The 72,089-nt window shown below is 39.8% G+C and overlaps 3 protein-coding genes across 7 annotated transcripts in view; 1 reads left to right on the top strand and 2 right to left on the bottom strand.

Moving 5' to 3' along the window:
- atxn3 (ataxin 3) overlaps nt 1-9,867 on the bottom strand; it is a 42,342-nt gene extending 32,475 nt beyond the window's left edge. For 2 of the 5 annotated variants that reach the window (XM_059649067.1, XM_059649068.1), the window contains exon 1: nt 9,794-9,861. In XM_059649067.1, the coding sequence (XP_059505050.1) occupies nt 9,794-9,817 (24 nt within the window). In that variant the 5' untranslated portion in view covers nt 9,818-9,861. Of the gene's footprint in view, nt 1-1,163; nt 1,246-7,602; nt 7,671-9,793 lie in introns of those variants that run through there. The other 3 variants (XM_059649071.1, XM_059649069.1, XM_059649070.1) reach the window with 3 other exon arrangements.
- A 4,615-nt stretch (nt 9,868-14,482) lies between these two features.
- Nucleotides 14,483-27,619, bottom strand: LOC125455461 (NADH dehydrogenase [ubiquinone] 1 beta subcomplex subunit 1-like). Its single transcript, XM_048537507.2, has 3 exons — nt 27,486-27,619; nt 19,130-19,270; nt 14,483-14,847 (listed from the first exon to the last, which is right to left on the bottom strand). The coding sequence occupies exons 2-3, from the start codon at nt 19,264-19,266 to the stop codon at nt 14,811-14,813; spliced, it is 174 nt and encodes a 57-aa protein (XP_048393464.1). The 5' UTR covers nt 19,267-19,270; nt 27,486-27,619; the 3' UTR covers nt 14,483-14,810.
- cpsf2 (cleavage and polyadenylation specific factor 2) lies at nt 27,599-61,728 on the top strand. Its single transcript, XM_048537506.2, has 15 exons — nt 27,599-27,734; nt 30,146-30,321; nt 32,259-32,418; nt 33,344-33,449; nt 34,964-35,093; nt 35,722-35,837; nt 37,543-37,730; nt 44,179-44,469; nt 45,302-45,402; nt 46,920-47,120; nt 50,072-50,224; nt 50,349-50,574; nt 51,924-52,232; nt 57,580-57,714; nt 59,206-61,728. Exons 2-15 carry the CDS (start codon nt 30,173-30,175, stop codon nt 59,296-59,298), a joined length of 2,358 nt encoding a protein of 785 aa, XP_048393463.1. The 5' UTR covers nt 27,599-27,734; nt 30,146-30,172; the 3' UTR covers nt 59,299-61,728.
- The last annotated feature ends 10,361 nt before the right edge of the window (nt 61,729-72,089 follow it).

Raw genomic sequence — 72,089 nt, 5'->3', positions numbered from 1 at the left:
TGATATCACATGATATTAAGAAACAAATGGGGGCACTGGATGCTAAAAAGGCTGTGGGTCCTGACAACATTCTGGCAATAGTATTGAATACTTGCCATGCCTCCAGCCAAGCTATTCCAGTACAGCTACTGCCATCTGTGAAAAAAATCCTGGCATGTCCGTCCGGTATACAAAAAGTAAGACATATCTAACCCAGTCAATTACCACTCCCTCAGTCTAATTTCAATCATAGTTAATTGTTCCTGCAAATCAATTGTCACTAATATCTAGGGATTGTTCCAAAAATTGGGAAAGCCATCCAAACCACCGGACAAGTGAAAGCCCACTGTAGTCAAATGCATTTAAACATGTTGTGCAGTTAATCTCCTAGACACCATTGTCCCAAGGTTGGCCTATCCCTCGGCAAACTAGGTGTACCACTGTACCATTACTATAAAGTCAGGGGATTAAACCTAGTTCACTTAAGAAAGCAGGAGGGCATGTCAGGAGCAGCACTGGAGGAGAAGCCCTACAAATAACCCCATCCTTAATATTGGAGGAGCCCAGTACATTAGTGCAAAAGTTAAAGCTGAAACATTTGGAACAATCGTCAGCCAGAAGTGCAGAGTGGGTAATCCATCTTTGCCTACTCTGGAGGTCCCCAACATAACAGTTGCCAGTTTCCAGTCAATTCATGATATCACATGATATTAAGAAACAAATGGGGGCACTGGATGCTAAAAAGGCTGTGGGTCCTGACAACATTCTGGCAATAGTATTGAATACTTGCCATGCCTCCAGCCAAGCTATTCCAGTACAGCTACTGCCATCTGTGAAAAAAATCCTGGCATGTCCGTCCGGTATACAAAAAGTAAGACATATCTAACCCAGTCAATTACCAATCCCTCAGTCTAATTTCAATCATTAGTAAAGTGATGGAAGGTGTCATCAGCAGGGTTATCAAACAGGATTTGCTTAGTAATAACCGGCTCATTAACACTCAGTTTGAATCTACCGAATCTAGTCAGCACATGACCTCATTGCAGCTTCAGTTCAAACATGATCAGAGCAGCCAAATTGCAGCAATGAGGAGATGAGTGTCCTTGACATCAAGGTCAAATTTATCTGAGTGTGGTGTAAAGGAGCCCAAGCAAAACTGTAGTCAGTGGAATCTCTGCACTCACCTCAGCTCCACCTCCCCTCAACTCTGCAAGTGTGTCAGAGGCCTGAACATCTTCAGCTACTTCATCAAAGACCTTTCTTCCACTATAAGGTTAGAAATAGGGATGTTTGCTAATGATTGTAAAATGTTCAGAACCATTTGCAACCCCTCAGATACTGAAACAGCTTATGATCTTAATGCAGCAATCTAGACAATGGCCAGGTTTAGGCTGATTAGTGTGCTATACAGTCCAAGCTGCACAGCTCTATGACTCTAGTGTCAAAGAACATTTATGCCATACAAGTGCTAGGCAATGATCATCTCCAACAAAAGAGTATCTAACCATCACCCTTGACATGAAACAGTATTACCATCAGCGAATCCCTGATAATCAACATCATAGGGCTTATCACTTACCAGAAACTGTACAGGACTAACAAAATAAATACAGTGGCTTCTGAGGTCAAAGGCTAGGTTTTAGCAAGTAACTCTTTTCCTGATTTCCTGAAGCTTGTTTGCCATCAACAAGATGGAAGTCAGGAATGTGATGGAATACTCTCCACTTGCCTAGATGAGTGCAACTCCAACAATACTCAAGAAGCTTGACACCATCCAGGACAAAATTGCCTGCATGATTGGCACCACATCCACATTCTGTCGATGCAGTAGCAGCGGTGTGTTCGACCTACAAAATGCACTATAGAAATTCACTAAGCTTTCACAGACAGCACCTTTCAAAACCACTACCATCGAGATGAATGGTCTCCAACTTTTTAAGCAAATAATCACTTGTTACATTTAAGTGCAATCGAAGAGAACACCCAAGAAAATATAAAAGACAGTTGCTTTTATTGCTGTAAAAATCTAAAATTAAGAATATTCAATTATTCATTTTGTCCTGTGCTGACCAAGTCTCAATATACCAACCGTGACTGCACATTACCTTCCATTGAAGTCTGGGTTGTAGTTTGAGACTGCAAATCATATGCAACGCATCAAATGTTTGGCAGTTGTGATGCTTATCTTAATTTTGGAGAATGCTGTCTCACAGAGGTATATGGAATCAAAGTAAGCTTTTGCTTTAAAAGGACAAGATGACAAACGTCGGTATTTTTCCATGATTTTGAGTTGCCAGAAATCCCTTTTCTGACTTTCAACTCAAGATCATTTTGCATAGTAATGATCTCCATATCAACTCCACTGCCTTGTAAATCAAATTCCTGGTGGAATCTGGTAGCCAATCCACTAATGTCTATTTGAAGGGAAAGACTCACAGCAAACACAATGACCTGCTCCATCACACTAAATTCCTGAAATTCCCTGCTAACTTCCTCAGGTGTGCATTGAAGTTGTTTGGATGGAACCATTTTTCTTTGTCTTTTATTTTTTCCTTAGTATTTTCTCTAGATTCCGGAAGTGTTGCAGTGTTTTGTTTTTTAATTGGGAAGACAACAGACCCAGTTTCACTTTGAGCCATTCACAGCACTGATCATATGAGTATGTCTCAGCCCTTTTCTTACAGTTTACAGTTCAGCTCATTCATTTTTCACATTATATCAATGCCGAAGACAATCAACTATGCATTATCTGATAGCTTACTGTATACTTCTGTTCTTCATTTAAATAATAACTTTAGACATCAGATTTAAAAAAAAAACCTCTGTAGAACTTCCCTTGACTTAAACACCTCAATTCAGCATGGAGGCTTAGTTCACTGTAGGCAGCATCAAATTTGCTGAATAAGGATTTAAGCAAGTAGTGCTGAAGGATTCTTGCTTGAATCAAGTTTACAAACTTAACAACTGCCATTACATGAGAAATGTCCATAACTTGGCTAGCCTTTGCTTGCTGGTGGATTATACGGCAGTAATTGACAATGACAAAATGAGGATCATATCTGAAAAATGCAACAAAACCTGCATTTGTATCAAGCATGGCTGGTGCACCATTAGCTGCAATGGAAGTCAATTTCTTGATTGCAATGTTTTTCTCAAGCACGTAGCCTTTCAATTGATTGCAGATATCCTCATCCTTTATTATCTTTAATGTGCAAAAGGTGAGCGGATTCTCTTTAATTACAATGTCCTTAAAAACCACACCCACAAAACCAATCAGCGGGGCTGTGTTGGGATGACGGATTCATCAAACTGCAACAAGATGAGTTCATATTCCATCAGTTCTTACTCTACTTGATGAAAGACATCTTCGGACAAAGATTCCACTTGTCTTGCTACTGTGAAAGCACCAAAAGACATGCTCCAGACTGCCATCATTACTTAATTTTAATAGTCTTTGAACAAACAGTCAATGGTCATGGTCATTGCTTCTTTAGTAACTAGCCATCCGTGAATGATTTCTTATGTTTTGCCAGAAGATGGCAAAGGTGAAATAGAACAGTGTTCTGCACGGGTCTTACCTTTTGCTGGTTTTGAAAAATATTACAGTCAAACTTTTAAAGTGGGCTTCAACTGTCACCTTTGTCAAAAGCATTCCATTCAAGGCAGACCTATCATAGAATTTACTGTGTATTACTGGATAATGTTGATCCAAATTTTCCTTATTATTTGACAATATACTCTAGTAATGTACAAAGCAAATGCTCTCACCTTTTACCGTTGTTAACAAATTCATTTTCCCATTTCACATGCAAGTTGCAAATTTTAAGAAAAGAATCTGGGCTGTGTTGATAATGTCGATGGATTCGTCGAACTGCAGTGACAAAAGTATTCATGGTCCTTCAGGTTCCATAGAAGTTATTCATTCATGATTATTGCTTCACCCTGTAGTTCGCGTCCTCATTCTACTGCTGGTTATGCTGCAGGTCGGCATCTGGAACATCGAGAACACTTCTGGGTGCTTTCAAGTGTAGAAACACGAAGATCACCTCTATGGTTGTGATTTATTGCCAGGGTACCTGGTCAGGGCAACTAGGGATGGGCAGTAATTTTGGTGCAGCCAGTGATGCCTATGTTCCATGAATAATGAAAAAAGGCGGTTCAGCTATATGCAGGAGAGAAGAAGTGGACCTTGTAGTCCCCAACATTGAGATCAGAGCACATGATGTTTCTTGATATCAGGTTACACCTCCAGCTGATTACCACTAACACTGCCTCTTAAAGCCCTCCATTAACTTATGAATTGTACATCCGTGTTGAACAGCACTTGGAAGAAACGTTGAGGGTAACAAGGTAACAGAGCATAGTCTGAATGGGAAACTCCAATGTCCATTGCCAACAGTAGCTCAATATCATGCGTCAAATATCGGCCAGACTAGGCCTGAATCTTAAATCTTAAGAGAAAACTTACTTCACTTCCCTCTCAATAATCCACTGTCACAGATGTATCCATTTATGATAGCATTAGTACAAATGGTTACCACACAGACCCTGTGGAGACGTCTCATTTTCACATGTTGGACATCTTTCATCATATTGTGACACAGTAACATAGAAGATAGGAGCAGGCGGACGACATTTGGTGCTTTGAGCCTGCTCCACCATTCATCACATTCATCCAGCTCAATGGCCTAGTCCTGCTTTCTCCACATAACCTTTGATTCCATTCACCCCCAATGCTATATCTAGCTGCCTCTTGAATACATTCAATGTTTTCACAACAACTACTTCCTGTGGTAATGAATTCCAAAGGCTCACCACTCTTTGGGTGAAGGATTGTCTCCTCATCTCCATCGTAAACGGTCTACCCCAATCCTCAACTGTGACCCCTGGTTCTGGACACAGCCACCATCTGGAACATCCTCCCTGCATTTACCATGTTCAGTCATGTTAGAATTTTATAAGTCTCTGTGAGAATCCCCCCCTCATTCATCTGAAGTCCAGCAAAAACAATTGTAACCTCATCAATGTCTCCCCATACGTCCATCCCACCATCCCTAGATCAGCCTAGTAAACCTTTGCTGCTCTCTCTCTCTCTCTCTCTCTCACTCAGAGAGAGAGAGAGAGAGAGAGAGAGAGAGAGAGCAAGAGCATCCTTTCCAGAAAAGGAGGCCAAAACTGCACACAATATTCTAGGTGCGGCCTCACCAAAGTTAATAGCGTCTTAAAGAGGAAAAGTTCTGAACAGGTCTAGCAGCTCAAAATTCTGCATCCATGAACTGCTGTGGACCAATGACAACAGCAGAATTGCACTCAATTACAATCAGTTATCTATGGCCCAGGATATCACATACATGACCTTGGTTCAATGAGGCATTCAGGCAAGCATTCCAGAAACAGCACTGGGTATACTAAAAATAAGGTGTCAAGTTTATTAAAGCTGTAGGACAAGACTGCATGCATAAAAAATTGGAAAAGCAGCATATTATCTATAGAGTTAAGCAATCCCAAAATCAAAAGGTCAGATTAAAGCTCAGCAAGCCTGCCACATCCAATTCAGAGTGATGAAAGATAATAAAACAACTAACAGGAGGTGGAGACTCCACACATTCCCACCCTCAATGATGGGAAGGCCCATCAATTGGTACAAAGGCAAAACTGGAGTATGTGCAATCCTCTTCAACCAGAAATATTGAATGCATGATCTATCTTGGTCAACTCCTGACATCAACAGAATCACAAATGTCAATCTGCAGATAATTTGATTCGCTCCACATAATGTCAAGAATTGGCTGAAGACACTGAGTACAGTCAGGATATGGGTGCTGGCAGTATCTTAGCAGTGATACTGAAGTCAAGAAACGGGGTGGGGGCAATTTACTTAATGTCAAAACCAGCATCTGACAGAATGCGGCATCAAAAGGTAGAAGCGAAACTGAAGCCAATGGAAATCAGAAGATTAAACTCTCCACTGATTAGATACCCAATAAATAGAAAGCAAGATGGTGGCGTTTGAAGGAGATTAATCATTTTAGCCCTAGCACATTGCTGCAAGAAGTCCTCAGAGTAGTATCCTAGACTTAACCTTCTTTAGTGCTTCACTGACCTTTCCCTCCATCATAGGGACAAAAGTGAGAACATACACTGATGACTGCAGTGTCCTTATGACTTAAATACCGAACCAGTGCAGGCTGTATACAAAAAGGCATAGATGATATTCAACCATGGGCTAAGTGTTAAGTAATATTGACAAAAGGCAGGTGCCAGACAATTAGAATCTCCATCAAGAGAGAATCTAAACAGGATTTAGTTCCCTTACAATTTTCATGGTGCCTTTCCAGAGCTTAATCACATGTACCAAGGTACAGTTGCACAAGTCCAGACAGGCTTCTGTTAAGTTGCCAACTGGCTATTCATCCTGTTCGAATCTAAAATGCAATCACTGGTCACTAATCAGTATGGTCAACGTTACTCCAAAGCTATGCATGATCCTACACTGCCTGGATTTTTCTTTGAGACAAAGTGCAATTGTAGCCTGCCCAAGTCAAAAGTTATATTACACGTGTAATCTGTGCTTATGTTATACAAGCCCACATTATGCTATAATTACTTGGTACCACACTGTGTAGTTATTCACGGGGGCGAATCCACCAAGGACTTCTATTTCTGCACTTTAGAAGAGCGAGTGATTTGACTGAAGTTTATCTTTTCGGAGTTGTCTTGACAGGGTGAAGGTGAAAAAGACACTTACTCTCGTGAGAGAGCAAAACTAGAAGACACTTAAAATTATTAGTGGCCTTTTTAGAATAGAGATGAGGAGGTTATGTGACTTTGGAACTCGGCTTCAGAAGGCATAATCAATAAGTATCTTTAAGGTAGAGATTGATAGACTCTTGTTAGGTAAGGGAACAGATAGATTTTCAGGGCAAATGGCAATGTGGATTTCAACCAGAATCTATTGAACAAAGGAGCCATCTTAAAGAGTTAAATGGCCTACTGCTGCTAAGATGTATTTAACAAAGACATAAGTACGTATTGAATCTAAGGAGGCTGCTGAGTACTTTAGCATGTCAAGCCAAAGATGGAGTGGTTGTTTAAGCTATTTGCAGTAAAGTTCAAGTGTATGACAGCCCCAGGAGTAAGGTATCAGAGTTCGAGTTTAACTGGCGTGAATATTACATGAATGATGCTTGTATACTGTACCAGGAGTGATGGTTTGAGAACAGTGCCAGGAGTGTTCTGAGCAAGATATTAAAAGCAGCTTGGCTTCATTTTAATTTATAAAGGTGTTTTTGGGATTAATGGGATTCTAATGTGTTTAAAACCTTGCAATTTGTACCATAAGTAGTTTGGATTATTCTATCATTGTTTCTTTTTAATAAACTAGTTTGGTCAGTGAAACAAAATCTGGAGCATTATGTGCTCAAGTCTATGTCAGAGACCATGTTTCTAAAACCAAAACAAATAAAATTATGATCTATCAAGTCAGGTTCCTGTCTGGCATTCAAGTTATCCAGTAATAATATCAGCTGGGTTCATTACACAAAATAAAGCTAGCATGAAAAATCATTAAAAATCCATCTGGTTCACTCACATGTTTTATGACAGGAAATCTATCCTACTTACCCAGTCTGCGTATATGTTGCTCTGGATCAAAGCAATGTTGTGAACTTTTAATTGCTGCCTGGAATGACCTAACAAACCATAGAGTACAAGGGCAATTAGGGATGAGCAACAGATGCTGATCCCATGAAACAATATAGGAGAAAAGGACAGTCTAGACAGAGTAATTAACGAAAAATTTCTCATCTATTGAGTCTTTCAAAATGAGAAGGCACAGATTTAAGGTAACAGGCAAAAAACATGAGAAGCTTTTTCCTGTAGGTTGGGATCTGAAATGCACTGCTAAGAGTACAGTGGAGGCAAGTTCACTTGATATATTCAAGAAGGAAATGGGTTATTGTCTGAAAAGGAGGAACATATAGCTTACGGAGAAGATGAGTGTGTGGCAGAAGCGGAAGAATACAAGATTCTGTGAAGTACACAAATTTGCTTTTAAACATTAAGTTTGCTTCGACCCCCCTTTATTAAGTGCATTCCAACTTTGAACAAACTGCTGCCTAACATTCTCTTCAACAATCATCTAGTTCTTTTTCCAATTATCTTGTATATGTTTTGGTTTTGATCCTTTTGTCACCTCAGTTAGCTTTGAAAGGAAAAGTTTGTACATTCAATTCTGGGGGGTCTGAAAAAGTAGGAGAGAGTGTTTCCTCTTGGGGAGGAAGGGCAGAAGAGAAACAATGGGCTTCCCAGTTAAAACAGAGGTGAGGAATTTCTTCTCTAGGAGTGTCATTAATTTTTGCAGTTCTGTGTCACGTAGTACAGTTGAGACTAGGTCATTGAACATATTTCAGACTAAGTTGGACAGATTTGTGATCAAGAATGAGTTTAGTGGCTTTTGGGGAGGGGGGTGGCAAACGATCTACTTCTCGTTCTGATGCTCTTATACAGAATAAGAGAAAATAGGGTTCGCCAAATAAGTACAAGTATTAGTAAATAAATATACATGGCATTTTACAATACACACACATATGTAGCCAGCTTATCTGCTATATTGTTAGGTACAAGAGTCAGAATTATATAGGTCTTGCATAACTAGGCATAAATTGTAAAGTTTTAATGAGTTATTTACAGTATGTATGAACTAAAAGAATACAAATAAATAGCTGCATAATCAATGAAATTTACCACAATTATTATGAGTTAGTAATATCTTATGACATTTTATGTAGAATCAAGGCCTGTGCTGCCTTAAAAGATATAAAGTTATATGGTGAGAGATAATCAGATCAGGAATCAGTTGAAATTTAGTCCCCATTTGAACATTTTACATCATCTTTATTTTCATATTTTGACAATTCCAACACCCATATCTATATGGGAAATGTATGCAAGTTTGTCACATTGTAATCACAACCAACATTTCACTATATTGGGCATCAATTCTCCCTAGCCAATTCCCTATCAGAAACAGATGAACTTCCACACATTAGTCACCGAACAATGATCACCTATATTGAAGTAAAACTGTAAAAACATAACTTTACCAACTATTGTGAGTCAGCTGGTTGACAAATTGTGCTCTTGTATCATGCAGTAACAAGTGTTGCTCAATACTCAAGTGCTGCTGTCATTTTTGAGCCTCACACAAAGGTAATTAAAGGTGTATTACGAAAAACTCTCTCTTAAATGCTTTATGGGAATGATCAGAAATATTTTGGATCAGAAACAGGACATCAAAGACTGTTACAAACAACATATTTAAAACTTCAATAAACTAGGGGTGGGGGAGGAGAGGGGGAGGCAGCTCAGTTAGGGTGGAGAAGGGTTAAGGCCTCTCAGTCGGAGTGGGTGGGACAGAGGGTGAAAGCCCCTCAGTCGGAGTAGGTGGGGCAGAAGATGAAGGCCCCTCAGTCGGAGTGGGTAGGGCAGGGGGCGAAGACTCCTCAGTCGGAGGAAGGGGGGGTCAGGGAGTGAAGGCCCCTCAATCGGCAGGGGAAAAGGGTTGAAAGTACCCCCCCACTCGGGGAGAAGAATACTTCCTCCCCCGTCTACACCGTTTGGGAAGCTCACAGCTCCCCTTGTCCTACCCGACTCCATCCCCAACCTTAGGGAGGGGTGTGTGAACGTGTGTGTGTGTGCGTGTTTTTTTTCCCCCTTTGCAACACGACGTCGAACGCCACTGCGGCCGTTCCTCTCAGGGCCCGAGGAGCTCCCACCTCGACCATTTTAAACAGTAATTTCCGCATCAACTCACTTTCTCGTGAAATATCGCCTCCATGATGGACGATGAACCATCATCCTGTGCGGCGTGACTACACCCACTGGGGGCGGGGTCAAAGCGAGAACCAATCATCGGCCTGCTCATACGCATGCGTATAGAAACGCACAGTCGCCCTAGCAACGTAACACAGCGAGAGACGCGGGGGTGTCCCTGAGGCTGAGGCCCGGCTTGGACACAGCCGGCCTGGGTTTTAGATCTACACCGAGTGCAGTCACTTCTCTTCAGAAACCGACTAAAATGTCCGGAATTTTAGGAAATCAATGCCGATCCGGAGTTTCCTGTATCACAGTTGACGCCGGCCTGTTGCTGGCGGAAATGTACTATTGTCCCTCCTATTGTGCAGGACCAGACAGGAATGTTGTCGGAGATAATGGGAACTGCAGATGCTGGAGATTCCAAGATAATAAAATGTGAGGCTGGATGAACACAGCAGGCCCAGCAGCATTTCAGGGGCACAAAAGCTGACGTTTCGGGCCTAGCCCCTTCATCGGGTCTCGGCCCGAAACGTCAGCTTTTGTGCCCCTGAGATGCTGCTGGGCCTGCTGTGTTCATCCAGCTTCACATTTTATTATCTTGGATTCTACAACATCTGCAGTTCCCATTATCCCAAATAAATTGCAGATGCTGGAAATCTGAAAAACGAAACCCACAAAAACTGCTGGAATTTCTCAGCAGTTACGGCAGCACAGATTAGAAGTTGGGGAAGCATGAGAGTATAGAAATGTAATTCTTATCGTCGACATGGACAAGTTGGACCGAAGGGTCTGTTTCCGTGCGGAATACCTTGCATCTGCTGATCAGTTTCAGGAGTAGCTTCAGGACAGTTCTGGGGAAGGGTCATCAGACCTGAAACATTAGCTCTTTTTTTCCTTCACGGCTGCTGCCAGACCTGCTGAACTTTTCCAGCATAACCATAAGACCATAAGACATAGGAGTGGAAGTAAGGCCATTCGGCCTATCAAATCCACTCTGCCATTTAAATCATGGCTCATGGGCATTTCAACACCACTTCCCTGCACTCTCCCCGTAGCCCTTGATTCCTTCTGAGATCAAGAATTTGTCGATCTCTGCCTTGAAGGCAACAAAGTGTGGAGCTGGATGAACACAGCAAGCCAAGCAGCATCTCAGGAGGACAAAAGCTGACGTTTCAGGCCTAGACCCTTCAACTTTTCCAGCAACTTTGTGTTTCTGATTTACAGCATCCGCAGTTCTTTCATTTTTTTAAGCTTCAGGAATCGGCTTGCCTGCCTGTGCCTATACAATTGGAAACAAAGCAGTTAGTGTCTTCTGTCTGAAATTTTATTTGATTTATTGTAGTCACGTGTACCTGAGTACAGTGAAAAGCTTTGTTTGTGAGCAGCACTAGCAGATTATAGTAAGCAGGGATATACAGAACTTAGGGTGCTTAAATAGAATGAGGCATACAGGTTACACTGCGCAGGAGGATCACCTTTTTGAAGTTAGAAAGTCCATTCATCAGTCTAATAATAGCAGGGAAGAAACCGTTCTTGAACCTGTTCGTACGTGTGTGGAGATTCCAAGATAATAAAATGTGAGGCTGGATGAACACAGCAGGCCCAGCAGCATCTCAGGGGCACAAAAGCTGACGTTTCGGGCCTAGACCCTTCATCGGGTCTCGGCCCGAAACGTCAGCTTTTGTGCCCCTGAGATGCTGCTGGGCCTGCTGTGTTCATCCAGCCTCACATTTTATTATCTTGGATTCTACAACATCTGCAGTTCCCATTATCCCAAATAAATTGCAGATGCTGGAAATCTGAAAAACAAAACCCACAAAAACTGCTGGAATTTCTCAGCAGTTACGGCAGCACAGATTAGAAGTTGGGGAAGCATGAGAGTATAGAAATGTAATTCTTATCGTCGACATGGACAAGTTGGACCGAAGGGTCTGTTTCCGTGCGGAATACCTTGCATCTGCTGATCAGTTTCAGGAGTAGCTTCCCTGTTGCCTTGAAGGCAACAAAGTGTGGAGCTGGATGAACACAGCAAGCCAAGCAGCATCTCAGGAGGGGGGCACAAGCTTCTGTATCTTCTGCTCAGAAGAGGTTGTATGAGAGCATTACCGGGGTGGGAGACATTTTGTTGATCTTGGCAGCCTTTCCACAGCAGCAAGAAGTGTAAATGGAGTCCATTAATAGAAGGTTGGCATCCATGATGGTCTGGCTGTGCACACAACCTTCTGTAGTTTCTTGTGGTCCTGGCAGAGCATTTGCCATACCAGGCCGTAATGTACCTGTTATTATGCTTTGTGTGGCGCATCTGTGAAAGTTGGTGAGGGACCTTGTGGACATGCTAAATTTCCTAAGCTGTCTGAGCAAGAATCTTTGTTGCGCCTTCTTGACCATCTATGTGGAAAGTTCAGGACGGGTTGTTGGTTATTGTCATTCCTAGGAACTTGATGCTTTCAATCTCTGCTCCCTTTATTATAGATGGGGACATGTTCATAGTTCTCAAGTGGCATTGAGAGATAGATTGGAAGATCTCCAATCATGGTTTTCAGCATCTTATAGATGCAGTGATCTGGGGCTTCTAGGATGTTTGGCTGTCACCAGAATAATGCACATTAGACTGGGATCACAATTACAAGGGCAGATTTGAAGGACAGTGGTTGGATTTGCACGTATGTAATTTTGTTGTTTGTACATGGCATCATTTTCCAGTCCCTTTGGATGCCAGTAGCACATGAGATTATGTTGCAGTGGATGTGGGCATTGATGGTTGGGCCAGCATCTATTGCCTATCCTTAGATGCCCTTGAGAATGTGGAAGTGAGGCACTTTGAATGGTTCCAGTACATTTTGTTTGGGTAGATCCACAATGCCATTAGGAAGGGAGTTGCAGAATTTTGACTCTGTGACATTGGAATAGCAATATATTTCCAAATTAGGGGCACTTGCAGTTGGTGATGTTATCTGCTAGGTGGGTGCTTGGAAGGTGCTATCTAAAGAGCCTTATGAATTTATGCAGTGTACCTTGTAGCTACTAGTGGGAGTGAATGTTTTAGGTGTGGTACCAGTAAAGTAGCTGCTTTGCCCCAAATTACGTCAAACTTCTTCAATATTGTTGCAGCTGCACCTATCCAGACAAGTGGGAAGTATTTTCCGTTGCATTTCTGACTTCTGCCATGTGAGTCAGGTGAGTTACTCACTGCAGGATTCCTAGCCTCTGAATAAGAAGGACTTTGAATGTCAAGGGACGATGGTTAGGTTCTCTCTTGCTGTGGATGGTCATTGTATGGTACTTGTGTGGCATGAACGTTCCTTGCCACTTGTTAGCCTAGTTACTGGCATCCGGACATGAACCAAAAACAATGATTTTTAAGAAATTAACAACACAGGATTTTAGGTGTAAGTCATGATTCAGTGGTAGTACTTTGCCTCTGAGTCAGACAATTTAATTTAAATCTAGTTATATGAACATAAATCTAGACTGACACTCCACTGCTACATGGATAGAGTGTAAACTTTGGTTAGAATAGCAGGCTCAAAGGGTTGAGTGGTCTACAATTGTTCCTTATTTGTATGAAAAGCAGGGACATTTTCCCACTATCCTGGCTATATTTATCCCATAACCAACATCAATAAAACCAAAATATGTAATTATCACACAGCTGTTTGTTGGACTTTCTAATTCAGGACAATGATTTTCAGTCTGGGGTTTGTGGAAACTTAACAGGTAATCTGTGAAATAATCTTTCAAATGAACAAGCAACAAAAACACAAGGTGGAAAAGAAAAGGAATAAAAAGGCAAGCCACCAGTTTTGTATAAATTATAGGTAGTCAATGTTCAATCCACACAAATAGCAGATGCCTGCTGTTGAGTAACATGGCCTTCTTCACAATGATGGGCACATCACTGCGAAGGGGATGAAAAGGAAGGTGGGAAACAAGCAGTTCATGGATGTCATACCAGGGTGCACTCAATTCAGATGTATAAATTGATTGTGTGCTATTATAATCACCTTCTGCTGTCATTTCAAATTAAATTGTTTGAATACTTGCCAACAATCTTATTAAGCCACTGAAATACTGCAGTTCCACTCCAAGATTTACAAAGTCCTCAGTCAAGTTCAGTAGGATTATTAAGAGCTCATAATTTGAAATAATCTAATGAAGTATCATTCTCCACTACACATTGATGTTGATGCTGATTCCTGGCTCATAGACCTGATGTACGGACTGCTGAAATAGTAGTGGGCTGTCAGCTGCTGCAGGCCCAGAGCACAGACTCTATTGGCAACAGCAGGTCATTGACTGTGGCAGTGTCAGCCCCACCGAGTGGTGGCTACTGGCTGTGGTAGGCCCAAAGCAGGGACCTTGCAGAAGTCCTGCAGCTGTGTTTGGGACTATGGTTGATAAAGATGAATTCTATTTCGTACTTTTTATTCTTCTGTACCTCCAAATGGCACCAGATTGTGGTGACAGAACACTTTTCACTGTATCTCCCTAGACATATGTGACTTTAAATCATTCATTCAAATATGTTGATCACTTGGAATTGATGACACTTGTATTTTTGCTTTGTCAATTCTCAGGGCAACAGAATGGAAAGATGATCATTCGACACAAATCCATGTCCTACCATTCCTCACTTAACATTTTACAACTTCAAAATTGTAATGTCGAAAAAAGGTTCAAATAAAAATAAATACAATAAGTTTTATTAAGTCTGCCATACCATTTGTATATATCCAGGTTAATGAAACAAATAATGAACTATCTGCTGTTCATTTTTAAACTTTACACTCCAGTGATACAAAGGGGACAATCTTGGGCAAATTTTAGGACTTTAAATTAGTTTTCTGTTACACAGAGATATGCAGATTGAGATAGGTGAAAATGTACTAAAACAAAACAGCATTACTTGAATTAACTTTCACCGGATCCCTAATTGAAGATTCAAGACAAAAACCGCATTTGGGCTGATTTTTATGCAGTATGGTTGCTTGTTTCACAGTCCTGCTTTGAGGTCTTCACTTCCATGTTGTTTCTTCTCCTGGTTTCAGTTCCCTGAAAAGAATGAGAATGTGATTAATTAAAATATACAAAACTTCAATTAGGATTCTTGTGGTGTGTCATAACCTGCTCTAGAGGTGTGTCATAACATGTCGGAACAAGTTGATTGAAATATCTACTCATCAAACTTTTTGGGAGCGCATATGGCACTCTGGTGGTGTCCTTACCATTGAGCCAGGATATCTGGGTTCAAGTCTCATGCTCCACTATGTTGTTGTAACATATCTGCCCAGATTGATTAAAAAGATCTATAACTACAGAAGTTACTAAATAGATATTCAACTTTATCACAATCTGTTTCTTCACTACTAAATTAAAGCAGAAATTCGTTTATAGCTTTTGACTCGAATATTCTGATTCCAGAAAATGCTGCAGCTGCCTACTAGCAATTCATTCCATCATTTCCATGTGCATTATCATACATTTTACAAACATTTAGATTAGCTGCAAAATACTTTTCACCAGAATTCCTCATTCTCTTATATTGTAGGAAAATCCTTTCTCCATACCCCCTCCAATATCTGATTAATTTTAGTCGTTATTTAAAATGGTAAAGAGACTAAAGGTCCCCATTTCCAAATAAGCACGTGTACACCCTTGAAGTCAAATCCATGACTCATGGTAGTCCCTCCAAACTCCAATGAAATGAGAAAATCATAGAAGTATCACTCACTGCAAAGAACTACATGAAAAACCTGAAATGATTGAGCTAGAATACAGTAATATAGACAATTGAATACTGTTTGAAAATAGCCTCTCTGGATTTGTACATCATAATCCTATCTTTGCCATCCAACATTATATTTCCTTTGTTTTGACATTTTCACTAAAACCCCAAGATTTCTCTCCTGTTTCAAGGCCTCAACTACACTTCCATTTAATATTCATACGTAAACTGTCAAAATTAAAATTTTACATTTCCTTGTATTGAACTACATTTGCCACAGTGTCAGTCATTGAACTGATCAAGATCTTTTTAAATTTGTATGCATTGCTCTTCATCATTTGCCACTGCTTATGTAAAAGGTCAGATGCTCAAAGTTACCACAAAAAACTGTTTACAATTAGTAGTTGTTACACATGTGCTTTGTGTTGCTAGAATCACTTAAGCTAGGAAGGTGGGCAATTAAAGTTAATGAATAGACAAAAAGAAAAGCTTTTAGCAAAATGGATAGCTGCAGAAGAAATAGAGAGGACTATGAACAGAAAACAGATAAAAGCAAGCAATAACTTTGATGAATCAAAATAAAGGGAAATTATATCTTAATAAAACAAAAAAGAATTGGTTTGAAAACTTAGCATGAGAAGTATAATATGGGATATAGAAGCAATGATGTTACTTGGAAATACACAGCTAATCACAGTTCACATTTGGCGTTGTCACCTTAGACATTGCAACTTATGAATCAAAAATTTTTATTGTCAGAAATACACAAGTGTGGACATTCATCTTCCAGAAGTCAAAGTAGAAGATATCACAAGACTCTTTCTAACCGAGCATCAAAACACCAAAATAGCCACGTAAAGTTTCAAAAATGTGGGGTGAACAAAATATTATAAAGTTTAACAAACTATTCAGGTAGTTCTGGTCGAGTTCACGACTGAAGTTGGAGCACAAGAACTAAGCAAGAAGTTGCAATTACACAGCACCTTTAATGTAATAAAACAACTCAGAAGCACCTTACACAGTATCATCAAACAAAATATGACAATGATACTTGGGGTACATAACCAAAAGCTTGCTCAAACAGGTAGCTTTCAAGAATATTAATAGATAAGAGAGACGTGGGAGGCAGAGACGTTTCTAGAGGGAATTCCAGAGTTTAAAGCTGTGACTGTTGTAGGCACAGTCACAAATGATGGAGAAATTAAAATCAGGAATGCTAAAGGAACCATACTTAGAAGAACACATATTTGGGATATAAGAAATGAGAATTTTAATATTGAGAAGTTGCTTACTGGGGAATTAACCTTGGTCAGAAAACAGAATTATATCAGAACGCTTTTGAATTTCCAAGAAGTGTTTGATAAGGAACCATATATTATATTCTCATTGTATTAAGTAGCCTAGTGTAGCAAAATATGAGGTTATGCACTTTAACAAGACTTCTTTGTCAAAACTTTAAACTTTAACAGGAAGAATAGAGAAGCTGAACATAATTTTGGTGTGAAAGACTGTAGAAAGTTACAGCAGAGAAGGATTTGGGCATCCTTGTGTGGCAATCACAAACACTTAGCAACAACGTTCAGCAAGTAACATGGAAGACAAATGGAATGTCTGTCTTCATTTCAAAGGGAATGAGGAGTAGAACTGGGAGGTCTTGCACTAGTACAGTACCTGTACAAGGTACGAGTCAGACCACATCTGCATTGAACAGTTCTGGGCCCATTATCTAGGGAACAAGTACTGGCACTGGAAACAGAATTTACTTGGCATTTCCCAGAAGGGACTGTCTTATGAGAGGTTGAGTAGGTTGGGCCCGTACCCATTGCAATTTAGAAGAACAAGAGGCGATGTCATCAAAAACATACAAGATTCTTAGAGGAATTGATAGATGCAGAAAGATTGTTTCCCCCTGTGGGAGTGTCTTGGACAAGAGGGCATAAATCTCAAAACAAGGGGTTGCCCATTTAAGACTGATGAGGAGGAATTTCTCCTCTCAGATGGTAATGGGTGAATTTATGGAACAAACACAGAAAAGCAGGAGAAACGCTGCATCTGAAGAGACAGAAACAAAGTTAACATTTTGTGTTCGATTTGACGCTTCTTCAGAACTCTCTCCACAGACGCAATCAGACCTGCTGAATTTCTCCAGTACTTTCTGCGCTTATTTTAGACTTCCAGCATCTGCAGTATTTTGTTTTTATTTCAGTGAATCTGTGGTTTTCTTTACCACAGAGGGCTGGTAGAGGCTGGGTTATTTAGTATATTCAAGGCTGAGTTAGACGGATTTTTTTTTAAATGAGTAAGGGAATCAAGAGTAATCAGGAAAAGGCAGAAGAGTCGAATTGAGGATTATCAGATTGGCTGTCAGCTAATTGAATGGCTGAGTAGACTCTGGACTGAATGGCTGTTTTTTAGCTCTTACAGTCTTATGATGAATGGGATTGATGCAAATTAAGACATTGGCACTGAAGTTTTGAATGAGCTGAAGTTTCGAGGGTGGAACATGGGAGGCTGGCCAAGCGTATGCTGGAATAATAAAAGTCTAAAGGCAACAATGTCACGGATAAGAGTTTCAGCTTAGATTCATAGAAACAAAACCCATTCAGCCCTCATATCTGAATCACCTTAAGGGGCCAAAGAAATAGTAAATTCATTGGTAATCTTCCAAAATTCCAAATTCTTGAATGATTCCTGGAAGCTTGCAAATGTCACCCCACTATTTAAGAAAGCAGAGGCAACAGAAAAAACAAAGCAAATGGGAGGGGAGAGATGCAATTTAGGACGAGGAGGGGGATTTTTGTTTAAAACTCGGATGGTGAATCGTTAGAATTCTCTTCCCCAAAGCACTGCAAAAGTTCAGTCTTTGAGTATACTTAAGGTAATGTTTGACAAGCTTCAATTATCAATGGTATAAAGGTTTATGGGATGGCATGGACAAAAGTCACTGAAATGTCTGATCAGGTATGATAGCTTTAAATGATGGAGAGTACCATAATTTCTCTGAACCTGCTCTAAAATTTCGGATCCCTAAAAGTATAGGGCAGAGAATTAAACATGATAATCCGACTGATGTCTAAACAATCTCTTTCCCATCTCTTTTCCCCTCAAGGGACATTAGAAGAATTATCTTATAAGTTAAATATAAATGTAAACATTGTTGGCAAATCATGGACACCAGAAAATGTTCAGCCTTGAAATAAGTGTGCATTTTTAAAATTGTTAAAATTTTAAATCACCAATTTAATGATATTCATCAAAATTGACAGAGATTTGTCTTAAAATATATAAAGTCAGAAGTCACATGACACCCAGGTTACAGCCCAACAGGTTTATTTGAAAACAGAAGCACAAGAGAAATCACTGTCTATAAATTCTGCGCATGTGTGCTTCCCGTCACTTCACCTGACGAAGGAGCAGTACTCCAAAAGCTTGCGATTTCAAATAAACCTATTGGACTGTAACCTGGCGTCTTCTGACTTCCGACTTTGTCCACCCGATTCAACACTGGCACCTCCCCGTCATGGATTAAAATAAATAAGGGCTTTGCAGCTGTACAAATTAATCTGTAAATAAGAAAATATGGAATCAAACTGTAAATCTCTCACTCACCGTTTATACAACAAACTTTTGTTTCTAAAAGCAGTAAGCTTGCTGTCGTTTCTTCTGTCAAGATAACATCCCAACACAAATCCCAGAGGAACAAGGATATTTGTCCAATGTTCACGTACAATGTTAATGAGACTCATTATGCTGAGGAAAGAAAAACAAAGGAAACTCAAATACAGAAGCCAAATTCCTGATTAAACAGTGCTGCATTCCTATCTGCATATCATGCGGATCTTATATCTACATAAGCTCTGTACATACCAAGAATACACGAGATAACAAAGTGTAGAGCTGGATGAACACAGCTTGCCAAGCAGTATCTTAGGAGCAGAAAAGCTGACGTTTCGGGCCTCGACCCTTCATCAGAAATGGGGGAGGGGGAAAGGGGTCTGAAATAAATGGGGCGGGGGGGAGGATAGAGGAGAAGATAGGTGAGAGGAGACAGACAATTTAAAGAGATGGGGATGAAACCAGTTGAGGAGAGTGTAGGTAGGGAGGGGATAGGTCAGTCTGGGGAGGATGGACACGTCGTGGGGGCGGGATAACGATAGTAGGTGGAAAATGGGGGGTGCGGCTTGAGGTGGGAGGAGGGGATAGGTGAGAGGAAGAACAGGTTAGGGAGGCTGGGACGAGCTGGGCTGGTTTTGGGATATACTTGGGGGAGGGGAGATTTTGAAGCTTGCGAAATCTACATTGTTACCGTTGGACTGCAGGGTTCCCAAGTGGAATATGAGTTGCTGTTCCTGCATCATTGCGGCACTGCAGGAGACCCAGGATGGACATGTCGTCTAAGTAATGGGAGGGGAAGTTGAAATTGTTCGTGACTGAGAGGTGCAGTTGTTTATTGCGGACCGAGCGTAGGTGTTCTGCAAAGCGGCTGCCAAGCCTCTGCTTGGTTTACCCAATGTAGAGGCAGCCACACCAGGTACAGTGGACGCAGTATACCACATTGGCGGAGGTGCAGGTGAACATCTGCTTGATGTGGAAAGTCTTCTTGGGGCCTGGGATGGGGGTGAGGGAGGAGGTGTGGGGGCAAGTGTAGCACTTCCTGTGGCTTCAGGGAAAAGTGCTGGGTGTGGTGGGGTTGGAGGGGAGTGTGGAGCAGACAAGGGAGTCATGGAGAGAGTGGTCCCTCCGGAAAGCAAACAAGGGTGGGTATGGAAAAATGTCTTTGGTGGTGGGGTTGGAGGATGAAGCATTGGATCCAGAGGTCGGTGGGGTGGTACGCAAGGACGAGGGGGACCAGATGTGAGGGATGTGTTGCGGGAAATGCGGGAGACACGGTCGAGGGCATTCTCGACCATGGGGGTAGGGGATGGGGTGGTGAGTTGAGGTCCTTGAAAAACAATGACATCTGAGATGTACTGGGGTGGAATGCCTCATTCTAGGAGCAGATGCAGCAGAGTCGAAGGAATTGGGAACAGGGGATGGCAGTTTTGCAGGAAGGTGGGTGGGAGGAGGTGTATTCTAAGTAGCTGTGGGAGCCGGTGGCCTTGAAATGGATATTGGTTTCTAGGCGCTTGCCTGAGAGATCCAGGAAAGCGAGGGAGGTGTTAGAGATAGTCCAGGTGAACTCGAAGTTGGGGTGGAAGGTGTCGGTAAAGTGGATGAACAGTTCGAGCTCCTTGTGGGAGCACGAGGCAGTGCCGATACAGTCATCAATGTAATGAAGGAAGAGGTGGTGTTTAGGGCCAGTGTAGGTACGGACGAGGGATTGTTCCACGTACCCTACAAAGAGGCAGGCATAGTTTGGGCCCATGCAGTATACACCTGTCCCCACACCTCCTCCCTCACCTCATCCCAGGCCCCAAAATTTTCCATATCAAGCAGATGTTTGCCTGCACATCTGCCAATGTGGTATACTACATCCACTGTACCCGGTGTGGCCTCCTCATTGGGGAAACCAAGCGGAGGCTTCGCAACCGCTTCGCAGAATACCTCTGCTCGGTTCGCATTAAGCTACTGCACCTCCCAGTCACGAACCACTTTAACACCCCCTCCCACTCCTTAGACGACATGTCCGTCCTGGGCCTCCTGCAGTGCCACAACGATGCCACCCAAAGGCTGCTGGAACAGAAACTCATATTCCGCTTGGGAACCCTGCAGCCCACTGGTATCAATGTGGATTTCACAAGCTTCAAAATCTCCCCTCCTTTAAGTGTATCCCAAAACCAGCCCAGCTCGTCCCCGCCTCCCTAACCTGTTCTTCCTCTCACCTATCCCCTCCTCCCATCTCAAGCCGCACCTCCATTTCCGACCTACTAACCTCATCCCGCACCCTCGATTTGTCCGTTCTCGCCGGACTGACCTATCCCCTCCCTACCTACACTCACCTCTACTGGCTCCATGCAGCCTCTTTAACTTGTCCATCTGCTCTCCACCCATCTTCTCCTCTCCCTATTTATTTCAGAACTCTCTCCCCCTCCCCCATTTCGGTCTAGGCCCGAAACGTCAGCTTTTCTGCTCCTAAGATGCCGCTTGGCCTGCTGTGTTCATCCAGCTCTGCACTTTGTTAACTTGGATTCTCCAAAATCTGCAGTTCCTATTATCTCTCTCAAGAATACACATTTATTTTGACCATTTATTGTCTCTGACAATTTAAGAGAAAAATTATATCTATGATTTTTTAATCCATGTATACAAGTGACATGAGCCCTATCTGTGCATACATTTGTGAATTGCACACCATCACCTAAAGGTGGTTATAAATTACAAATAGTGCAAAAGGCTGCACCAAGACGGCAATATACTAACACCTGAAGGAACAGTTACTCAGTCTTGCAATGAGTTCCAATGGAAAATGAGTTCCAGGAAGACTGCTGGTTCTCTGATCTGAAGACTTTTTTTAATGACTACCACATGCTTTTTGTTACATTGTGGATTCATTTATTAATTTTTTTTAGCAACTTTGGCTTGGCAGCCAAGTATTTCAACTGAGTGGACTGACGCTGCTGTCAAAATTCTAATTACATACTCTGTTTATAATATTATCAACTGATCGCATATTAGACAGTCAATTCATTACATAATAACTGTCAGCTAATATTCTGCTGATTAGTATCTTCAACAGTAGAATGTTAGCATTGTGCACAATAGCCTTAGCACTAAACAGTTGACTAGCTTCAATAAATATTTTCCAACATTAAAGTTGACTTGTAAAACTGCAACATAGTTAAAAACCTATTCAAAATATCATGGCACAAATTCACTACTTGGGATCAAAAGAGAAAATTGGAATATAGAAAATCTCATCAGTGGCTTAAATAATCAAAAAGTTTGAAATTAAAACCATCTTTCTGAAAACGTTACAATCTTCCCATTAAATTATTTGTTTCTCCTGCTTTAGTTTTCGTCTCATCCTGCTTTCTCGGGTAGAGGCACTGAGTCTCTCTCAGTCTGTCATTCAGAAAGTAAGCACACAGAGGAAAAAAAAGACCAACTTCGTCCATAAGACCAGATCTCATTACGCGATAAGTGCTGACTACTTCAATTAATATCAAGAAAAGGCGGCATAAATTGCAAGAGATTTGAAGAAAGAACTATTTATATCGACCTCTTCACTGTCTTTGAATGTCAGAAAGCATTTTACAGCCAAACAAATCCTGAAGTATAGTCACTGTCAAATTCTAGGCAATGTAACCAATGTGCATACAGCAATGCTGTGCCAACAGCAGTGAGATAAGATATATGTGCTCATTTTTAGTGATTTTGGCTAAGGAATCAATATTGCTCAGGGCAAAAAGAAGCCAAGGAAAACTTCTGTACAAACACTTCCACAACTGAGAAATTTCTGAGAGTGGTGGTTGAGGCAAAACTTTGCTAATAGTCAAGATCAGATTAGTTAGGTGAATCAAGGAAAAAGGGATACTAGACACAAGGTGATAAACACCAGCTAGGTGAAAGTGTTTCCAAGGAAGGGCAGAGAGTTTCAATTCCTATGTGGCCATAAGATGTAGGAGGAGAAGTCGACACTACCATTTGATGAGTTAACGGCTGATCCATTAATCCGCAGTTTCACTTTCCTGCTTTATCCTCACAACTTTCGATTCCCTTAATGATTAAAAACCTGTATGTCTATCTCAGGCCTGAATTTATTTAATAACACAGCTTTGACAGTGGAACAGTCCCTCTTCCGCACCTACACAGGCCCCAAACCCCACCTCTTCCTCCGTTACATTGATGACTGTATCGGCGCCGCCTCTTGCTACCCAGAGGAGGTCGAACAGTTCATCCACTTCACCAACACTTTCCACCCCAACCTTCAGTTCACCTGGGCCATCTCCAGCACATCCCTCACCTTCCTGGACCTCTCAGTCTCCATTTCAGGCAACCAGCTTGTAACTGATGTCCATTTCAAGCCCACCGACTCCCACAGCTACCTAGAATACACCTCCTCCCACCCACCCTCCTGCAAAAATTTCATCCCCTATTCCCAAATCCTCCGCCTCCGCCGCATCTGCTCCCACGATGAGGCATTCCACTCCCGCACATCCCAGATGTCCAAGTTCTTCAAGGACCACAACTTTCCCCCCACAGTGGTCAAGAATGCCCTTGACCGCGTCTCCCGCATTTCCGTAACACATCCCTCACACCCTGCCCCCGCCACAACCGCCCAAAGAGGATCCCCCTCGTTCTCACACACCACCCCACCAACCTCCGGATACAATGCATCATTTTCCAACACTTCCGCCATCTACAATCCGACCCCACCACCCAAGACATTTTTCCATCCCACCCCTGTCTGCTTTCTGGAGAGACCACTCTCTCCGTGACTCCCTTGTTCGCTCCACACTGCCCTCCAACCCCACCACACCCGGCACATTCCCCTGCAACCACAGGAAATGCTACACTTGCCCCCACACCTCCTCCCTCACCCCATCCCAGGCCCCAAGATGACTTTCCACATTAAACAGAGGTTCACCTGCACATCTGCCAATGTGGTATACTGCATCCACTGTACCCGGTGTGGCTTCCTCTACATTGGGGAAACCAAGCGGAGGCTTGGGGACCACTTTGTAGGACACCTCCGCTCGGTTCGCAATAAACAACTGCACCTCCCAGTCGCAAACCATTTTCACTCCCCCTTCCATTCTTTATATGACACGTCCATCATGGGCCTCCTGCAGTGCCACAATGATGCCACCCGAAGGTTGCAGGAACAGCAACTCATATTCCGCTTGGGAACCCTGCAGTCCAATGGTATTAATGTGGACTTCACCAGCTTCAAAATCTCCCCTTCCCCCACTGCATCCCAAAACCAGCCCGGTTTGTCCCCTCCCCCCACTGCACCACACAACCAGCTCTTCCCCTCCACCCACTGCATCCCAAAACCAGTCCAACCTGTCTCTGCCTCCCTAACCTGTTGTTCTTCTCACCCATCCCTTCCTCCCACCCCAAGCCGCACCTCCATCTCCTACCTACTAACCTCATCCCACCTCCTTGACCTGTCCGTCTTCCCTGGACTGACCTATCCCCTCCCTATCTCCCCACTTATCTTCTTTTCTCTCCATCTTCGGTCTGCCTCCCCCTCTCTCCCTATTTATTCCAGAATCCTCACCCCATCCCCCTCTCTGATGAAGGGTCTAGGCCCGAAATGTCAGCTTTTGTGCTCCTGAGATGCTGCTGGGCCTGCTGTGTTCATCCAGCCTCACATTTTATTATCTTGGATTCTCCAGCATCTGCAGTTCCCATTATCATAGCTTTGACAGCTCTGTGTTAGAGAATTCCAGGTTCATCATCCCCAGAGGAAAAAAAAATCCCCATCACTTTTTAAATTTTTAAAATTCATTTACAGGATGAGGGTGTGGCTAGCTAGGCCAGCATTTATTCCATAATTGCCCTGAGTCAACCACATTGCTGTTGGTCTGGAGTCACATGTAGGCCAGACTAGGTAAGGATGGCAGTTACTTCCCCTAAAAGGAATGAGTAAACCAGATGGATTTTTCCAACAACGGGTTCATAGTCATTATTAGCCTCTTAATTCCAGGTATTTATTGAATTCCAATTCCAACAGCTGTCATGGTAGGATTCAAACCCAGGTCCCCAGAACGTTAGAGATAATGGGAACTGCAGATGCTGGAGATTCCAAGATAATAAAATGTGAGGCTGGATGAACACAGCAGGCCACGCAGCATCTCAGGAGCACAAAAGCTGACGTTTCGGGCCTAGACCCTTCATCAGAGAGGGGGATGGGGGGAGGGAACTGGAATAAATAGGGAGAGAGGGGGAGGCGGACCGAAGATGGAGAGTAAAGAAGATAGGTGGAGAGGGTGTAGGTGGGGAGGTAGGGAGGGGATAGGTCAGTCCAGGGAAGACGGACAGGTCAAGGAGGTGGGATGAGGTTAGTAGGTAGCTGGGGGTGCGGCTTGGGGTGGGAGGAAGGGATGGGTGAGAGGAAGAACCGGTTCGGGAGGCAGAGACAGGTTGGACTGGTTTTGGGATGCAGTGGGTGGGGGGGAAGAGCTGGGCTGGTTGTGTGGTGCAGTGGGGGGAGGGGATGAACTGGGCTGGTTGAGGGATGCAGTGGGGGAAGGGGAGATTTTGAAACTGGTGAAGTCCACATTGATACCATATGGCTGCAGGGTTCCCAGGCGGAATATGAGTTGCTGTTCCTGCAACCTTCGGGTGGCATCATTGTGGCAGTGCAGGAGGCCCATGATGGACATGTCATCAAGAGAATGGGAGGGGGAGTGGAAATGGTTTGCGACTGGGAGGTGCAGTTGTTTCGACCCCACCACCCAAGACATTTTTCCATCCCCACCCCTGTCTGCTTTCCGGAGAGACCACTCTCTCCGTGACTCCCTTGTTCGCTCCACACTGCCCTCCAACCCCACCACACCCGGCACCTTCCCCTGCAACCGCAGGAAATGCTACACTTGTCCCCACACCTCCTCCCTCACCCCCATCCCAGGCCCCAAGATGACATTCCACATTAAGCAGAGGTTCACCTGCACATCTGCCAATGTGGTATACTGCATCCACTGTACCCGGTGCGGCTTTCTCTACATTGGGGAAACCAAGCGGAGGCTTGGGGACCGCTTTGCAGAACACCTCCGCTCAGTTCGCAACAAACAACTGCACCTCCCAGTCGCAAACCATTTCCACTCCCCCTCCCATTCTCTTGATGACATGTCCATCATGGGCCTCCTGCACTGCCACAATGATGCCACCCGAAGGTTGCAGGAACAGCAACTCATATTCCGCCTGGGAACCCTGCAGCCATATGGTATCAATGTGGACTTCACCAGTTTCAAAATCTCCCCTTCCCCCACTGCATCCCTCAACCAGCCCAGTTCATCCCCTCCCCCCACTGCACCACACAACCAGCCCAGCTCTTCCCCCCCACCCACTGCATCCCAAAACCAGTCCAACCTGTCTCTGCCTCCCGAACCGGTTCTTCCTCTCACCCATCCCTTCCTCCCACCCCAAGCCGCACCCCCAGCTACCTACTAACCTCATCCCACCTCCTTGACCTGTCCGTCTTCCCTGGACTGACCTATCCCCTCCCTACCTCCCCACCTACACCCTCTCCACCTATCTTCTTTACTCTCCATCTTCGGTCCGCCTCCCCCTCTCTCCCTATTTATTCCAGTTCCCTCCCCCCATCCCCCTCTCTGATGAAGGGTCTAGGCCCGAAACGTCAGCTTTTGTGCTCCTGAGATGCTGCTTGGCCTGCTGTGTTCATCCAGCCTCACATTTTATTATCCCCAGAACGTTACTTGGGTCTGTAGATTGATGGTCCAACAATAATACCACTAGGCTATTGCCTCACTTTAAATGGGTGTCTCCTTACTCAGGGGATGATGCCCTCTGGTCCTGGACTCTCCCATCAGGGGAAACAACCTGCTTGTACTCTTTGTACCCTGTCAAGCCCCCTAAGGATCTTCGACGTTTCAATCGGGTTACTTGTCATTCTTCTAAACTCCGATAAGTAACTTTTTTTTAAAAAACAAACGCAAGTGACTCCCCCGCCCCAACTCTTTTCTCGGGTTTCTACATGCAAACATTAATTATTTGCATAATTCTTCTCCTGGTCTTTCCCAGAATTTCTGCAAGAATACAGCATTGACTATTTGCCCAATCCAAAGATTTGAAGCCACTCAAGTGCCTCCCTATCCGCACCTTTTGTGTGTGTGCTTGCTACAAGTTTTGAAATATATAACGTTCACTTATTGCCCGCATGCAGATGGGTTTAAGAGACAGCGGGCCCGACTCTGACCTTTACAACGGTAAGGAAAGTGGTGGGACACCGAGTCTGGTTAGGCCGGAGGAAGGAGGGACGGAGGGCCAGGGTCTCGAGTAGTCGGCGTTCCGCCTGAGAGGAGCTGAACCTGTAACCGGTGGGTCTACACTCACTCACCTTCACCTAAGCGGCCACCTCTCTACAACCAGGGCAAGCGGTGGATACAGTCACACCCGGAATATGGGGAGGAATGAGAGAGGTGGTAGAGTCTATTCACCTCTGACCCGCTGACGTAGCGGAGACAAGATGGCGGCCCGGGCAGCGGGAGCCGGAGTCCGGCTCGTGTATTGAGGAGAAGGAAAGGAGAAATCCAGGCCGGCCCGTAAAGGGCGCGGGGCATCGGCCTCAGCGCTTAACTTTAACCAGGTATGTTATTCTTTAAGTTGTGAAACTCTCGCATTTTCGAGATTAAACGCTGGAATTATCAGAAGTAGGCGGAGGTGGATTTTTAGTCCACCGTCCCTCTGTCTCCTCCCCCATCCCCGGCCCCCCTGGGATCGAACCCATTTCCATGCTCTTGTTCAGATTTGTTCCCCATCCAGAAACTTTTTGGGATTCATTGTGACAAATATGAAAAGGAAAAAGACAAGGGTGACATAAAAACACAACAGAGAGCAACTGCTATATCTCGGAAGTACGTTCGACTAAAACTAATTTAGGAGGACACAGTACAGATTTCAGAAATAAGGACTTGTGCTTGATATACTTTCAGGAGGTGTAGGGTGCCTACAACACACACGATGGATATGTTATATAAGAATAAGGCCCATGCAGGATATTTTAGAGGATTAGCATTTGACTCAACAGAGTACAAAAGTAGAATCATAGTAAATCAGAGGACAAACGAAAGTTATTAAGGGAAATGGATAAAATGGCAGATAGGAATTGTAGGTGGTTCATTTTATTTGGGCAAAAATTAATTTACTTTGAAAGATTAGAGGAATTTGGGTGAGTTTTAGTTAAAGGGAGCACTTCTGATAGGTGATACTGTAAACATCCAACTGAGTTTTGATTTTGAGTAAAGTGATCTAGGTACAAAAGTTAAGTTGTAATAAATGTCAACCTTGACACTGACTACAGCTGGAATATTGTGTTTTGAAGGTGAGGGCTGATTGGATAGTTTTAATACCTGCAGGTAAAAGGATATGCTTTTTGATATGATCTACCATTATTTGAGTTGTATCGGCTGCGTTTCACACAGGTTTACAAGACTCAAAGCACATTATCCGGCATTATATATGATGCTGAAATTTGACAACATTTGCCAAATACTCTTGAATATGCAAATAATTATTCTAACAACAAATTTAGGATTGTCAGTTCTGCTGACCATGTGGCACACTTACACTTACTAGTAGCAAATTTGTATTAACATTAATAATTAAGAAATTATATGGTAAGGTGGAATTTTGAGAGAGTGAGAAATGTTTAACATTCAATAAAGTGATTTATTTTATGTAATGTTTACAGAAATCATAATTGAGTTTAATAGAGATAGTAGGAACTGCAGATGCTGGAGAATCTGAGATAACAAGGTGTAGAGCTGGATGAACACAGCAGGCCAAGTAGCATTAGGAGCAGGAAAACTGACATTTCGGGTCTAGACCTGAAATCAGAGATCTGGTTTGTATTGGAGTTTCATAAATCTACCGTATATATTAAAGATCTTGACATGAATTGTGGAAGAATATCTAAATAGACATTTTTAATCAACCTGTTCAGTTATGCCCCAGGAGCAGGTGGGACTTGAATTTGGTCCAGAGGTAACAATACTACCGCTGCACCACAAAAGCGAAGAAAAAGGCAAAAATGCAGGGGACACAGGCAAATAAAGAGGGAATTGTGAAGGTCTGTAGATGGCCATTGAATAGTGAGATGAATAGACACCAATAGCTGGCAGAAACAGTGCAGTGTAGAAAAATGTGAAGTGATAAATTTTGCAAGTAGGGACATGATTCAAATAGTAAGATTTGAACAGATGAGTGTTGGAGCTTCGCTGTGGAGTAGCTGGTTCACTAAAGGTTACAACACAAGTAAATCCTTTCTGAAAGAAAGCAAAACAATTTTTTTAAAACTAGAGGTGTGGAATACAAAAGCATGGAATATTGTTGAACCCAAATGACATCTGGAATGTAAGATGGGCAAGTCATTGTAGGGTAGATATAAAGGAATGGATAATGGCCCATGTAAGTTTCCTTGGAATGGAACAGTTCTAGCAACTTGACACAGCAGTAACCACAGTTCCCTGTACTCCTCTTTTACTGACTTTTGCACCTGATATGTCTGTTCGGGCTTAATTTCACACAGCTCCTCCAGAAAATTTGATTGTTTTTGAATCTTTCAAGAAGATAGAAGAAATGAAGACAGACGAAATTTACGAGCTACACTTCTTCAATACTCTTTAAGAGTGGCAAGCCTTTGTGCATCACACCAAACTGTTAAACTATTTATCACTGAATCTCAAAGATCTTTGGGCCGGACTCAATTTAATTAAGAATAAATTGTTTCAAATTTTAGTTATTGGTTGAAGCACATAGTGTAGATTTATTGGTGTGCTAGATGAGCACACGTGGGCGAAGCAAGCAAAGGGTTATGATGTATTTAGATAAGGAAGAAGGCATGAGTAGCATATGGAATTGGTTGCACTGCATTGATTATTTCTGAACCGTATATCCGGTATGATCTTTTTATGCATTGATATCTAAAGATTCTTATTTACTTCTATTTAATGGCTGTATAAATTATGTGTGTGTTAATTATTTTTTCCATTTTACCAGAGGTGATTGTTTATTTGAAAATCAACAATGACATCTATCATCAAACTGACCACCATTTCTGGAGTCCAGGAGGAATCAGCCCTGTGCTATATGCTACAGGTGGATGAGTTCCGCTTTTTGCTTGATTGCGGCTGGGATGAAAGCTTCTCCATGGACATAATTGATGCACTGAAAAAGTAAGCAAACTGTTATTTATAATGACTTAATTGAATGTGAAATATTTGAAAACAGGGTCCAAAATGCTGGGCTGTAAGAAACCAGAGATTTATAATAGGTAATATTTGGAAGAGTGCAAAGTTCCTGAAGGATTGTAGGAATGGAGGAATTTATAGAGTTGTGGATGAGTGAGGCTTTCAGACTCTTGGACCTATAGAGTCATATTCTAAATTTACTGGATTAAGTTCACCAAAAATGGCACAAAGTGGTAATGGGAGAGCATAACAACATGTGTCAAAATAGATGTGGCAGGATTTTGGAAAAACTCAAGTTCACAAAAGGTGGAAGATGAGAGGCTTCTTGGATCTTTTTATTTATTTATTCATTGACACCTTATCCAGATATCCACTTTCAAGTGCAACCTGAAATCTTGAACCTCTGTAGGTAACTTGCCATTAGAGTGTATGAGACTGATTCAAATTTTTATCTATTTTTCAAACGTAGTTACTTTTAGAGGTTATTGCGCTTACGAGAAGTCAATGAAAATATCATTTGGATAATTGAAAATATCTGCTTTGTTTATTAAAAGCTCCATCTAGCTACACTAACAATAAAATCAATATTTTCATTACTATGTTAAAAATATTTGTAACTGTCAAGAAAATATTTTTCTTCTTCCATCAGTTTTGAAGTTGCATTTTACTGATTCTAATTTCGAGTCATAGTCAAACCTCACCGAAACAGAACCTTTGGTCCAACTCATCCATGCCAACCAAGTTTCCCAAACTAAAGTAGTCCTACTTGCCTGTGTTTGGCCCATATCCATCCAAACCTTTCCTATTCTTCTATCTGTGCAAATATCTTCTAAATGTTGTAACTACATGCATCTACAACTTCTTCTGGCAGTTCATTCCACATGCGAACCACCCTGTGTGTGAAATGTTGCCCCTCAGATCCCTTTTTAAATCTTTCTCCTCTGATCTTAAAAATATGTCCTCTAGTTTTGAACAACCCTATCCTAGGGAAAAAAACTTCTGCTATTCTCCTTATCTGTGACCTTCATGATTTTACAGACCTCTGTAAGGTCATCCTACAGCCTCCTACACTGCAATGAAAGAATTCCAAGTCTGTCCCTAAAACGCAAACCCTCCAGTCCTAACAATGTCCTTCTCAATCTCTTTGATCCCTTTCCAATTTAATTATAAACTCCCTGGAGCAGGGTGACCAGAACTGTACACCGTACTCCAAAAGTGGCCTTACCAATGTCCTAGACAGCTGCAAAATGATGTCCCAGCTCCTCTATTCCATGGTCTAAGCAATGAGGCACGCATGTCTTCTTAAGTACCCCATCTATCTGTGACTTTCAAAGAACTTTGTACCTGAACCCCTAGGTCTCTCTGTTTGACAGCACTGCCCAGGGCTCTACCATTAACTATTTAAGTCTTGCCCTTGCTCAGTTTGTATCCTTAGATTCAATGGTTTTGTTTAATTTAATATTGTAATCTGATTATATTTTATCCATACCATTTAGTAAGAGCCTCGTGCCTCAGTGCACTTGATCTCAAATTTCAATAACATTTTCTGAATTTATCCCGAAGACTGAAATATCGATTCCAATGGTCAGTATTGTTCAGCATATCACATGCTATGTTGTGCTGCAGTAAAACAATATTCACTACCTTTCTCAGAAATTTAGTGGAATCTTGATTCAAAAGTTGTCTGACGTTAGTAAAATAAAATGAAATAAAGCCATTGCAGGTTTCTCAGTTCAGTATTTTTGCAGAATTGTTTCACATCTGACCTGAACTTCAAATCAGCAGCTGTTTAGTTTCTGAGAACTGCTTAATCAATTTGAAAAATAAAGTGTTCATAAAGACTTCTTGTCTTTAATCATTTGAGTAAAGTGATCAATTAGACATAAAGACATTTAGTTATGGCAGTCTTATTTATGTTGCAGATATGTTCATTTGGTTGATGCAATCCTCCTTTCTCATCCTGATCCCTTACACTTGGGAGCTCTCCCTTATGCTGTTGGAAGGCTGGGTTTAAACTGTGCAATTTATGCCACAATTCCTGTTTACAAGATGGGACAGATGTTTATGTATGATCTATATCAGGTGAGTTAAACAGAACATGTCTGTGTTTTCAGTCGTGCATTGTTCACTTTTTGGAACATCTAGTATTGGTAATTAACTATGTTCCTATTGTCATCACAGGAGCTGCAAGTTACAGCAAGTCTTACTATTCAGCCTGATGTATGATTTGTTTTTGTTTGAACAATCATAAAGTAATTAAAACCTTAACAAAATATGATGTGGAGGTGCCGGTGTTGGACTGGGGTGGACAATGTTAGAAATCACACGGCACCAGGTTATAGTCTAACTTTTGGAGTTTTACTCCTTCAGGTTTTAGTGAGAGAGGTAGTATCAGACATAGAATTTTTCAGTAAAAGATCAAAGAGCCACACCACTGGCGAGGATGTATTAAACAAACCTAAAATGTTGTTAAATCTTTAACCAGTGAGAATGTTTTATAAATTTCTACTTTAAAAATAAAACCAGTCTAATTCCAAGCTAAAACACAAACAGAGCCTAAACAAGGCCTCATACCTAACATGCATTGTCTAACCTAAAATATCACCTCATCTTTACACTTGATCAAACCTTTAGTTCTCTCAGGACAGAGACTTGAAAGGAATTTGGGTATTTACATGTATATATTAGTCAATTAAAATATTCTAACTGATTAAAGATTGAACAGCATCTTAGGTTTGTTTAATACGCCCTCATCAGTGGTGTGTCCCTTTGATCTTTTACTTATAAAGTTCTGTGTCTGATGCTACCCTTCTCGCTAACATTTGAAGAAGGAGCGATGCTCCGAAAGCTTGTGCTTTCAAATAATCCTGTTGGATTATAACCTGATGCTGTGTGATTTCTGACCTTAATAAAAATATTTATTTTTGTTCATTTTCATTGTTAAAAGTATTAAGCTCATAATTTCCTCCTGGAAAATTACAAATAGATTTAATTTTTTTCCTCCAAGTCTCGACACAACACTGAAGAGTTCTCCTTGTTTACTTTGGATGATGTAGATGCAGCATTTGATAAGATTCAACAACTGAAATATTCCCAGATTGTTAACTTAAAAGGTATGTCCAAAATCAATTCACGATTAGAAATCCAGAAGTGATATTGATTAATGTTATCCAACAAATAATCGTAATTTTACATTGGTGATTTGGGTTGATGCCAGTGTGGAGTAGTAGCTGGATGACCAAGGGGTTCATGTCTCCATGTCCTGGGCCTACATGAGTTTTTAGCCTCAGTTGGATTGCTGAAGGTCTGTCATTCATCTCTTTCACCTGAGAACGAAAAAAAATGGACTTGTATTTGCATAAGTTTTTTTTAATGATCTCAGGATACCTCGGAGTACTTTACACACTATTATCTATTTTTGAGAAATAGTCACTGTTATATGCTAGGAAACACGGCAGCTAGGTTGCATACAGCCAGGTTCCTTAAACATCGATGTAATAATCATTAGATAACTTTCTTAAAAAAAAGGTTGGGTTGACAATGACTCCAAAGAGAATTCTTCATCAAATTCTGACAGGGGAACTTTTGCATCTGTCTGAGGGAACAGCTTTTAATGTCATGTACACAAGATGGCACCTCTGTACTTCGCGACCTGAGCGCACTGAAGTGACAGACTTGATTTTATGCTCAAATTTCTAGAGTTGGGCTTGAATCCACAACCTCCTGATCAGAGACAAGAGTGCTGCCAATAGCTATAGTTAACACAAAGAGCAGGAGGTAACATCTGAGTTTACTCAGAGTACTTCTCCACAGAATCTACTGATTTTTTTGAATTACATTGCAGCATTATCATAGACCTGAAACTGACTGACTTCTTGGCTACAGCATTTTTGTCAGAACATGAAAGCCTTCTTCTTTTGCCTTCTTTTCACCCCAGTGAAGATAGAAAATAATCCAAACATTATTTCAGATTAGTTAATAGAACTGATTTGCTCCACTCAGGCACAAAATGTGTGTGGTGAGGTTAGTAACAAATGCTTGATTTGTGCTTGGAGCTTGCTGGTATAAGAAAGCTTTCCAGACAACTGATGTGCACCCAAAATGGGCATGAGGGCTTTTACACATGTCAGTTAATTTCATGAACTCCTAAACAACTTTGAACGCACTGAGGAAAGCAGGGTATTCTGCAGTCCATTCAGAGACTTCCGGAGATGGCACCAATAATTTAATATTTTAATACCGTTATTTTGACCCGGGGCCTGGAGAAGCAGTAGTGCCAGTTTTGCAGTCGCACTGTGGAATATTGCCAGTCCTTCCATTTTTCACCTTAGCCTTTGCGCAGAGATTTCCCAAACTGAAGGAGCTGACCTCACGTGGATCCTAGTAAATGGGATGCTGTCTATGGAAGTATGACAGACACTGTGTGTTCAGAATTGGCAATACAGGGAGGCTCAATTTCTGTCAATCCTCGGATCTCACATTTTGTTCTCAGGCTTGAAGCATGCACTTAATTATATACTTGTAAGGAATGTGACAAACGCCTACTGCAACAAATATTTCAAAATGCAGTATGTAAACTGCTATCTTTCATATTCATATGATAACTTATTTTTCCTCTTTGTTCTAGGTAAAGGACATGGTTTATCCATAACTCCTTTGCCTGCAGGTCATATGATTGGAGGAACAATCTGGAAGATTGTAAAAGATGGAGAAGAGGAGATTGTGTATGCAGTTGACTTTAACCATAAGAGAGAAATGTGAGTATTTCAGCGCAGTAGCATGCAACATTTAATTCTTGCAAAACAACTGTCTACCACATTAGGTGGTAAGATCTTCAGCTTTCAAGAAAACTGAGGCTCAGCTGCATGAGGAGGAGTGTGCTTTGATAATAAATTGTCTATGAGATACAGGTCTGATTACTTTGTCTCTTCCTCTATAAGCCCCCAAATTTGTTGTACATACCCATTCTTCTTTTGCATGCTAGAAACAATGTTAGAATTTAGGTGGAAAAAAAATCCTCAACTGATCAGAAAGAAGATGCAATATTAACTGATATATGGCCTAGGAAACAAAATTAAACCTTAAAATATATTTTTCATAAATTATCAAGCAGTATAAGAAATAGCATTAAACCTTAAAATATGTTTGCCAAAAATTATCAAGCACTAGAATTATTTCTTTATCCTTTTGAACTGATCTTTTACTCTACATGGCTTTTGCATGCTATGCTGTTTCAATCAACACAGATCTTCATGAGATGACTGTTAACTAGTTTCCAGCTCAAAATCTGAAATGTTTCAACTTTGCAGGCACATGGCTGAAAAATGTCATACTCAGATATGTGCGTGGTACTGTTTACAAGCTAATTGTTTGTTTTTTTTTTAGCCATCTGAATGGATGTTCACTGGAAATGATTAGCCGGCCCTCATTGCTCATCACAGATTCTTTCAATGCGACCTATGTTCAGCCACGAAGAAAGCAACGAGATGAACAATTGCTCAGTATGTATCTCAGTAGCTGATGTTATAGAAGGGCTTACACCAAACACAGACCAGTACTATTGTCGCATTCAAAGAACTGGAGCACAGTTCAAATCTTTTCATGCTTGTAGACATAAGTTCGGTGGGACATAAGAGCAAAGTTCCTGGAAAAGCTTAGCAGGCCTGGCAGCATCCCTGAAGGAAAAAACAGAGTTAACGTTTTGGGTCTGGTGACCCTTCTTCGGAACAGATAGAGTTAATTATCTCTCCAACTGCTCTTCTCTCTCTTTAGGCTCTATCCTATTGTTTACTCCCTCACCCTTCCCCCTCTCTACTTTCTGCATATAAACTGAGCACCATCAGTTCTGAGGAAGGATCACTGGACCCGAAACGTTAAATCTGTTTTTTCATTCACAGATGCTGCCAGACATGCTGGGCTTTTCTAACAACTTTGTTTTTGTTCCTGACCTACGGCATCCGCAGTTCTTTCGGTTTTTATGTTGGACATGAGTGATTGTTTCAGGATACATGTTTTCTACTTAATTTTATTAAACAGGTGGATACTAAAAGTACCATTAAGTAAAAATGTGGCTGTTTTTAAGGCAAACAGCCCAAGTTCACACATTGATAGGTCTTGATGGAACGGTCATTGGGTGACTCCCACAGTCAGTTCTGGTGAACACATTGCATGTAAGTCAGCTCCTTGGGACTTCTAATTCGGACATGACGCAGTGTTTCCTTTATTCATTCATGGGATGAGGGTGTGGCTGGCTAGGCAGCATTTATTGTCTATCCCTACTTGCCCAAATGATAGTTAAGAGTCGGCCAAGGTGACATGGGTTTGAGTCACATGTAGGCCAGACCAGATAAAGTGGCAATTTCCTTTTCTAAGGGACATTAGTGAACCAGATAGGTTTTCTGATAATTGACAATGGATTCATGGTCATCATTAGAGTCTTGATTCCAGATATTTACTGAATTCAAATTCCACTGTCTGCCGTGGCGGAATTTGAACCTGGGGCCCTAGTACGTTATCTGGGTCTCTGGATTAACAATCCAGCAATAATACCACTAGGCCATCATCTCCTCTTTTGCCAATATTAAGTGGAATATCTAGACCATTTTTAGCAGGCACGATTGTGTTTGCCACTATTTTAGTTTAACGCTATTAAGAGTGGAATACCTAAGCCATTTTTTGTGGGCAATATTCTTTTGCATTCTTTGCTTCAATTTTCCACTTCTGCCATGTTTAAATTCATTTCGGACCCGTATCTCTCCTTACGTTGGTGTTTCCTATTCTAAAACTATGGTGTGCTGGTTTCTTCTTTCCTAGTTAGAAATTGTATAGTGCCATCAATAATCTTGAGACATTTTTTGAAAATGCAGTTTTTTTTTTACATTTCCCAATTAAATGGTGGCAGAGCAGAAGGGGCAGATGACAGCAAAACTAGGGGCTAAATGAAAGGAAAAAGTAACAAGCAATCTGTTCTCTGTTTCCACGTGTGCTGTCTTGGGACAAAAGAGTTCTTTGTACACATGAAGGTTGAGTAATGACTACATGAAGCATATCTGAATATATTTGGGTGTTTCTAAATTGGACAAACATGTATGCTATACATGTGACCTTTTTAAAGTTTAATTCAGCAAGTTAAAAGATTAACCATTGCTTTATTGCAATAGAAGCATTGTCATTGTTTGTTTTTCTTCACTTGTTTTTCCCTTGCAGCCAATGTTCTGGAAACTTTACGTGGTGATGGCAATGTGCTAATTGCCCTGGACACTGCAGGCAGAGTGCTGGAGCTAGCTCAACTTCTCGACCAAATCTGGAGGACAAAGGATGCTGGGCTAAGCGTCTATTCTCTTGCTTTACTTAATAACGTTAGCTATAATGTAGTGGAGTTTTCTAAATCTCAGGTTTGTCTAGAAGTTTTTATCTCAGTTCTGTTTCTAGCTAATTCTAACTAACCGTTGCTACTTTTACAAATTCATGAATCCATGTGTCATTGATTCGAGAAGCTTTTGAGTCAAAGCTCAGTTTCTGACTTCACTCTTTAAAAAATGTTGGATTGAAATGTAAAGGTTGTCATATTTTTAGTAAGGCTAGTATGCAGATCGTGGAAAATGTTTTAGGTAAAACTTATCTACCACTAACCTAACCGGTGAGAAAATTTGCAAATCAGAAGTGCAAAGGGATCTGGGAGTGTTGGTCCAGGACTCTCTACAGGTTAACTTGCAGGCAGAATCCGTAATTAAGAAAGCAAATGTAATGTTGTCGTTTATTTCAAGAGGGTTGGAATATAAAAGCGGTGATGTGCTTCTGAGGCTTTATAAGGCTTTAGTTAGGCCCCATGTAGAATACTGTGTCCAGTTTTGGGCCCCACACCTCAGGAAGGACATACTAGCCCTGGATCGTGTCCAGCGGAGATTCACACGGATGATCCCTGGAATGGTAGGTTTAGCGTATGATGAACAGCTAAGGATCCTGGGATTGTACTCATTAGAGTTTAGAAGGTTGAGGGGAGATCTAATAGAAACTTACAAGATAATGTATGGTTTAGAAGGGGTGGACGCTAGGAAGTTGTTTCCGTTAGACGGGGAGACTAGGACCCGTGGGCACAGCCTTAAAATTAGAGGGGGTAAATTTAAAACTGAAATGAGACGACATTTCTTCAGCCAGAGAGTGGTGGGCTTGTGGAATTCATTGCCGCAGAGTGCAGTGGATGCCGGGACGTTGGATGCCTTCAAGGCAGAGATCGACAAATTCTTGATCTCAAAAAGAATCAAGAGCTACGGGGAGAGTTCAGGGAAGTGGTGTTGAAATGCCCGTCAGCCATGATTTAAATGGTGGAGTGGACTCGATGGGCCGAATGGCCTTACTTCCACTCCTATGTCTTATGGTCTTATGAAAACTAATAATTTAGGTTAGGATATTTAATGTTCAGCTGTTCAACTTGAAATACCAATTGGAGAATTTGAATGTCAGCTCTTTCTGAGTAAATGGCATTAATTGATTTGTGTTGAACGTGAAGAACAAATTACTATTGATGTTCACTTTCTGCCCATTACTGAAAATTAATATTTTACAGAAACAAATAATGCCTTGCTTCCAACTTTAAATAGAATTGCTTTTGAAAATATAGATATAAGGGGAGGTGATGGTGTGGTGGTATTGTTATTGGACTAGTAATCCAGAGATTTAAGCAAAGATCTAGGAACCTAGTTTGTATCCAACCTTGGCAGATGGTGGAATATGATTTCAATTAAAAAAATCCAGAATCAAAATGTTAATAATAACCATGAAACCATTGTCCATTATTGTAAAAACTCATCTGGTTCCCTCATGACTGCCATCTTTACTTCGTCTGGCCTACATGTGGCCTCCAGAGCAATGTGGTTGTCTCTTGACTGCTTTTGAACTGGCCAAGCAAACTACTTTATTGTATCAAAACCACAGAAAAGTCTCAAAGGAATTAAATTGGTTGGGTGTGAAATGACAATGACCTACTTAGCCCTACCGGTCCTGCAAAGTCCTCCATACCAGCATGTGGGGCTGTTGCCACATTTGGGAGAAATTGGTCACAGATTAGTTAGGCAGTAGCCTGACATAGTCACAGTTATGATATTGCCCCATACAGATGATGTCGTAGAGCTCTATCACCAACCTTGGGGCTGTCTGCTTGGTGGCAAAGCAAAGATTGTACACCACTGTGGCACTATCAGGAGCTGGTTGCCTTAAGAATCATCAACATTGAATATGGACACCATGACATCAAACCAAGCATGGGAAAAGATCTCCCTGATTACCATGTACTACACCTCTTCGGTTAATGAATCAGTACTTTTCCATGTTGCACACAACTTGGAGCAAGCACCGAAGGAGGCAAGAGTGCAGAATCTACTCTAGGTGAAGAACTTCAATGTTCATCAATATAAATGGCATGGCAGCACCGTTCATGACTGAGCTGGCCACATCCTAAAGCACATAGATGCTGCACTGTGTCTAATAGTAGCTAGTGGTGAAGAAACTGACAAGATGGAAAGACGTACTTGACCCCATTCATCACCAGTTCACTTGCTGCAGAAGTGTCCATGGAATATTGATAAGAGTGACTATGCATAGTTCTTCGGAATATGGAAGACCTGTATTCACATAAAGGATACTTGCCATCATATTACATGGCACTGCCACTGTGCTAAATGGGATAGATTTTGAATCTAGCAATTCAAAACTGGACATTCATGAGACATTTGGACCATCAGCAGAACTGTACTGAAACGTAATATGCACCCTTATCCCCCACTCAGCCATCACTGTGGGGCACTGTGGGCCATTACTAGCCGTGACGTTGTCATCTGCATAATTGAATATCGTTGTTCACCTCAAGAATTCTGGGCCACTCATCCTGGATTCTGTGGGTCCTTGTGTGGCTGATAACTGTGATCTTCAACTGCAGAATTGGCAGATGTTTCTGAAAGGTGGAATTGGTCCTTAGCCTCGAGATCGTTGGCATTCCTTTCTGCAGTTCCTTTGCTGTACTTCCTCATGCTGCTGAATGTTTGCAAGGAATTGAGTTCCTTAAAACAGTAGTTTTGTTGAAATTAGTTTCTAATGAACTGATGTCTGCCATATATTGACAGCTATGTTACATTTATTTGAGGAAAGCCTTCAGGAGTTCTTCCTTTGTCCTCTTCTCATTCAAGTGCCTTCCTGAACTGGGTGAAGGAAATTTGCTTTAGTAGTTAGCAATTGAGCATCCCAAGCAAGTGGCCAACTCAGCAAAGGTTGGTTTCGGATGATCACAGCCTTAATGTGGTGCTGTTAGTTGCTTCAAGGATCTTGATGTTAATGTGGCTAGCCTCCCAGTTGTTGCAGAGAATCCATCTCAATGACGTTAATCGTACTTCTGAAGGGTCTTGAGGAGGCATCTATGTAGTCCAGGTTTTGGAACCACATAGAAGAGCCAGAAGGATGATTGTCTTGTACACACAGATCTCGGTACCAGCACTGATATCACAATGATTGAAGACATGGCTTAGGCATCCGAGGAAAGTGCTTGCAGATCAGATGCAATGTTGAACCTCTGCATCAATGTCAGTCTTAGATGACAGGTAGTTTCTCAGATAGGGGAAATGCTCCCACTTTGGAGGATTTCTCTATTGATCTTAATAGAGAGATGGACCAGAATTATACCTGGGACAAGTTGATATACGATTTGAATTTTCTTGAGGTTGAGGCTGAAACCAATTCTTCGAATGCTTCTGTGAAAGTATTAAGTGAGGCTTGAAGATTGATTTCCGAGAGAGCTGAGATGATGTTGTCATTTGCACAGTGAAGTTCTTCAAACGAGATTCGTGCTGTTTCTCCTTGGATTTCAACCGGTTGACGTTGCAAAGTAGCCTCTCCATCCTGTGAACAATGTCCTCAAACTGGGAAGCTTGTTCATGATAAAATGAAGAATGGTACCGATGAAGATGCAGAAAAGGCTAAGAGTGATGACACATCTCTGCTTAACCTCTTCCTTGACCTCAAAGGATTCTATCATACTATCACTGAGGACTGTTGCTGTCATCTAGTTGCGGACAAGGAGGACGTTGATGAATTTCACTGGACAGCTGGCCATTGACAGGATCATCCATTGCACTTCCTGATTGACTAAGTCAAAAACCTTGATCAGGTTGATGAAGGACATGTAGATTATTGGTCAGAAGCCACGTTGTCTTTCAAGAAAGATTTCATCAGAGATTTGAGAAGGCACCTGGCAAGGTTTTGGGCAATGATCTTCCTGGCAATGGAGAATACAGAGGTTCTTCGGTGTTCCCACAGTCCACTTGTCTCCTTCCTTGAAGACGGTGGTGATGGCAGCATCCCTGAGATTGACAGAGGTTTCTTTGTCCCAGATTTTCATAAACAGTTGATGGTGATCACAAGTAAGCCCTGGCCCTCCAAGTTTGAAAACTCCTGCTGGAATCCTGACTTACTCCTGCAGCTTTTGTTTTCTTCAAGTGTCTAATGGTTTGAGCCCAGGGGTGTCGAGTTTGTTAATTGCCTTGGTAGCAGTGAAGAAGCCCTGGCTGTTGTGCTTGTCAGCAAGTAGTTGCAGCTCCTTAGCTTTCTCACTTCACCATGGTTCTTAATTTTCACAGTCTTTCTTTGTAACTCTGCCATTGCTGTTTCATGGGTTCCCCACTTTGTCTCACTGATGATGTTGTTTTGCCAGACATAGAGAGCTTACCTCCTCTTATTGATGAGATTTTGGATAATGTGATCATTCTCATCAAACCAGCGCTGGTGTTTCCCGGTCTTGTAGCCATTAGTTTCCTCAAAGCATGCGATGTCTTCAGCTCTTTCCAAATTTCCTCACACCATTAAGATGAGCACTTTGGTGTTTTTAGTGAAGACATCGTTGGAAGTTCGCTTGCCCCTGGAAGCTGCGCAATGTTGACTTTTTTTTTGAACTGTTTCTTCTTCTGCTGGTTATTCTGGTGGCATTTGTGAGACATGGAGGAGCAGATGAGCTGGTAGACCAGTTACTGGTCATTGCTTTGGCAATGATGACATCCTTTAGGTCTCAGAATATCAAACTTCTCAGCTTGGTGGAAGAGTGTGTTGGAGATGACCAGCTGGTGTTCCACACATTAGATAAGCAGGAGAATTGTGTTGGAGTTGCAATTCCTGACTCATTTGTTTGATAGTTTCTTTCCAGTTTTGATGAGTTTGTTCTTGATAGCGAATTCTCTTTCATATGTCCTGGGTTGACCCTCGGGTTCTTCCTCTCCAGAAGAAGGTGTAACCACCATCTTCTTCCCTCAGCTGCCCTTCACTTACTCCTCGAATCTTCTGCAGGGCAACAGTATCAAGGTTGACGTGACTGAGCGCATGGACAACAAGGCAAATTCTTTGTTTCAGACAATTGTTTCACTTATTTTCCATGAGGGTTTGTATGTTCCACATTCTGAGATTGAGTTTCACTTCAATTTTTAGGCTGCAGATAGATGAGCCCACAGGATATGGTGTTGGGTTGATGCCATGTTGGTGACAGAACATACCATTTTTAAGGCACCTTTTCTAGTCTATTCCCCAAGTCAGTTAAGCAGAATGGATCCTGAAGAGGGCTGCTTAGTCATGAAGACAGCTGCCAAAGTGCTGTCCTGTTCCTATTCCAAGAGCAAAACAACTGGGTCAAACTCAATTGCCAACATGCTGGTCTGAAGCTAGGGAATTCTGTATCTTTCAATCCTGTCCCTGTCACCTCTCAATGTTCGCTGCAGGGCTTGTGTTGTATGTAATGTGGGATTAATTCCTCTAGGTAGACACCTTTTGGGACATCTTTTAATGTGGGAATGCTATTGCACATTAGTAGACATGGTCCTTGACGGAAAGTTGATCTTGTTCCAGGGGTAAGGAAACCTTGATCACCGTGGATCTCCCTACTGCAATCTTCTTCTGTTGTCTCAGCCATTGATATTACATGAATATCTTTGCCTGAATTGTTGTTAAGGACTTGTTTCAGATTGAACTTTGTTTTTCTTCTTCCCTTCCGTCCTTACCATGGTGGATGGCCCTGCCAGGACTGAGAATTCCTGATGGTATTGCTTTTGGGATCACCACAGCAAAGTGCCACTCTAGAGAAAGGGTCAAGAGCAAGAATTATATTCAGTCACAACCTCTATCCGCATGACCTGGCATTTCCCCCACTCTACCATTCTCACCAAACAAGTGGATCCAACACTAGATATATTAAGAGTGCATGATAGTAAGCCTGGAGCAGCACTGGGCATTCCTCTTTTTGAGGTGCTCATCTCAGTGATACGACACCACAGGACAACTTGCATGTCAAACATTTAAGCAATGAGATGAGATCTAATCTCTGCAGTTCTGTTGCTTCTTATCATGAATGGTGGCGGACAATTAAGCAATTTATTGGACAGGAAGTTTTGCTATCAACACTTACTTGTAAGCGGATTTGACTCCCACTTTTTAAATGTTCCCACAATAATAGTAGCTTTCTTTTAATATGTAATGATTATCTTCTTTGCAACACTTGTATGTCGTGACCAGTTTGGTTTAGTTACAAAGATCTGATTCTGATCAGTAACCTTAGTTTGGAAACCTTTTTTTCAAACCTTACTTGACTGCTATTAAACAACATGTTGGAACATTCTTTTGATTAAAATAAATCTTGTGAGCACTCTTATGTGCAACAGTCTACAATCATCCTGTTATCAAAATAGCCAATCTGTTCTACTCAAGTTCTGCTATCAATATTCACCTCTAATGAAGTTTATTGATGTAGAATTAGGACAATGATAAAAATACTGATCTTCTTTCCCTTCTAATGATATGATATTTCTTTAATTTTAGGTGGAATGGATGAGCGACAAGTTAATGAGATGTTTTGAAGACAAGCGAAACAATCCCTTTCAGTTTCGTCACCTTTCTTTGTGCCACAGCCTATCAGACCTGGCCAGAGTGCCCAGTCCAAAGGTTGTATTGGCCAGTCAGTCAGACATGGAATGTGGGTTTTCACGTGATCTTTTCATACAATGGTGTCAGGATCCAAAAAATTCTGTGATTCTCACTTACAGAACGACACCTGGAACACTGGCACGATACTTGATAGACAATCCTAACACCAAAAAAATGGATATAGAGGTAAGAATGCAGTGACAAATGCATTGGCTTCATATTGGAGACATTGAAGTCGTGTGGATAAAACGTTCTTCGGCGTAATAGAATCAGATTGGAAATGAATGAAGTAATTTACATTGAGTAATAACATTTATATTCAAAAATTGATAAATAAACTGGAATGGATGTTTTTCTGGGTTTACCTGGGCCTGCACCTTTGTTTGAAAGAGCATAAAACAACCTGCACTCTCAGGTTTTCCTCAGTGATTATTTGGTAGTTACATGGCAGCAAATGGGGTGTCTTGCATTCTGGAAAATATGTTTCTTGTGCTCTGTCGTCTTTTAATGGTCCACCTGATGATGTGAGCTCACTATTTGGAGAATTGTTGCCAAAATCTACATTCCATTCAACAGCCTGGAAAATCAGTGCCTTGTGCTGGTTGGAGGTAGAATTTTCTAAATATCTTACCCATCATTCTGTACTGGCTTTACATTTATCCATTTTTTATTTTAAAGTGCTTTGTTATGGTTAATGTAGCATTGAATAAGAAGCATTAAATATATTATTTAAATATTGTAATAAGGGAGCTTCAAACAATATACTCCTGTATACATATTTTTAAACAATTAAATGCAGCTCGTTGATTGTGAGAGCGAAAATTGTTTGGTTATGTGGGAACAAACTGAATTTTAAGGTCGGTCTTTAAGAGTCCAAATTTGAATTTTTTAATTGGGGTTCCATTATGACTTGATCAATTAGAAGTTTGAGCATCTGATTAAAAAAAATTTGTGTGGTGAAGTATGTAATAATTTCTGGGTCACCTTTCACTGTGATGTTTTAATCTTTCACCAATAGATTAGACGTCGTGTAAAATTAGAAGGGAAAGAATTGGAAGAGTATCTAGAAAAAGAAAAGCTCAAGAAAGAGGCAGCTAAAAAGCAGGAACAAGAGAAGGAGTGAGTAGACGGGATGTAAAAATTGACGAAGTTGGGGTTTGGATTGCTTTTTATTTTGCTTGCTGTCTGAGGATAAAATGTGGAACATTTGCAGGTGATGTGTTGGTAATCTTTCAGTTGTCAGTGAAAATTCCATAATTGTAGGACATTTGGCCTTACATTAATCCAAAAGAATAAACAAATATAAAATGAATGCGCAAAGCATGTAAAATATACCCTGTCATTGCTTTTCTGCCTCACTTAGGCGCTAAGCATTTTTCACCTGTAACAAGGCTGAGAAAATTATCAAGGAAAATTTCTGTCTGGTATTGAGGTTATTATTATTGGACTAAGGTCACTACTGTTATTCATGGTCTGTGTGGTGATGGCACAGAATTTACACAGCTCCAATTCTGAGACTAAATGCATTGCAGGAAGAAACACCTACTAGTTTAAACAACACTGTGAATAGCTGTGAACTAAAATTTTTGTTTTCTACTGATACTTTAAGATATTGTACTTCTATTTCTGAGTTTTTGAAACGGTAATTTTTTTGAATCACATGTTTAAAGAATTATGTTGCAAAGTTCTGACTTGGTATGGCTACAATTTATAACCAGCTTTGACACAAAGATATTAGACAGTAAAAAGGTCATAATTGTCCTTGAAAAATTGGATTGCATATCTTTTCTAATACTTTGTAAAGCTTTGAGGTACACTTCTCTTCAATACTTTAAATGTTTAATTCATTGTGACTCAAACTAATCATCAAATTTTGAGTGCATGATCAAATAGATTTTTTTGAATACTTGGCTGAACTTTATGTTGCAAAGATAAAATACGAATGCGAAACACCCACAAGCATCATCAAATCCATTGTTTTCACAGCATGTACCTCAGTTAATCACCTTCAGAGTAAGTTCTGCAGATTGTTTCCTGTTCCTCACATTAGCCAGGTGAATTTCAATAGCTCTCCAAGTGTACCTCCATTATTGAGACCTGACTGTTCCATTCATTATCGTTGTAAAAGAACTAAAGCTGTCTGTTATACATAACAAAATTTGAGGTTGCCTCAATTCCAAAGATAATGTACCAGTAAATTATGCTGCCACTAATGAGACATTGTGATATATTGAAGACATTATGGTGCTACCTAAATGTTATTACTTTCCGTACAGCAAGAAAGACTTCCAACATTGTTCTTTGTATAATGTACAGGGTTTTTTCCCGAATCATTGTAAAACTACAGATAAGCATTAATAGAAAATTAGACTTTGCATTGGGTAACAAGTAAGTGTAGGTGGAATTCTTTAAACAAAAATCCACTGTTTTAGCGTTAGTTTAAGCTGCAGTGACCAGTGGACATTTATTTGTTTGGAACTAAATTAATAGATTATAAAAGCAAAATGTTGCCGACACTGGAAATCTTAGGTAAAACAAGAAAATGCTGGAAGTAATAAAGTTGAAATATTTCTCCCTATAGTTGCTTGATTTGTGGAGTAAATTAATAGTTGTCTTTGATTTTTTTTCCCCTGTAGACGAGATGTTGACTCTAGTGATGAGAGTGATGTTGAAGAAGACATGGACCAGCCTTTGACTGGAAAAACCAAACATGACCTCATGATGAAAAGCGAGAGCAGTCGCAAAGGAAGTTTTTTCAAACAGGCTAAAAAATCATACCCTATGTTCCCTGCAGCAGAGGAGAGAATGAAGTGGGATGAATACGGAGAAATAATAAGGTATCTTGAATAAATCTAACCTAAAGGGGCTGTACTCTTCATAAAAAGAACTTCTGGCAAACTTTAATTCAAAATTTGAAAGCTATTTAATATGCAGTGTCTGTAAATAAGTCAAGATGCTACACAAATGTGATGTTCCAAATTTCTTGTGCAAAAAGCTTGTGTTAGTATAACACAGCGTGGAGCTAGAGAAATGCAGCAGGTCAGGCAGCATCAGGGGAGGGGGGCAAGTTGACGTTTCAGGTTAACTTTCTGAAGAAGGGTCCCGACCCGAAACGTCAACTTTCCCCCTCCTCTGATGCTGCCTGGCCTGCTGTGTTCCTCCAGCTCCACACTGTGTTATCTCTGACTCCAGTATTTGTGAGCAATTGGCTCCAGTTCTACCTTTTATCTTTTGGCCCTCTGGAATATAACATAAAGGAAACAGTTTGTTGGTACGTTTGAAGCAGATGAAGATTCAGTGTCATTGTGATTAGCATTAATTCTCAAATGGTTTGAATGGCCTCCTGTGCAATCATTACATGGAAAAATGAAATTATGAAATTGCTGTAGAATGGGATTGGGTACCTGCACTACAGTCACACAATACTCATAACAAAAAAAATTTTCACTGACCCTTTATACTGCAATTTTTTGCCTGCAGTATTTTCTTGCCAGCACATATTTTTAGTGCATTTTGTCATTCTTAACCACATGATGGCAGTATATGCTGGTTTGCTATATAAGGATAGCTCTTTTCTAAATTTATTCCCTACAGCATATTTTCATTTGCATTCTATTTGTAGAATTCTGGATGTGGATTATTCCTGAACTACAGAATTTTAAAAGCAATATCAGTTGCAAAAATTTTGATGATGGCGAAATTAACCATTTAAATAAATAGACTTGGACCTACACTTACTTTCCTGTGGTTCACTAAATGTTGATTTTTATTTTTACAAATTTACATAATAATTGTAGCGTAACAGTCCATTGTTTAATGTCTTAAACCATGTTTCCAGCTAATTCAGAACCTGGACCCTTAAGTAGTCAAGAAGTGTGCATTACTGGATCGCCTTAATTCTTTCAGGCAAAATTTCAGTGCTGTGTTGCAGAAATCACTAATATATGTTGTGACATTATTAACTTGCTTTCCCTTTGCTTAATTCTGGATTTGAATCAGCTGCTTAGCTGGTATCATATTCATCCATGTCATGGTTTGTGCCTTGGCTTACAAATACTTACGTCACACTACTACTGAGTAGTAGTTTCCTTGGCAAATGCACTAGCAACCACACTTAACTGTGATAAACACTAGGTTTTACAGATGTGAACTGCTTCGACAGTGCATATTTTAGATTAGTTGATTTGTTTTGAATACAAAGTCAAAAATAAGGCTTTGCCATGAATATTTGTTATTGGGAGATATCTGTGTATAACTGTTTTATGTACAATGTATGTAATCCTTAAGCTACTTCTGGAGAGACTATCAATGCTGAGGCATTGTGGCATTTACTTTAACCTGTTAGATTTGTAAAAGTCATTTCACTATTAATATCTATAATGAATTACTGGTTATGTTCTACTATTAATATTTGGTTAGTTTATTCTTACATTTATCTTTCTGAGGCATCAGTCACTAAAACGAAAGAACTAGGAATTGGATTTGTGACCTGAAAAATATGTCCTCATTCTATACCATTGTCTTGCTTTCTTGTATTTTTTGATACTCTGTTAGTCAATTTTTAAAGTATTTTTAAAACATGCTTATTTAGAGCAGAAAACCCATAAGAAGTGGAATTACACTCTCCCTGCTAAATATATTCGTGATGTTCTGCTGTATGTTACAAAATGTTACTTGCAGTCAACATAGCAATTGTTGGTGCAATAAATGCAGACAGTTTGAAAACCTTTGAGCATTCAAAGCTGCAGCGCCTTTAATATTCAACATCCTGTGGATCTTCAATTTTTCAATAAAAGCTATATGAATATACTCCATAAAACATAAAAGCTATTATTTTCTGGTAAATGTACAAGATCATCTGTAGAATTATAACTTGCACATTGTTTTAAAAGTAAGCATACTTTGGCTGGCTTTTCTCTGATCCGACTGTTCCCCTTTATTCTGTGACTGCAGTTAGGAGCAGAATTATGATGCTTTTGCACTCAGTCTCTGTTCCGTGATTTGCCATTTTTCCCCCACCCACACCCTCCTTTATTTTGCTGTACTTAAAACAATGAACATTGTGGAGATGGACTAGAGAGGTGTAGGGCTGTTACCTGATTGACAACTGTTGGGCAATGTAGAGCCCCCTCACTTCCATACAATACACCCTTCCTCAAAATCCTAACAATGCTCCTTTTCATTCTTGCAAACTACTGTTCCACTTCCAATCTCCTTTGCTACTCCAGAACCTTAGAATATGTGGCCATATGAGTCCTGCTGTTGCAACTGAAATAGTGTAATCAAAAGCAGAAAATACATGCTCTGTGATTGTAAGTGGGCATATTGTTTCATCCTCCTCCTGGACCCATGTGCAACCCTTGACACAGTCACTTTCTCCAGGGCCTTCCAAATACTTTGATCAAGATTTTAATTGATCTTATTAATATTTCATTTTTCTTTTTACATCTGATTCATTTTAACTTTTCTATGGCAGCATCTTGGCCAATCAGTGTTGACTTGCCAACCAATCAGCAACCTTTTCTCCTGTAGTAGAAATTGTTGCAATTGTTTGAAATATGGTGTACTTGCACAGATAGAAGATGAGAAATTTCAGCAATATTCAATTTCTGTACTAAGTGACTATATTTCTTGTTGTAGATAATTGACTTTTCTTCTCGCGAACATTTTTTTTAAATGAAAACATTTCAATATTCTAAATGATACCTGTAAAAACCAATGTGAAATCCAAAATAGAGCTACCTCCTCTTGTGCTCCCCTGTTGTTTATTGTTAATACCTTATTTCAGAGCTGAGGATTTTTTGGTTCCGGAACTTCAAGCAGCAGAAGAAGAAAAGAGCAAGCTCGATTCTGGTCTGAGTAATGGTGAGGAGCCTATGGATCAGGATTTATCTGATGTTCCAACAAAGTGTATCTCAGCTTTAGAAACCGTAGAAATCAGGTCAGTAAGATTGTTTGTTTTTTTTTTAATGTTTGAAGCTGATAAGCCTTGCACAAGATTCTGCTTCTTCTTCCACTAAGGTGAAATATATTAGATCATCAAGTAACTTGCCTCCTCCTTACAGAGCCAGGGTGACATATATTGATTACGAAGGACGCTCAGACGGTGACTCTATTAAAAAAATTATTAATCAGATGAAACCCCGACAGTTGATCATTGTTCATGGGCCTCCAGAGTCCAGCCAAGATCTGGCTGAATCGTATAAAGCATTTGGTGGAAAGGACATTAAAGTTTACACACCAAAACTTCAAGAAACAATAGATGCTACCAGTGAGACGCATATCTATCAGGTAATACAATTTGACAGTTATGTATAATTACTGGCTGTACAGATGTCTGCTGTTAACCCAATTTCAAATGAATACGTAGGTGGGATAATGATTTCTCAAAATTGACATTTTAAATTAGCTGCTGAATTCGCTCCCTATTTTGGAAGTTTAGCGTGTGATTGGCTGATAACTATTTGGCAGTTCTAAGGTGCAGCATTAAACCGAAGACCTGTTAACTTGTGTAGGTGTGACAAATATATTCTAAGTTTTTACTCAAAGCAGAACAGTTCGTTCTTCCAGAGTTTTGTCTATCCTTTATCTGTTTGCCCAACACTACTAAAAACCATGAAGTAACTATTCACTTTTTACTGTTTTGGGCATTCTTGATTTGGCTGCCTTACTTGCTTAGTCATTTTTAAAGTGAAAGCACTGCTGTTATTTGGCTATGAATTGTTTTGGAAGTTTCAATGAAGCTAAAAAAAAGAACAATTTATTTTCTCTGTGATTGTTTTTTAATACATTTGGAAATAACAGGACAATTTCTTGTTCACCTGAGTCCAGAACTAGAAAGTACGAACACGTTTTCAACATAGCTGTTGCTTTAAAACATTTTATTAAAGAATCAGTTAGGTAATTGATTATATCTTCAATCTTTTGGAAAGATAGTTTGTATATAAGATTCTCTAATGTGATGGAAAATACCACTAATTTGCACCTTCAAATAGCAACACACAGTCTTTAATGAATGTCATTTATAAATTTAGCATCTTGTTATAGCAGCAGCTTCAATTCTTTGGAACTATGCCAGAAGCACTAAATATTTCTACACATTAATTTTATGTGAAGTCAAGGTTTGATGTTTTCCGAAGAAAATTATGGCAACACAAGTAGTAAGCTGCTTAGCAGTTAACAAATTAAAGCATTGAGATTGTTAGCTCTGAATTTACAATTTTATTCTTTGACTAAATCTATTAACATGAGGGCCCCAAAACCATAGGTGAAAGCACAAAGTAATCAGTGAAACAAATGTTTTGTTGCTCATTTTTTTGACGTTATAAAATTTTTTTTATATTATTAATGGATAAAAAACATTCAGAAGTACATGGTAAATTATCTCTGGAAGAACTAAAGAAGTTAAAATATTTAATTATTCTGATCAATATAAATTCTGTGCTACCTTTCAGTTGCATTTCAAAAGAGTTTTGATACATATTTAATAAGAAAATGTTATATTCTGAATCAAAGTATAATGGTTTCCTTCACATTGATAAATTGTGACATTTATCGTTATACAGAGATGACGGGCTGAATGGCCAACTGTGCCATGTTATTCTATGATTTTCTAATATACGGATATTTCATTTTCACAGGTTAGACTAAAAGATTCTTTGGTCAGTTCTCTACAGTTCTGTAAAGCAAAGGATGCAGAGTTAGCTTGGATAGATGGTGTTTTGGACATGAGGGTATCAAAGGTTGATACAGGGGTCATTCTGGAAGAGGGTGAGTTAAGAGAGGATGAAGAAGGAGAAATGCAGGTTGATGCTCCCTCATCTACACATAACTCTGACCAAGTTTCAGCTCAGCAAAAAGCTATGAAGAGCCTTTTTGATGATGATGAAAAAGAGACCAATGAAGATCTTGATGTAATTCCCACACTGGAACCATTGTCACCAAATGAGGTATGGAAATTAAATTGAGATATTTATTTGTTATTCATTCGTTGGATGTGGGTGTCACTGGCAAGGTGAGCATTGAGTCTGTGGTGATGAGCTGCTAGCTTGTACTGCTGACACCATGGCATGAAGGTATTCCTTCAGTGATGTCAGTAGAGTGTTCCAATATTTTAGCCCAGCTGCAAGGAAGGAACAGCATTATTTCCAAGTCTGAATGATGTCTGACTTTCAGGGGAATTTGCAAGGATCATTGTTATTGTGTACATTTTACCCTAGTCTTCCTAGAGATTATGGGTTTAAGAGGTGCATTCACGGGTCCCAGATATTAACTTTACTAGAGATCAGACCGTAATCAAGGTTGATTTGACTTTGTAAGTTTTGGGACTTGTTTTTTTTTAATAAAATTAATAAGTCTTAATGGTAAAAACCAAGATTTTTTTATATGAAATGCATATTGACATTTAAGTACTACAGTTACTCAATTAATCATCCATTATCTGTAATAAAATATAGACTGCAGTATTATTATCCTGGACTTAAAAATATTTCTCTTGCACAGACCATATGAAACGATCTACCAATCAAAGCTCTAGGAACAGGAAAAATTCATAATCCTGGGTCTAAAGAAGTATAACTCAAAATAAATTTATATTCCCAACATACACAACCATAGTTCATTAAACTTTGGAACTCTCAACCTTAATTTTGATCCATAATAAAATTTTCATTTGACAGTTAGAAGCCAGTAATTGGTACGAAATGAAGTAAATAGGTTTTTTTTATTCTTATACATGTTTAAAAAAACACCTGAGGCAGAACAAAGCTGATTTGGAAGCACACTTCGATTGCCCCACTTTGAAAGAGAAAGCCTTGTATTAGTTCCAATTAAATGTCAAGATATGTTACTGATCGAGACATTTGATGTTGAGGGCATCCTATTGATGACTTTCCTTTGTTTCTCCCCTCTTGAATGTAATTTGAGTTGAGTGACTGGAGATAACAGATCAAAGCTTTAAAAAAATCACTGAAATTTGACAGTTGGTAATGTGACTGAAACCTGGGTTTAATTAAGATTACAAATTAATATTCTGCCTTTGCCCTCGCAAGAAACTATAACTTTGAAGAAGAAAATTGGTTCCTTTGTGGGGAAATATATGTGTTGGAAAAGCCAACATATTAATTTATTTCATTGTCCACTCTCTACAAGGTGAAAAGTAGTTCACAAATTAGATAGACTCAGGGGACATGGCACTTCCTGGTTGGTCTAGACTGCCTAGCCATTACCCATTCCTTTTCTGCCTGTTTCATCTTAATCTGCAATGTATCTGCTGGGGAGAGATGAGAGATGTCAAGGAGGATTATCTAGTTCTGTGTTCAGCAGTACAAGTTATGTTTATTCACAGTTCTTTTACCACAAGTGGGAGAGGCCAGAAACCACTCTGAATCTGGCTTTCATGTGAGACCCAGTTGCCCTCTTAATTATGGTGCAGATTGGACAAGAGGTCAGTGCCACTCTGTCTTCCCCAGCTGAATATAGTAATTTTATACATTTTGCCTTACAATACTTAGATGCAACATTGATGTCTTTGTTCCTTTCCCCCTAATCTATACATCCAATCCTGTAAAACACCAAATCAATGTTGGACACACTTATGCACAGCTGTAGGTTCCCCATGGTCTTATGATGTTTACCAGACATCATTACCATCAGGTCTTGGGATCTTACAACGTACCTCATTAATTTACATTCAAATGTTAATAGTTATACTCCTTTTCAGATATTTATTTGCTAGACTTGCTTATTTCTAAGAAGTGTTCGAATGCTGTATTTCGTTGTATTCCTTGCTGTCTTTATCAAATTCTCCTACTCATCGTAATATTCCCTACTGTCCTCATTGCAGGCGATACTAAAAGATGCTAACACTTACTAATTGCTGTAAAATTCATACTATCTGTTCTAACTTAAAATTAGTTATATATAAAAGTATATGGTCATACCTAATGTCAGAATTCTTAAGCCAATGAGTTAAGCAGTTTTTGTCCTACCTTGAAAGGTCAGGTAAACACTACCCCTCTATCTTGCACCTGTAACCATAACTCATTCTAATCACATGCTGTCTTCTAAAGGAAATTTACAGACCCTATTCTCAATATTTCTGTATGATTTGGAGGCGTTGGCATTGGACTATAGTGGACAAGGTCAGAAATCACGCAACGCCAGGTTTTTGTTCAACAGGCTTATTTGAAAACACAAACTTTTGGAGCCTCGAACCTCCTTCAGATATTTCTGAGAGAGGTGGCATCAGGCACAGAATTTATAAGTAAAAGATCAAAGGGTCACACAGCTGATGAGGATGTATTAAACAAACCTAAGATGCTGGTAAATATTTTGTCAGAGGGTTTTAATTGGTTAATATATATATGTAAATCCCTGAATTTCTTTCAAGTCACTGCCCTGGGAGAACTAAAGGTTTTTATCAATGTGAAGAAGAGGAGAAATTTTAGGTCAGATAATGCATGGTAGATGTGAGGCTTTGTTTAGAATCTGTTTGTGTTTTGGTTTGGAGTTAGACTGGTTTTATTTCTGCACTAAGATTTTATAAAACACCACATTGTCTATAAATTGTGTGCTTTTTGAACAAAATCAAATGCATCTATAAGTACAAATTCACCCCATAGACTTATGTGTGCCTGTGTGTGTATGTATGAGAAGGAGTGAGGGACAGGGGGAGAGAGAGAGAGAGAGAGAGAGAGTGAGTGTGTGTGTGTGTGTGTGTGTGGGTAGGGGGGAGAGAGAGAGTCAATGTGGGGGCACATCTATTCCATTACTGAGACCAAAACTCAATTCCTTTCACAGCTCAATGAATTTGTCTGAACTGCTAGGGGTTTTACAAGACATAGCCTCATTCTTCTTTTACCTTACCATTTGCCTCAGTTATTGTGGGATCATATTTTTAATTCTTGCTAAACAATAAACTTCAGGCTGTCTGTTCAGATATCTCTAACAGATATTTGCAGCTGTGGGTTGTACAGAACTCCTTTTCTATTAATTTGTAATATTTTTCTTTCAGCCCAGACCCTGTTACCTTGAATTTGTCTATTTCTCAAAGCTACTATTGTAGTAAACTATGATCTCACTTTAATTCTGAACTCAGCAAGCTAATTCTGTTCCTGCAGCTGAAAATCTTCTCCGCCATACTTATGCCATCTAAAAATCCACAGGCAGCCATTTTATGCCACCTCTGGCCATAGGCTAACCCAACAGTGACCGTTTTGTTAAATGTGCTATCCATGTAGTTCTCAGCTTTGCGGATGCATCGCAATGATTCCAATCATCACTACATAAACAAAATGTAGCTCTGGATTTTTTGCAGCTGTAGGCTCGGACATTTGATCATTTCGGCCAGAGAATCAGTGCCAGACTTCAGGGCAACATGCTTTGTATAACCATTTTCTTCTGTGTGCCAGAATGCAAAAAAAGTGCAGTGCAGAGGAATCTGGGTATTCTTGTGGATGAAACACAAAATATTTGCATGCAGATGTAGCAAGTCATTAAGACAAATGGATTTTTGGCCTTTATTGCTAGAGGGAATTGGACTTTAAAAACAAAGAAATCTTGTTACAACAGTAAAGCTGTTGTTGAGACCACACAGGAGTACTGTGTACAGTATTTTAATAAGGATATCCTGACATTGGAATCATTCGTGGGATGAAGGTTAAGCCTTTATTCATGCAAGTTTAGAACAAAAGGGGTGGCTTATTGAAACATACAATATTCTGAAAGGGCATGACAACCTAGATGTTGAGATGAAGTTTCCACTAGTGGAAGAATCTTGAACTAGGGGACAAGGAAACCTTTTCTTTATTTGTCAATATCTGAGATGGCGCTGTGAGGTGCAACATTGTAAACTTTTGACTGTACTTTGATACTTCTGTACTTGAGTATACATGACAATAAATGTAATTCTAATACAAATTCTAATTCTAAGGCGACATTCATTTAAAACTGAGATGCAAAGGAATTTATTCTCCCAGAGGTTAGTGAATGTTTGGAATTGTATAATTGAACAGCCATTTCTGCCTTTAGTGGGATGTGAGTAATAAACACCCCTTGACTGATATGTGCTGGGTAATGTTCAAACCACGTATGAGCCTCTGACCATTTCCAAAAATAAGACTCCACTTTACCTTCAACATTACCCATCAACAATGTCCTAAGGTTTCCAGGGACCAGAAGTTTAACCAGATCAACCTCAGTACAATGATGATAAAGTTCAAGCCATCCATGTGATGGAATGGTCATTACTTCTAGCTGGATATGACCACGGTAATGTCCCAAGAAGATCAACATCATCTAGGACTAAGCAGTTCCTTTGATTATCTGTCATTTAATTCATGAGCAACTCCAGTCATCGTCAAACCACTAAGATTAGAACATACTGTCTGCAACATTTATTGCAGCACTTCATCACGCATACCTCAACAATAATTCCCATTCCCATAAGTTTTACTGCCTAGAAAGTGTAAAGCATCAGTCTCATGAGAATACATGATATATGTGACTACCTCCTTTATGATCATCGGGTCAAAATCTTTGATTTCCCTTTCCGATGTTATAATAGAACCAGCATTTCAGTGAGAATTGGTTATGCCATTACCTCAGTGCAGCCAGGGATAGGCAGTAAACATGATGTTGCTGTAATCACCCAGCTTCCAAGATAAAATACAAATGCAAATCATTTCTTCCCATTCCCATTGACCTAAAGCTGAGGCGACTGTGAAATAGTGATAGAATCATTTGGAAATAATTAGCAGGACGAAACTCTGGGAAGTAAACCTAAGGCTAGCATTACAGGTTAATAACTTTTATCAGAATTCTTGATGGCTAGTATTTGGAATATGTTACTCAAGAATCATCTAAGACAAGTCATGAGAAGTTACAGATTGATTTCTCATATTCAGTAACAAAACAAGTTGCAGGCATAGCATCATATCCGCTGGTTTCTTTTCTATTATTTCATCTTAAATTTACAAAATTCTGCTGCAGTGAAACTGTTAAAACAAAAATTTGCAGTGGTCAGTGATAAAACTATCAATCAGCAAGAATGCTGCTTTGCTGCTTTCTCTCTATGGGCCCACTACGTGTGCTCCTTATAATTTGCTTTGAATCAAATACTCATTTTCTGGCATCAGTCATTGAGATGTGTGCTTTCTAAATTATATCTGCCCTTTCCTGTAAGTCAGCATATTTGGTGTACTAATTGTATGAAGTTCTAATTTATTGAATAAGATAACCATGAAAATGCAAAATTGCAGAATGATTTTAATTGAATTTTTAATCCAACTTTTTTAGGTTCCGGGTCATCAAGCAGTCTTCATTAATGAGCCAAGGTTATCTGATTTTAAACAAGTTCTCTTGCGAGAAGGTATTCAAGCAGAATTTGTTGGAGGTGTTCTGGTTTGCAACAATTTAGTTGCTGTTCGAAGGGTAAGTATTTTTGTTTAGAAGTGGTTGTGTTAATAGTATGAAAAGACTTCCAACAGATAACAGTCATCTTAACAGAAGCAAGAGTTATCATTCCCATATGGAGAAAATGATTTTCTTTTGGCTTGTCATAATCTGACAAGTCATCAAAACAAATTGGTTTTATCTTTGTAAAACCCTTTTTGGACAAAATTAGTTGGAAGGAAAATACAAATTAAGCATTTTGTTCTTTTCATTATCTGTTTGTTTTGACTTGTGTTGGAGTACGTATAAATGCATTGTCACAGTCACTTGTATAGGGAGTTTGTGTCTAATAAGCTTTCACCCTGCTGTTTGTTCTGCATCTAGGTAAAAACATACAGAAAGTATGCTGCTCTTTAGTGATAGACAACATTTCCAAATGCACTTCTACCTTTTTCTATGCAATTCTGTTTTACAGCATCAGTTACAAATACAAAACCTTTTTAAAATGTTTTGTGCGCTGCTGCGTTGCCTTCCAGTCTCAGACCGTTGCTCATGATAAAAACCTTGCCTATATGAAACACTGTAAAATAAAAATAAAACAGATTTATAATGCTCCAATGGCGGTGCTGGCGTAGTGATCATATAATTGGATTAATGATGCAGAGCCGCAGGCTATTGTTCTGGGGACGTGTTCAAATCTTAGGATGTGGGTTCAGCATCTGAAGTCTTCTCTGCCATTCAAAATGATCATGAGTGATCTCATCTCAGCCTTAACTCTGCTTTGCTGCCCACATCTGATAATTCAGCACATTACTAATTAAAAATCTGTCTATATCTTCCTTAGATTTACTCACTATCAGAGTGCACTGCATGGTGGGGTAGTGAATTGCACAGATTGATGCCATTATGAGAATTTAAGTCTCTGATTTATATCTGCTACCCCTTACCTAAAACTATGACCTCTCATTATTGATTGCTCCACAAGAGGAAACATCTGCTTTACATCTACTTTGTCAGTTCTGTTTAGCATCTTGGATACGTTTTTTTTCTCCACTCATTCTTCTAGAGAGTATAGGCCTATATTGCTCAATCTCTTCATAAGACAAAGCCTTCACTTCTGCAGCCAATCCAGTGAATCTCCTCTGAACTGCCCTCAATACAACTACACCTATCCTCACTAAGGGGACCAAAACTGTATGCAGTATTCCCGGTGTGGTCTCACTACTACTTCACAGTTGCAGCAACACATCCCTTCTTTTATACTTGCTGAGCAATAAATGCCAAAATTCCATTTGCCTTCCTTATTACCTGCTGTTCTTGCTTACTAGTTTTCTGTGATTCCTGCATGAGTCAAGGAATATGGAGGACAGATAGGAGCTAGACAGGGGTTCACATTTGTTGAATGCTGGAGTAAACTTGAAATGCCAAATTGCTTAATTTTGCTCTTACTACCTATTTTCCTACAATTGCTTCTGAAGACGGATGGATCTACCTTTAAATTCTTGTTACTCTTTATATTTTCTTTTGCAGACTGAGACAGGACGTATTGGACTAGAGGGATGTTTATGTGAAGATTATTATAAAATACGGGACCTTTTGTATGAACAATATGCAATTGTGTAATTGCACGTGGAATAATCTTGAAAGTCTATGGATTTTACTCTCTAGGAGTTTCCTCAATTCATCATTATGCCGGAAAATACTTGTGAAATATAAAACAAAAATCTGGACAATTTTTTCTGATACAGTAGCACTTGCTCATAATTTGTATCTGTTTTCTTTCAACTCCATGAAAGAAATTTGTGTGGAACCATTTTGTTAAACTTGAATATTTTCTGTCTTCACCAGTTCTGTCTCTGCATTTTTTTGGTGATAACTTGGAGTATATTTTACTGGTTCAAAAAACTATACAAATGATGACAAGATTTATTTTGCCTGGTTTTCTGATTATGCTGCCAGAGTTACAAATTCAAGTATCCCAACCTTCAACTTGTTAGTCTGTGAAAAACTGGCTTAATGTATTGTAGAGTGAAGTAAGATATTGACAGATCTGAAGGGTAGTTTTTCAACTGATACAGCTTGAAATAATTTTAATGACTTTTGTGTTTTTGACAGTACAAGGTTGTATTTTGTTGTGAGTTACTATCCACTTCCTTAATACTGTATTATAAAGCTGTTGAGATTAGTTATTAGGTATTAGTAAAGTTATAATTGTTGAACTCATAAATATACAGTTTCCTTTTGAAGAGTGTTGGTAAATAGTTGCAACGCATTTGTAAAGGGTAATTTAATTTTGAGCTTGTGTTATAGATTAAGGTTTTGAATTAATTTTGAAACCCAAGAAATAAATAACAAAATTGTTAATAAAACTTCTTTAAATTTCCTTTTAAAGGAAATTCATCCCAAGTTTTGCTGGAACTGAGCTTCCTTATGGGAAGCTGTAGTCTATGACGGTGAGTATTGGGATATTTATTTGACAGTTAAGGGTATACTATCTTACCCTTGATATCTAGTCATATAAGTTTTCAGTGGATGTCTCTTTACAAGAAACAATTTTCTGCTGGAACTGAGGGATGGTGAGATCAATTGTGGTATCCCTACCACCCATCACAGCTGTGATTATTTGAGGTATGAGGTAAGTATAATTTTTAATTATATTCTCATATTATTGAAATTCTAGTAAAATAAAGGTAGGGAGCAAGAAAACCATTCTAAGAGCTGGTATATTAGTTTTTTTTAGTAAAAGAAAATCTATAATGGAAAAAAGTCAAAGGCAAACACTACTTTGAGAGCTGCTCACTAGCAATCTAATGTATTGCCATCCATCATCCATTTTCCTCCATCAGATATAAAATCTGGAAGATTACAAATCTAATAAGAGAAAGAATGAAAAACTACTCTTTTGAAAATATGCCATGCCTGATCTCCTGGATGCGCCAAGGAAGCTCTATTTCCTTTTCTACAGCATTGTGTTAGCCCCTGATCGTATGTCAAACTTGGGAAAATACAAATTCACTGGTTACAAACAAAATTCACATTTTATTAAATTAAAGGTAACCCTTATCTTGAATGTCAGGGCAGGTTTGAGGGATCAAGTAGCCTACTCCCCCTAAGTTGTACAGTTGTAAGTACTATTCACTCTGGTACAGCACTGGAGAAGCACTGCTCTGACAACTCATTTCATTTCAGGTACATATAAGTCAGTAGTATATTTATTGGAGCACAATATTTGAATTTAAAAATGTATTACATTTGTATTTGAATGTAGATTTCCTGATGCGGCACAAAAATGCAGACTTCAGAATAATGCCTCAATTAGAAACGTAAACAGTCAAAAAATTCTGACCAACACTTTTAATAATGGAAATTCCTAGGCATTAACTAAATGTTTTATTCTAGCCTTATAAAATTTGTATTTTCCCAGATGCTATCTTAGTTTAAAAAATGCTATCCATATGATGTGTAAGATTTTATAACTTTAGAAATAAGAAATAAAAATGTCAATAAAATATTGTTTCATTTTCAGATCCTCAATGATTTATACTGATGTAATTTGGTAACAGACAAATAGCATGTTGTGATGGGTTATCTCAGTTTAAGATTCCTGTAAAGTGGTTATGTTAGGAATGTCCATTTGTATTCTGTTTACAAATATTGAAGACCCACTGTATAATTTCTGGCATACTTTATTTTGAAACTGAAGTCAGTCTTGAAAACAAGGCATAAAATAAGTTATAAATAGTTAAATTGCAGTTTCACTAGCAATTAATTGATTAATGCCTATATAACAATGCACTCAACCAAGCTCAGTGAAATGAATCACGTTCAGATCATTTTCTGATTCCATTTTTAGTAGTGAGCTATAAAACAGGGCCCATTGCTATTTAAATGCTTCCTCTGTCATTGTGAAATAACATCCCTTCCTTCATAATAAATTCTACCTGTTTGTATCGTTAATCCTTTTGGTCATATTATGGAACCAAACTTAGATGTTTCAAGAAGGGGCTAAACTCTGAAAGCCTGTGATTTCAAATAAACCTGTTTGACCATAACCTGGTGTCATGTGACTTCTGACATTTGTCCATTACTGGATGAGGTAGGTTTACAGAGCTGCGATCTGACTCTTTGCTTGCAGGATTGCTTTGTTCTGCCTGTGGAATGCTGATTACATATAACCCCATGTAATAGTTCCAACAGATTGGAACCTCATTTTTTAGGTATGCCTTGTGCTGACTTCCCTGCAGTCTTTCTTGGTAGACAAAGGTTGTAAGGGATATGGGGCAAAGATGATTCAGTAGCAATTGGTTGATTTCAGCCTTAACAACAGTCACCTCCACAGAATTATAAGACTTTGTTCAAATGCCATATCTTCAGTGTGACAGGAAACAATAGAATGAATATAAATTAAGATTGCTGTATTCAGATGTCTGAGGCAAATGTTACATTAGTTTCTGTTTGGAATTTTATGTGGCATTGAAAAATTTGTAACAGTACAAGATACTTCAAAAAGTATTGCCCTAGTGAAACAAAATACTTATAGAAATTTCAATAATTAGAGCAAATTAGCAATCAGTACAATGAAAACATCTACATTTATTACAGCATACATAAAATCTTATCAAAAATAAAGACCTACTTCAGTGAAATATGTTGGTGATAATTTTCTGATCCATCTGGTGTCTATCCTATCTTAGATACTTCCACAGGCATGAATTCTTAAATTCTGGGATGAGATTATACATCAGTTAAGGTTTATAAAGTAAAGTTGAACTTGGGATTTGATATTGAGTGGGCAGGTCAGAGCAGGAGTGGATCCATTTGCCCCCCTCTTGATCAAGGAACAAGAGTTGGCAGCTTGGCACTTTGAGCCTGCCCTGCCATCCAGTAAGATCATAGTTGCTTTGATTTTAATCTCAACTCTCTGAAATTGGTGTCACGGGTAGACAGGGTGGTGAAGAAAGTATTAGGCACTTTTGCCTTCATTGGTCAGAGCATTAAGTAAAGGAGTTGGGATGCCATTTTGCAGCTGCATAGGACATTGTTGGAACTACTTCTGCAATACTGTGAACAGTTCTGGTCATTCTTCTATAGGAATGATATTATTAAATTGGAAAGGGTGCAGAAAAGATTTACAAGAATATTACCATGACTTGTGGGTTTGAGCCGTGAGGAGAGGCTGGATAGGATGGGAGTTTTTTTCCCCCGGACCATATGAGGTTGAGGGGTGACTCATCATGGCATAAATAGGGTGAATAGCAAAGGTTTTTTTTCCCCATTGGGTATGGGAATTCAAAAATGGAGGGCATAAGTTTAAGATGAGACAGGAAAGATTTAAAAGGGTCCTGAGGGGCAACTTCTTTTAAAAGTGTAGTTGATATATGAAATGAACTGCCAGAGGAAGTGGTGGATGAAGGTAGAGTTTACATAAATGTAAAAGACATTTGGACAGGATAGGAAAGGTTTAGAGGGATGAGGTTGTTGACCTCTTGAATTTATAATGTCTCGTCCATTAGGGTGAGTATTCCATGCGAAGTAGAATAGCATCCCTTCATCGGCAGCTCCACTGATGATGTCATCTCACAGGGTGATGAAATGTCGGAACAAAAACAAGCCAGCTTGCCAACAAGTCAATAATCTTATCCATAACCCGAGCTACAGATCTTTGCCAATACTTTAAGGTTTAGAGGGAAGTTGGCCAAACACAGGCAAATGGGATTAATTTAGTTTGCGAAACCTAGTTGGCATGGACGAATTGGACCGAAGAGTCTGTTTCCTTGCTGTATGACTCTAATCCTTTGTATCCCCAATGATCTCTCATCGCATTGGTAACCAAGAATCTATCAATCTGTGTCTCAAAAATAGTCAAAATATGAAAATATTCTGCATTCACTGCCTTTTGCAGAAAAGTCCAAAGATTCTGAAGTCTGAGAGAAAAAGTGTTTCCTCATCTCTAATGGGCTCTCCTTGATTTTATACTATAACCCCTAATTCTAGATTTTCTCATAAGTGTAAACATCCTTCCACATCCACTCAATTAAGTCCTTTAGGATCTTGTATGTTTCAATTAAGTCACCTCTGTCTCTTCTAAATTCCGGAGGATACAAGCCTAGTCTGTATAGCTTTTCCTGATAAGGCAAACGGCTTATTCCAGGTGCTAGGTTAGTAAACATTCTTTGAACTGCTTTTGGTGTGTTAACATCCTTCTGTAAGTACAATGGCCTATGACTTATGGGCGTACTAATGAACGCAATCCCATATGCAGAGGTAATTTTAAAGATTGACATACAAACCTTTCCTTGTATTCATGAATGGCTATTTAATTATGTCCTGCTTTGTGTTCAGCTTGTGTATAAATTGACTTGCAAATGGACTCGAATGGTACCAGTTGGTGGCCCCGGGAGTGCCTGAACTGTCCATGGTCTTCCAGATGCAGTCTCACTAATGCCCTGTATAATTGAAGCATAACCTTGCATTCTCTTGCATTCAATTTCCCTTATTCTATTTGCTTTCCAGATTATTTGCTGTCCATGCACACCAACATTTGTGATTTATGCATGAGGATTAGAGTTTAGTGTCATATAGCAAGGAAACAGACTTTTCAGTCCATAACAACTAGGCTTTTCAAACTAAACTAATCCCATTTGCCTGTGTTTGGCCAAATTCCCTCTAAACCTTAAAGTATTGGCAAAGATCTGTAGCTTGGGTTGTGGATGAAAACCCAAATGTTTTTGCATTTCAGAGCTTTGCAACCTCTCACCATTTCAATATGTTTTTAAATTTTTTTCTGCCAAAATGAACAATTTCACACTTTCCCACATTGTACTTCAATTTCCAGATCTTTGCCATTCACTTAACCTGCGTATGTCATCTTGACAACACACTTTCCTATCTATTTTTGTGTCATTCCCAAATTTAACAACCATACCTTCATCCAAATTATTTACATAAATTGTAAAAGGTTGAGGCCCCAACACCATCCCCCGTGGTCAATGACTTGTGACATCTTGCCAGCCTGAAAAATCCACTTATTCCAACAACCTGCTTCCAGTTAACAAGCCAAATTTTATTCATGCCAATATGTTACCCCATATCATGAGCTTTTTGGCAATAACCTTTCATGAACTGTAGGAAAAGAAATAGCCATGGATGTCTAAGGAAATAAAGGAAAGTATCATATTTTTTTAAAAAAACATACAAAAAAGCAAGATTGTTGGGAAACTAGTAGACTGGGAAAACTTTAAAGGCCAACAGAAAGCCACAAAACAAGTTATAATGAAAAGTAAGATAGATTATGAGAGTAAGCTAGCTCAAAATATAAAAACAGACAGCAAAACTTTCTATAAATATGTCAACGGTAAAAGTGTGGCGAAGGTAAACATTTGTCCTTTAGACCATGAGAAGGCCACTTTAATAACTGGGAATGAGGAAATAGCCGAGGCATTGAACAGTTATTTTGTGGTGGCCTTCACAGTGGAAGAGACAAATAACATGCCGAAACTGATAGCAAGAAGGTTGTAGAAAGTGAGGACCTAGAAACTATCATTATCATGAAGGAGGCAGTGCTGGGCAAGCTAATGGGGCTAAAGATAGACAAGTCTCCCAGACCTGATGAAATGCATCCGAGGGTACTAAAAGAGGCGATGGGAGAAATAGCAAATAGTAATTATGTACCAAAATTCACTGGAGTCTGGGGTGATTCCTGCAGATTGGAAAACAGCCAATGTGATGCCACTGTTTAAAAAAGGAAGTAGACAAAAAGCAAGTAACTGTGGGCCAGTTAGCTTAACTTCAGTAGTGAGGAAAATGCTTGAATCTATCAGTAAGGAAGAAATAGCAAGACATCTGGGTATAAATTCTCCCATTGAGAACACCCAGGATGGGTTCACGAAGGATAAGTTATGTTCAACTAATTTGGTGGAATTCTTTGAGGACGTTACTTGCATGGTGGTCAATGGGGAACCTGTGGATGTGGTGTGTCTAGATTTCCAGAAGGCATTTGACAAGGTGCCACACCAAAGACTACTACATAAGATAAAATTGCACGGTATTACAGGTAATGTATTGGCATGGATAAAAGATTGGTTGACTAGTAGAAGGCAAAGAATAGAGGTAAATGTGTGTTTTTCTGGTCGGCAGTCAATAGCTAGTGTGTGCCTCAGGAATCAATGTTGGGACCACAATTGTTTACAATTTACATAGATGATTTGTAGTTGGGGACTAAGTGTGGTGTGTCAAAATTTGCAGATGACACTAAGATGAGTGGTAGAGCAAAGTGTGCAGCAATCTACAGAGGGATATAGATAGTCTAAGTGAGTGGGCAAAGGTCTGGCAGATGGAGTACAATGTTGATAATTGTGAGGTCATCCATTTTTATAGGAATAACAGCAAAATAGACAATGTTTTAAATGGTAAAAAATTGCAGCACATTGCTGCACAGAGGGACTTGGGTGCCCTTGTGCATGAATCGCTGAAAGTAGGATTGCAGGTGCAGTAGGTAATTAAAAAGGCAAACGGAATTTCTGGAGGGATGGAATTTTAAAACAGGGAGACTATGCTGCAGTTGTATAGGGCCCTGGTGATGTCACACCTGGAGTACTGTGTGCAGTTTTGGTCTCCTTACTTTAGAAGGGATATACTAGCACTGGAAGGGGTGCAGAAGAGATTTGCTCGGTTGATTCCAGAGTTGAGAGGGTTGGATTATGAGGAGATTTTGAGTAGACTGGGATTAAAGTAACTGGAATTCAGAAGAATGAGGGGAGATCTTATAGAAACATATAAGATTACGAAGGGAATAGAAAAGGTTGAGGCAGGGAGGTTGTTTCCGCTAGCAGGTGAAACTAGGACTAGGGGCATAGCCTCAAAATACAGAGAAGCAGATGTAGGACGAAGGTCAGGAGGAACTTCTTCACCCAAAGGGTTGTGATTCTGTGGAATTCCTGCCCAGTGAAGCGGTTGAAGCTACCTCGCTGAATGTTTTTAAGGCAAGGCTAGATAAATTTTTGAACAGTAAAGGAATTAAGGGTTATGGTGAGTGGGTGGGTAAGTGGAGCTGAGTCTCAAAAAGATCAGCCATGATCTTATTAAATGCAGGGCAGGCTCGAGGGGCCAGATGGCCTACTCCTGCTCCTAGTTCTTATGTTTTTATGTTCATGTACACCTTTAATGCCTTCTGGAAATCTAAATACAATACAAATGTTGGCTCCTTTTTTCCACAGCACAAATTACTTCTTCAAAGAATTCCAATAGATCAGTTAAACATGATTTTCCTTTGACAAAAACATGTTGGCTCTGCTTGATTGCCTTGAACTTATCTAAATGCTATAACATCTTTGAGACTAACATTTAACATTTTTGCCTACAAAAAGACAATAAGCTAACTGGCCTGTAGTTTCCTGCCTTCTGCATCCATCCCCTTTTGAATAAAGGAATTATATTAGCTATTTTCTAATTTAAAGGAACCTTGACTGAATCTAGTGTGTTTTGGAAAATTATAACCAGCGCAACAACTATTTAACTGACTACTTTTAGGGCCACAGGATGAAATCAGTCAGGCACTGGGGACTTGTCAATTTGCAGTTCTAACAATTTTCTCAATACTACTTCCCTGGTAATTGTAATACTCTTTAGTTCCTCCCTCCCTTTCATTCCTGATTTGCCATTTCCAGGATCCCACTTATATCCTATCTAGAGAAGACTGATGCAAAATATCTATTCAATTTGTCTGCCATCCATATCCTTCATTACAAAATCCCTAGACTCATTTTCTGTAGGAGCAACACTTACTTTGTTAGCTATTTTTAAACATGTGAAGAATGTTTTAGTATCTATTGTTATATTTTTGTCAGACTTTCATTTGTACTCTATCTTTTCTTTCCCTATCAATCTTATAGCAATTATTTCCTGTTTTCTAATATCCTGTTCAATATTCCAACCTACCATTGATCTTTGCAGAATTATATATCTTTCCTTTGAGTTTGGTATTGTCCTTGACTTTTTTTTTAGTTAACCACAGATGGCAGGTCTATCCTTAGAATTTTTCTTATTTGTCAGAATGCATCTTCTGCATTCTCTGGAATATTCTTTGTCACTGTCTCTCTGTCTATGCCTCAACCGAAGTAGTCAGTTCACTTGTTCGCTAGTTTTTTTTTATTTATTCATTGGTGGGATATGGGTGTCACTGGCTGAGGCAGCATTTATTGCCTGTCCCCAGTTGCTCTTGAAAAGGTGGTGGTGAGCTGCCTTCTTGAACCACTGCAGTCCGCATGCTGTGGCTTGACCCACAATGCCATTGGGAAGGGAATTCCAGGATTTTGACCCAGCAACAGTGAAGGAATGGCAATATATTTCGGAGTCAAGATGGTGAATGTCTTAGAAAGTCCTGTACACTTTCCTACCTTCCTATTCTTCCTAAATGTCACATACACTTCAATATTCAGGTCCCACCCTGCAACTACATCTCAGTTATAACTACTTGATCATAGTCTATCTCACTTAGTACCACTAGTTCATCTATTTTGTTTTATGTGAATTCAAATTCAAACAAAGTGCCTTTAGTGTTGTCCTTTTATTGTATTTGTAATCTTTAGTTGTATCTGTTTATCTGCATTCTCTGTCCTTTCCTGTTATCTGTTCATCATTTCCCACATTCCTTCCTTCCTCTGTTGCTTTTTTTTCCACTCTTCGGTTCACCACATCCACCCAAATTTGGGCTCTTGCCACCACCATTTAGATTAAAACGCACTCCACTTTGTTCATTGTGCAGTTTGTACGGACACCAGTTCCAACTCTTTGACTATCCTGAATGTTACATCTCTCTGGGGTCATGTGCTAGCAATCAAGACCCAATCACTCCTGAGTCATCACAAATGTAAAGCTTTTGAAATAAGTACACAAAACGTCCCAGTTTATCTGATTTGCAAACCTAGGTTGATAGAGAACACAAGCCAGGTTTCCGTATTTAAGAAATATTACTATTTATTACAAGTAATTCGACTTAGCTACAGGTAAATAGTCAAAAATCATTGGCATGAAACACTACAAGTTAAAACTCTCATTCCCTTCTAAACTCCCCCTTACACACACACACACACACACACACACACACACACACACACACGCATGCACACGCACATATGTGCACACATGTACGCAGTCAGGAAAGATAAGTTTGGACAGAGGAAAACTTCAGAACCAGTTTAGTGGCGTATATCTCAACCACCATCAAAGCGCTAGGGAAAAGTTGGTCTGCATTTAAGACAGACCCCTGTCCTTCAGTCGCCCTAACCGTCATGGCAATAATTGTTCCTTTTTGAACAGTACAGACTTTCATTGGTCACTGATCAGCCCATCTGTATCCTCCTGTAATTTAAGGCTATCCTCCTCACTATTTACCATCCCACCAATTTTCATATCATCTGCAAACTGTCCTGCATTCAAGTTTAAATCAGTTATGTAAACCATAAATGGTAAGGGCCCAACACAATTCCTGTGGAGCCCCAAATGGACACTAGCTTCCAGTTGGAAAAAGTACTCCCCAACCATCACATTTTGCTGCCTGCACTCCAATGTTCTAAATTTACTTTGATCCTATGGGCTGTTATATTTGCTATCAATTTCCCATGGGGTACCTTGTTAAAAGCATTGCTGAAGTCTAAGTAGAATGTATTGCCCTCATCGACATAACTGGCCACCTCTTTGAAAAAGTCAATCAGGTTGGTCAGGCATGTCCTTTACAAAATCAGGCAGACTGTTCTTGATTAATCCCTACCTCTCCAAATCCAAATAAATTCTTAGTGTCACCTGGCAATTTAAGAAAAAAGTGACAGAAAATTAAGAATTACAGCCTTACATGAGTAATAGGAAAAATGTGCAATTCATTGTAACGAATGGGATGAATTGATACTTGGAGGTTAATGAACTGATTGAGCGAAAGATGTGCATGTTAGGTGGATTGGCCATGGGACATGCAGGGTTACAGGGATAGGTTAGCGGAATAGGTCTGGGTAGGATGCTCTTCAGAGGATCGGTGTGATTCAATGGGCCGAATGGCTTGCTTCCACACTGTAGGGATTCTATGATCCTAACCTGTCAGCCAGTTTCCAAATTCTTTCATGTGCCGTGAACCAGAGAAACCTTGGACCTGTAACTGGCCTCCACAACCTAAGCCCAGTAAACTAGATTAGATCAACTAGGCTTGTACTCACTGTAATTTAGAAGAATCGGGGGGATCTCTTAGAAACATATAAAATCTTGATTTACTGGACAGGCTTGATGTGGAAAGAATGTTCCCAATATTGGGAAAGTCCAGAACTAGGAGTCATAGTCTAAGAATAAGGGTTAAACCATTCAGGACTGAGATAAGGAAGAATTTCTTCACTCAGAGAGTTGTGAACCTGTGGAATTCTCTCCCACAGAAAGCTATTGGGGCCAGCTCCTTAGGTATATTCAAAAGGGACCTAGACATGGCTTTGTGACTGAAGGGATCAATGGGTGTAGACAGAAAGTGGGAGTGGGACACTGAAATTGCATGATCAGCATGATCCTATTGACAGATCGAAGGTCTACTCCTGGACTTATTTTTCTATGTTTGTGTACTAAAACTTTTAGTAACTACCTGGAATATTGGATTTTAAAAATAAATAACAAAAATATTACTGTTCTCTACAAGTACAAAATCAGTGGGTAAAGTAAACTGAGTATGCAGGGAGGAACTGAATGATAAACAGTAATAATGCAATGCTGCGCAAGGTCCATGCAGAGAATGAAAAACAAAATTAACCCACTTAGATTAGAATGATAATCGATGTGATGAGAACAATTAAGCGTTGTTTCTGACTGGTGCTGACATGTTGGGATGCAGGACTTTTTTCTGAGCTATAGATTTCTATGACTAAACTAACAAGGTCTGTCAGTATATGGAGAAAATAGCAGGAGAGGGAAATAAAACAGTCACATTTCATCCTGTTTATACTTTAATCTGATTATTTCATATGTAAAATTGTCATGCTTTCAGATTGCATCAATAAATGGATCACAAAGTGTGAACTTTCTGTTTGCAGAGAATGTAAATAAAGGCAAGTTTAATTTAAGATCCATGTTTCCCTGGACTGAATTTCATTCTTTGTTTGTTAAGAAATACAACACATAGGGCAGACTGTTGTAAATCTGAATAATTCAGATGAAATTATGTAAAGCATTGCATTATACCAAATACTGCAAAAGATGGCACTGTTTCACCTTCACTGTCTAATCCTGTGCAATACTAGTAAATTCTTGCTAATCAGGATAGTCTATTAATAACAGCCCTGTTCAAAGACAATTGAGTACATGTCTAGTGAGTTGCCTACCTTTTCTGACAATTCCCAACAATCCCATGAGTAGTTTGCACCTCTTCATCGCCCTGCACCATCCTGCAGTGTTTTTTGGAATTTCTCCAAAATTGAGATGTGGAGATACCGGTGAGGGATTGTGGTGAGCAAGGTCAGAAATCAGATGACACCAGGTTATAGTCCAACAGACTGTAACCTGCTGTCGTCTGATTTCTGTCCTTTCCAAAGTTGAGAACATTTCAAAGTTAGAAAGAATTGCATACTGAGAAGATTAAACTGAAATATTTCCTAAATGCAGGAATTAAGCGCTTCCGTGTGCAGCTGAAATTTGCTCCCGAAACTGCAGTTCCTGCTAAATATGGTGTGATATTTCCATATGATGAAACATTCTTTAAAAAGCACATCAAAAAAGATTATTTCAGAGTATCACCACCATTAGATACTTAATAAAGATTTTTTCAAAATTATGTTACATGTTACAACATAGTGGTCTTGTCTGCAAAATCAAAGTTATAGTCATTGAGTCAAAGAGATATGCAACATGGAAACACGCCCTTAAGTCAAACTTATCCATGCTGACCAGATATCCAAAATTAGTCTAGTCCCATTTGCCAGCATTTGCTCCATATCCCTCTAAATCCTTCCTATTCATGTACCCATCAAGATACCTTTTAAATGTTGTAATAGTACCAGACTATTTCACTTCCTCTGGCAGCTGAGTCCATACACGTACCACCCTCTGCATGAAAAAGTTGTCACTTAGGTCCTTTTAAAATCTTCCCTCTCTCACATTAAACCTAGTTTTGGATTCCTTCAGCCTCCGACCCTCGGAAAATAGCCTTAGTCTATTCAGCCTCTCCCAATAGCTCAAAACTTCCAACCCTGGCATTAATCTTTTCAGAACACTTTCAAGTTTCACAGCCTCCTTCATATCACAGGGAGTCCAGAATTGTATGCAGTATTCCAATAGTGGCCTAACCAATGCCCTGGACAGCTGCAAAATAACCTCCTAATTTCAGTACTCAATGCATTGACCTTACGAAATGTATTCTTCACTATCCTGGAACTCCACTTTCAAGGAACCAT

Source organism: Stegostoma tigrinum, chromosome 10 (genome assembly GCF_030684315.1).
Source record: "Stegostoma tigrinum isolate sSteTig4 chromosome 10, sSteTig4.hap1, whole genome shotgun sequence".
Classification (NCBI taxonomy): domain Eukaryota; kingdom Metazoa; phylum Chordata; class Chondrichthyes; order Orectolobiformes; family Stegostomatidae; genus Stegostoma; species Stegostoma tigrinum.
The sequence above is the reverse complement of the archived record's forward strand: the minus strand, read 5'-3'. Positions and strand labels throughout refer to the sequence as shown.

Coding starts and splice junctions, on each gene's coding strand:
- LOC125455461 (XM_048537507.2), bottom strand. CDS start 19,266: ATGAGTCTCATTAACATTGTACGTGAACATTGGACAAATATCCTTGTT. Junction 14,848..19,129: donor AAAAGTTTGTTGTATAAACG/GTGAGTGAGAGA, acceptor CATTCTTTTCAG/GGAACTGAAACCAGGAGAAG.
- cpsf2 (XM_048537506.2), top strand. CDS start 30,173: ATGACATCTATCATCAAACTGACCACCATTTCTGGAGTCCAGGAGGAA. Junction 45,403..46,919: donor AAGCAGGAACAAGAGAAGGA/GTGAGTAGACGG, acceptor TTTCCCCTGTAG/ACGAGATGTTGACTCTAGTG. Junction 50,575..51,923: donor GTGAGACGCATATCTATCAG/GTAATACAATTT, acceptor TCATTTTCACAG/GTTAGACTAAAAGATTCTTT.